The sequence below is a fragment of the Protomyctophum bolini genome (assembly GCF_963924005.1).
Source record: "Protomyctophum bolini genome assembly, chromosome: 16".
Taxonomy (NCBI): Eukaryota; Metazoa; Chordata; class Actinopteri; order Myctophiformes; family Myctophidae; genus Protomyctophum; species Protomyctophum bolini.
The window spans coordinates 7,533,494-7,605,582 of NC_137877.1; the positions used below are offsets into that span (position 1 = coordinate 7,533,494).

Consider the following 72,089-nt stretch of genomic DNA (forward strand, 5'->3'; position numbering starts at 1 on the left):
ATTTGAAAAGAAAAATAAATGGAATATGTTAGTGTTAGGTGGGTTCTTTCGGACAGCACTGCCCTGTGTAACAAAACAATATATCGTTGCTGTCTGGCGGAAACCTCTTTTTTTTATACTCTTATACTATTTTTGATGATTTTGAATTACATTCCTGAAAAGTAACAGTTTTGGATATGTTTTCCACCCTTCATTTCCCTCTATTTCAGCAGTTGTCAGCCATAGGTCTGTCTGTATCTGTAGTGTTTACCTGCACTGCAGACACGTACTGCCATCACTATTATTTTTGTTTTCACTGTTGTTTTGGTAAACTGGGACATATTTGGGCGTTAACTTTAACTTTAACAATAACAGCGCGCAGGTGTATTCAAAGGGTTCCATTTCATTTTCACACTACTGAGTACTGAATCAAGCGTTTATTTTAGTTTTTATATCGGTCTAAACACAAACGAGTCACATGGAATCCGATTTTTATACAAATGCGACTTGAGCCACATTCAGAGGTGGTTTCAAATCGGATTTCAGTTGATTTCAGTCTCAGACTGAACACCTAATCTGATCGAAATCGGACTTGTTTGTGTTTAGACTTTAGAATGATTTTAATCTAGATGTGGCACAGATCTGATTCAGGCTGGATTTTGCTGCCTGAATCTTGCACAAATGGGAGTCACTAGCAGAAATCCCTACATATCGGCATGGAGCTTCACACACACACACACACACACACGTTGAAATAATGATCTGTTTCTGTAGCATGCCTCTGAAAGTGATAACTGACAGTGACCATAATACTGACATGATACAGATGATGTTGGAATAGCTCCAGTAGAGAATGTCTTAAAGTACTACTTGCTGAATTGAACTAATAGATATTATGTAAACGTACAAAGATACAAATTGAAGTGAATCCCATCGTAAAAAAAGAACCATACTCATTTATTGTTGAAAATAGATATTGTGCATATCAAAAACAAACAACTGCAGTCATGTAAGATAAAGCAAAGATTTCTTGTTGCAGTTGATAATTATGTAAAACTGTATGTACACTTCGTAAAAAAAGAAAAAAAGGGAGAGGAAAAAAATAACCTTGGTAAAACATAATATTACAGAACTGATTAAACTCCTGAATTGCATTTGTTTATGAGATGTGCTATACCAATACATTTGCCTCATCCGTTGGCCAACTTGGGTCACTTGCTTGAAAATTCTATTTCCATATTGCAATGCTTTACTTGAAATAATACTGGTACACAACATAATATTACTACTGGTACTAACAAGGTACACCTATATTCAAGTAGGGCAAACATTCTGTAAAGGCTACAAAATAGCATAATACTATTTGTCCCATGTGACCCCTTTGGAACGTTGGAAAGCTCTTTGTCACTTGTGGAGTGCAAACTGCAGCGGCTAATAATCCTTTGAAGTGAGGACAAGTCTGTATGTCTGTATGCACTGTAAAGCTTTGTGCTCGCATTTACATATTCTGTGACTGTACAGTAAACTGCTTGACATCTTGTTTGTGTGTGCAAAAAAAAATCAAATGTCTTATTTGCATTACCATGCAAAGTACTGGAAACCATTTTGACTTCATATCAAAAAGTCAGAACACACACAGAGAAACATTTTATAACAATCCATAGATAAATAACATAATACAAGATATTACAATTTTTGGGAGCCAGCTTCCCAACATTTTCTCTGTGTTCATATTCAACATTTTCGAGTCACTCTGAAACTCCTGTAACTTCACCTCCTCGTCGTGACATTTGTGTTTGATAAATAGTGAAATTAAGACCTGTGATATTACGAATGCAACTCAATAGATTTCTCTGACACCTAATGGTCCTGTACAGACATACATGGGAGAGTGGGACCTCTTCAGACAGATGGACCTATCTACAGTGTCCATGGTAAACAAGAAAGAGAGGCCCATTGCCGCTGGGGCCTAGTTAGGCCTCCTCAGGCCTCCTGTTCCTTCTCACAACCCAAGGACGTCATTCTCCTGTCAGGCAGTATCCTGGACACCCGCTTAAGGTCCTACCACTTCCCAGGGATGGGAGTGCCACACTCGTACCATCCGACATAGGTTATATGCGAGTTCCCTCCCATCTCTCCAAAGTGGACAGGTTCTTGCCGCATTGCTCTGTAGAATCCTAGTATGCGGAGACACGGAGTACAGAATAGATTGAGGGTTTACTTTCCACACTGTTCAGTAGTTACTTAGAAGCGTCCATGAATGGCTACAGTCGGATAACATACCTGCTCTGCGGGGAAGCTGGTCTGCCAACAGCTTTGTGCCAGTGTTGCCATCCAGGAAGGAGTCTACAAACTGACAGTGGTCTTCGCCATGACCCGTCTGATCTCCAATGTTGTAGAACTTTCCTACAAAATCAGAAGGGATGTTTGTTTGGTAACGTTCCACAGCCACAGAATGGTACAGTATAGCGGCCCATACAATCTTCAGAAGCAGCGTTTAGCACATAAAAGATTGAACAAGCAACAATCGCATGGATTGTTTGGATGCAAACACTTACCAGTGAGTGAGTCGCTCAGGTAGATCTTATATCTGAGGGAGTTGCAGAGCTGGATGCCGACAAACTTGCGATACCAAGTCCTCTTCACATATTGTTTGCCATTGCATTCTGAGTAAGCATCGGCTTTGAATGGGAACTGGGTCCAGATAGCATCCTTTCCTGTGTGAGAGAGAACATTGGCTAAGACCCGTCTTACGTCTTATGGTGATTATTCGATTCTGATTGGCCAAGCGTGGCATTTTGCATTGTGATCAAATAGTCTCTGCTGGAATAGCCTCTGCCACTGTTTATGTTGCTATGGAAGTAAGTAAGCATGCGATTCTTAATCTCAATGAGACTTTTACTTGGTTAAATAAAGGATATGATGATTCATTAATGGTACTGTAAGATTTCTCTAGCTCTTGGTTTGCACTTACATTTTGAACCAACAGATCAACAAGCTAAAGACTAAAATCTAATCACATATTTGCCTATATATATAATGCCACTCCCAAAATAGGGATGCCATGTTGAAAGTGGGTTTTAACAAACTATATAAACAATGAAAATATGAACACAACATCACAAGTAGGCCTACTATTATTTAATCATACGAAAGGTAACGGGTTTTGGACATACATCAAGGTTTCCACTCGGTGGCGGTGATAGGCTGCGTCTCACTCACCTGATACATTCTCACTGACCCGTGGATCCGCTGTGAAGGGGAGAGGTAGAGCAGAATGATGAGTTAAAAGGAATCACATATCATCAAAACAACTTGATGATGAAGTTGCAGAGTCCAGAAGACATCTGGGATCATTGTGTCTGTATTAGTATTAGTTTACATGGGAAACTATTTGGCTTCACGTTGACAAAGTTTAGCCTTAAGAGACTTTGAGCTTTGATTGCATAAAGGCAAGAGGCCAGTTAAGCAAAGCACGCAGTTCTGTCACCACAAGGGTAATCTGATAACATTTAACCCAACTCGGTGACACCAGTGTTGACCTTATTCTCCTCTCTTTGGAAATAATCTGTATGAAATAAAAAGTACAAATGAGAATTTGTGCCAATTTACAAGGTCACGACTCAAGCCATTTCGCAATAAGGGGCGCCGCACCCAGCCAGAGGCTATGGCCATTAGGGGGTCCTTGGCATGGCAGGTTTTGGGAACACCGGTGCATTACTGTCTCTGTCCCCATGTTAGTGAGGTTCCCAAGTCAAGGAATTAGCCCGAGGTGATGTCTGGCAACTCAACAGCACCCCTGGGTCTCCATCAAATCTCCAAGGTTTAGAAAATCAGGAGGCCATGTTGAAATCATTAGACTAACAACTGCTTAATTGCACACCTTATGAGATTGTAAGCTATGCTAATCGTAGCCTCATAATTAGCAACATACACAGAGGCTAAGTTGTGCCTTTTAACAGGCCCCTAATTAAGTCCCACATTTAACAGCTAACACATGTGATCAGGGATTCTCTGTGGTGTGGTTAAAATGATTGTAGGAAGGATTGGATAATGGATACTCAGGACCCCAATTTCTATGAATTGAATACTCTTTTTTGTGCAAACTGTTATAATCAATAAATCAATCAATCAATCAGTTTGTTAAGACTTACCAGACTCTGTGCTAAAGGACACCGGGTCACTGGGGGGTCCCACTCCCAATTCATTCTTTGGTGTCACTTTGAATTCATAACTGACGGGGCAAAGAAACAAAATAACAAATAAAGTGGGGTCAGTTTCTTTAGCCTTTCAGTTTAACTGACTGTTGTAATAATAATAATGGAATTGCATTTTTATAGTTCCACAGCCGCCACGTTGTAGGGGTGCAACAGTTAATCAATTCAAACCATCATAAAGAATGATGGATTTGACTAAAATAATAGATTTTCAGAAATACAGTAAATAGCAGATATACAAGCTCACAATGTTGTGATCTTGTGGAATGTGGATCATATTATTTTCATATTACACAGATTATAAAAAATGCAATCCGATCACCTCATTGATATGTGCAAAAATTATAATAATACAACAATAAAAATAAAATAAAAACACTTCAGGATTAATCCAAAAAGTAATCGATTACATAATCACTGAGAAAATAATCGATAGTTGCAGCCCTATCCCGTAGCGCCAGAGAATGGTTTTACCAGGCGTGGAATGTCATTTTGAATCGTGGATAGTAAAAGAGAGAGTCCACATACCCAAGAAAAGAGTGTGGAATGGAAACCCTAGTCACTGCTGTTCACTATAATCGTAACTTTTGAGAAGTTTTACTTCATATTCCTCATTCCCCCAGAGCAGAGACACTTGATATTTTTATTCTCAAGACAGCCTTGGGTCAACACACGCACACGTGTGCGCACAGGCACGCACGCACGCACACGCACACACAGAGCTAATGACTATTCCATGTGCTATGTTCAGATGTCCTAGCAATCCATGGGCCAGCAGACCAAGCCCAGAGAATGGTTCTGAATTCCGAGGCTATAGTCTAGATGTTTGCTGGGTCCAATTAAAAACTCCACCCAGCTCGGCTTTGCTTTTTGTTTATCCAACGAAACCCCAAATCCCACATATTGGATGAAATAATGTTGATACTGTTTAAAAATGTCAAACTGTGCAAGGCTCTCTGTGCAATATTTGTCTCTTTATTGGTGGTAGTGTAGTAAAGCTTACTGGTGTAATAAATCTTTAGTCGTGATAGGCTTCAAGTATTTTTAGTACAGTAGATATTGGACAAAATGGCCATAAGTAGCTCCATATTGTACCTAAAAACATAATAATTAACAATGCTACTAAACCGATACCCTATTTAAAGTTTTTTGGGGAAAATAAAAAATTCGGCATCATGATATTCACTAGTGTTTTTACTTTTTGAGTGTTGCAACCACTCCAAGGAACAGCAATGTCCGTGTTCACCTATGTGTGTCTGTGACGTTAATGAGCACCAGTATATGACTATGAGTACCAGTAGGGCCGCTGTTGTGCCAGAAACAGAGAGAGGGATAGTGCTGCACTGTTGCCTGCTAATGAGAGAGAGAGAGAGAGAGAGAGAGGGGTGAGTTGCACCACTCAGTTCACACAGGTGTGATTTTTAGCCTACAGTTCAGAGATTAGAACCACGGCGGTTTGAATGTGCGGGAAGCAGCCTACCTGCTCTCTGGTATGAGGTTCTCCACAGCTGTGTGCGTCTGATTGGTGATGGTCAAGATGGACACCTCTTTGCCGTCGGGCCCTTTGGTGGTGGACGTGATTTCATACTCTAACAAAGGAACCGACAATCCCACACAGGTGTTCAATAACACAAACACAACATTTTACACTTTGAATATGACTGCATTTTAACAACCCAATAAATATTATACAGACAGATGCAAGCGCTACAATGCAAAATGTCTTTCTTTTTAAGCAACTTACTCAGGCATAATTAGAGGAATGTGAAAATTGAGGACAGAACATGGGGCTTTGGATGACTCGTATAAGGCTGCCTTGAAAGACTTGGCCCGCAAGGCCGCTCGGCATGTGGTCTCCTCCACAACATGTTGATATTATATGGACACATAGCATAATTAAGTACAGATGGCGTTCCATAATACATTACAGACTCATTAAGCTTAAGTAAGTCTAATGAGGTCCTCATGTTGACACAGCCACATGGCCCTTCAGCGTTCATGACACCTTGCTGCTCGGAAAACCCTTTGGAACATTTGTAAACATGTCTGTGCTTTCACATGCATCAGCGGATTTACATCTGTGAGTGGTTTTTGTTTTACCCTGTACTTATAGCTATATGCTTTGATAGCATTTAGGCAAGCAGCCTAAAGCATATGCTTTCAGTAGCCATAACATAGGCAAATCTGAGAGATGATTGAAGACAAGGCACAGATGAAGTCCACATATGGTTGCTGCATGATAAGATAATATTGTGAAAACGTATCTCGCGTAGCCAGATTACTATTCCACAATCTCTGAATACGGGGAGCTGTCATCTGTTCATCATTTCTGTTCACAAATATATCTTTCAAAATATATTTAAAACATTTTTTCTACAGACTGAAGCATTTGTCCCTCTGTGCCTGCGTAGATTGATTGGTCATGACTGACCCTTGACCCCTGATGCTTCAAACACACTGCCTTAGTTACTACAGCACTAAAGAGATACTCATTAAGGCTATATTATATTAAGTAAAATAATAATATTGACCCTATAAACAATTTAATGGAGTTGGAACATTCGAGGTTCGGGAGGTTTGACCAAGCAGAAGACAGCCAAGCACAACTCACCGGCCACTGTCAACTCCACCCCGTGCCACCCGTGCCAACCACTCACCTACCTGCAACCAGGCCGACCACTCCTACCTCACTAACCACTAGGGTGAATGACACAATGTCTAGCCTTCTGCCCACCTCCACTGGTTCGCCACAGGGCTGTGTTCTTTTGTTTATTTTGTACACGGACGACTGTCGCAGTAGTCACGACAACCGCTTTATTATAAAATTCGCGGACGACTCAGTCATTGTCAGCCTTCTCGACAATGACGAGGTTGGGCACAGAGGTCACAGAGGACTTCTTGTCCTGCTGCAATGATGCGTTCCTTGAATTAAACAAAAAGAGCTCTGTATTGACTTCAGACGTGGTCCCCATCCCACCCAGAACACTGATATCTGTGGTCAGCCAGTGGAAATCGTACCCAGTTATAAATACCTGGGCTGTGATTATTGACAGCAAATTGAAATTTGATGTAAACAATGACATGCTGTGTAAGAAGGGCCAGCAACGCCGTTTCTGCCTAAGGAAATTAGCCAGATTTAATGTCGACAGAGACCTGCTGAAACTGTTTTACAGTGCCTATGTACACTCTGTTATCTCCTTCTCTATCATCTGTTGGTATGGTAACCTCTGACAGGAAAAGACTCGCTCACCGTATAGAAAAAGAAGTAAAACTCCTTGGACTGAGACTTGTTTTATCGTGCTCTTATGGTGCTCTGTGCTCATGGTGCAATTAAAAAGCAAACGTTTGAAACATGTGGTGATGATATGTTGAAACAAGCACTTCATGCCGGCACTTTATATCCTAGCACTCTTTCTGAATGTAGCCTTTCTTTTTTTAAATCTTTGATTATACCTGCACTATATGCGCCCAGACCTCTGTTTATGCTATGGTGTCTCATGTCTGTTGTTGTCCTGTATTGTTTACATTGTTTGTATGTTTTAAACCACTACCATCTTTGTCGATGATTAAATACAAACTCTCTGAGAGTAGCCTAAAATGTGTTATGTCTCACTATAGTCTCTCAAGACAGACTGTTGCCTCGCGTCAATTTCGAGGAACAACAGGGGAGGCGCTGTTTTCCCGAATATTTGACGATGGGATTCTCAGATTGATGTCTCACTGACAGCTGTTTGATGGTGCTGCGCTCATTGCATATTCCTGTGTTGCCTTATCTGGGATCTAGTACTTCAGTCTGATACAACATGACGTGTGTGATGTTGCTGCTTCTGCCATTGTTGTTATATTTACACTGAGTTTGAAAGTAAAGAAGAGTTGTGCTAAGCTGTGTCATGGTCCACTGATTCACAAACACAATAGTAGGCCTCACAAGTTTTTGGAAGGAAGTCGAGGCAGTCAGCAGTCCCTGGAGGAGCTACAACAGTTGTATCCTGAGGATTTACTGATTTACCATTACTGAGCCGGCAAACTCCACAACAACGTCCGCCCTTGATTATGGATTACAACGTGATGGAAGACATCAAAGGTCAGAATTGTAATTTTTGCATTGTGCCCCATGTTGTCTGCTGCTATGCTATGGGGTGCTATCTTGCTTAATTAGAAATGTGGATGCAAGTTGAAACTAGCTGTTGTTGTGCACTCAGCACTTTTTTGATTGATTGATTGAAATATTTATTAACAGTTTGTAGAATTACAGTACATTTCAAGCACAAACTCAATACAGAGACTGTTAACTGTGAGTGGACGACCCAATTAAGCATTACACTTGTTTACAACAGGGTCCACATTGTTCAATTCATCAAAACATTTAGAGACATACAAATAGTGAGGGGGAAAAGGGGGGGGGGTGGGGTGGGGGAGGATTCAGATTTTACAGAGGCCAGTTTCGAATTGCAGCCATCCGTAGGTGCCCTTTGAGAGCGGTTTTGAAGGAGTCAAGGGATTCACATGTCTTAATGACTGTTGGTAGGGCGTTCCACATTTTGGTGGCATAGGAGCGAAAAGAATTCAGTCCCTTGTTTGTGCCGAATCTGGGTTGTACATGGTTTGTTGCACCTCTGGTGTTGTGGGTGTGGACTTCGTTTACATTAAGGAAGTATTTAGACAGGTACATGGGTATCTTGGTGGTGTATCGAATCTTGTGGACCAGACCCATTGCAAGATGCTGTACTCTGTCGTCGACCCTAAGCCATCCCAGCCTGTCAAAGTGGGCAGGGGTGAGGTGGGTTCGGGGGGTGAGGCCAAGTAGGAGCCTGACCAGTTTGTTTTGGGAGGTCTGGAGCCTTGTTTTAAGGGCCTTTGAGGTGCTGTGGTACCAAGAGGTGGATGCATAGTCAAAGAAACCTTGTACAAGGGCTCCTGTTAAAGTCTTCAATGTGTTTTTGTTGACCAGTGAGGAGATCCTGTAAAGGAATCTTGTTATTTGATTGACTTTTTTGATTACGTTGGTGGCCATTTTATCATCGGAAAGATTGGCCTCCAGGATGGAACCTAGGTAGGTAATTTTCATCTTTTCGTGTGATAATGTTGTCACCCACTCTAACCAAGACGCCATCTGCCTTGCTGAGATTACTATTTGATCCAAAGAGAATGGATTCAGTTTTTCCCAGGTGTAAGGATAGTTTGTTATCAGCGAGCCAGGTGCAGATTCTACCGAGTTCAGAGCTGAGGGTCTTTTCAACCTGCAGTTTGTTCCTGTCCGAGACCAGCAGTGCTGAGTCTGCAATATACTGTGAGAAGTGTGTGTTTGTGTGCGTGTCCATGTGCATGTGCGTGTGCGTGCATGCATATGTTGTGGCAAACCAGGGGAAACAGCCAGGCCTATATATTCCCCAGAGAGGGAGGCTGGGGGAGGTGATAGAGGGAATGTACCATGGTCCAGGTATTGCAGCCATTGTGAGCCTAGAAATGCAGCTGCACCTGCAGCCAGTCAGGCAATCAACAGAAGCCTTTAAATAACCGGCTCCCAAGCCGCCTGGGGAGTCAGTTTGGAGGAGTGAGTAAGAGGTCGAGGACCTCCCTAGGAACCTAAAGCTGGCTCCTTACCAGGCGAAGAAGCAGACACTCTACTCCGAGTCTCTCTCGTGTGACTGAACTTCTGACTCTGAGCCTCTTATTTAATTGTTAATCTTGGCCTATTCTCCCCTGGGTTGCGTGCGTCTATGTGTGTGTGTGTGTGTGTGTGTGTGTGTGTGTGTGTGTGTGTGTGTGTGTGTGTGTAGTGTATTGTAGCACCTGTTTCTCACGTTTGTTTCCCAGACAGCTGACTTCATATTTTGAGGAAATTTAAGGGAAAAACCAATTAAAAAATAACCAGGCGTGCCAGGCCTAGCCAGTAATTAATTCCTGTATACGTCACTGCACGTACACGCATGTGAGAGAGAACGATCGAGCATATTTGTCTTTGCAGAGCGCTTTGTGTCTTTTAACCTCAGTTATGTGGCTTAATAACTCCCCACTCACACACACACACACACACACACACACACACACACACACACACACCTGTAGTGTCGTTGTCTGATTTCTCCCAGTCGAGGATGACAAAGGATGGGCATCCCTCCACTGTGACAACGGTGAGATTGGACGGAGGCGTGCGGGGAGGACCGGTCACGTTCTGCTCCCCTCCCTCTTCCTCGGGGAAGTAGCTGAGGGAGGTGGTGATGGAGCACGGCTCATCTGGCTTCTTATCTGTCTTGTAGATCACGTGAGGAGCTGTAGACGGGGGGGGGGGGGGGGGGGGGGGGACCGTTCAGAAAGGCATGCATGCATTCACCAATTCATTCTGCTGTGAAATAGCCAAACGAGCCATTATTGTTTGCTATAATTATTGATTGATTGATTGAAATATTTATTAACAGTTTGTAGAATTACAGTACATTTCAAGCACAAACTCAATACAGAGACTGTTAACTGTGAGTGGACGACCCAATTAAGCATTACACTAGTTTACAACAGGGTCCACATTGTTCAATTCATCTAAACATATAGAGACATACAAATAGACACTTCTATGTAGTTAAAGAACAGAACAGGAATTCATCATATATAAGCAAAAAGGGAAAAGATACATATACAGTGAGGGGAAAAAAGGGGGGGGGGGTGGGGGAGGATTCAGATTTTACAGAGGCCAGTTTCGAATTGCAGCCATCCGTAGGTGCCCTTTGAGAGCGGTTTTGAAGGAGTCAAGGGATTCACATGTCTTAATGACTGTTGGTAGGGCGTTCCACATTTTGATGGCATAGGAGCGAAAATAATTTAGTCCCTTGTTTGTGCCGAATCTGGGTTGTACATGGTTTGTTGCACTACCTCTGGTGTTGTGGGTGTGGACTTCGTTTACATTAAGGAAGTATTTAGACAGGTACATGGGTATCTTAGTGGTGTATCGAATCTTGTGGACCAGACCCATTGCAAGATGCTGTACTCTGTCGTCGACTCTAAGCCATCCCAGCCTGTCAAAGTGGGCAGGTGTTCGGGGGGTGAGGCCAAGTAGGAGCCTGACCAGTTTGTTTTGGGAGGTCTGGAGCCTTGTTTTAAGGGCCTTTGAGGTGCTGTGGTACCAAGAGGTGGATGCATAGTCAAAGAAACCTTGTACGAGGGCTCCTGTTAAGGTCTTCAATGTGTTTTTGTTGACCAGTGAGAAGATCCTGTAAAGGAATCTTGTTCTTTGATTGACTTTTTTGATTACGTTGGTGGCCATTTTATCACCGGAAAGATTGGCCTCCAGGATGGAACCTAGGTAGGTAATTTCATCTTTTCGTGTGATAATGTTGTCACCCACTCTAACCAAGAAGCCATCTGCCTTGCTGAGATTACTATTTGATCCGAAGAGAATGGATTCAGTTTTTCCCAGGTGTAAGGATAGTTTGTTATCAGCGAGCCAGGTGCAGATTCTACCGAGTTCAGAGCTGAGGGTCTTTTCAACCTGCAGTTTGTTCCTGTCCGAGACCAGCAGTGCTGAGTCGTCTGCGAACAGGAACAAGTTGCAGTCTTGCAGACTTGCAGACTTGCAGACTTGCATTTAAGAAGTTCATTTCAGAAGTTCAGAGCATTTGTTGTCTCTGGTTTTCATTGCAGTTCATTTAAGAAGTTCAGAGCATTTGTTGTCTCTGGTTTTCATTGCAGTCAGTATGTCCGAATTCATCCATGGCTCCGAGCGGGTTTTGACCCTGATGGTTCTCAGAGGAGCCATGATGTTTAGTACTGATGTAAATTTGGTTTTAAAGCCAAGCCATGCTTCTTCGACTAGTGAGCTACTGAGCACATCGGACCAATCCAGACTCTCCAGTTCTAGGTTAAAGGCCTCGCTAGAGTAGGTTTTGAGGTCCCTAGATATGACTGTTTTGTGACAGTCAAACTTTAGTTTTTGTATTTTGCGGGTACAGAAAATCATAAAATGATCACTGAGCCCACATACAATAACCCCTTTCTTGGAGATTCTGGATTTGTCCGAGGTCAGAATGAGATCAATGACAGTTTGAGTAGAATCACACACTCTTGTGGGTTGGATAATTAGCTGACTGAAACCATGCAGATCACAGAACCGACTAAACGATTTAAACACAGGTGCTTCCTTACGATGCATATCCGTATTGTAGTCGCCAATCAGGATTTTCTCTACACATTCCTCCCCAGCTAAGCACCCCTTCAAGTATATCATAGAAACCATGCTGATCAGGCCAACTAGTACTGATTTAGCATTTTTGAAATTTTATTCAACCCACACAGTTTCAATTTCATCATGCTGTAAGTCAGTACGAGTAACGTATTCAGTGTCTTTGTGAATATACATACATGCACACGCCACCACCATGCCTGTTTCTGTCGTTCCTAATGACAGTATAGTTTTCTATTTCTATCTCTGGGTCCTTGGTGGACTCGTCCAGCTTTGTTTCAGAGAAACACAGGATGTTTGCCTTACCGTTTTGAAATAGATGTCTGATCTCAGCCAGTTTGCGACTGAGGCTATATTCACATTCAAATGAAACAGGTGAAGGCCGTTGGTTGCGACGATTGTGTTAATTTCGTCGGTGTTATGCAGGCATGAATTTAAAATGTGTGCAATGCGGGACGCAAATTACCTGATGCTTTTCTTACCTAGAAAGCGTTTCTTGCCCATGGCGTCCACCTCTGAGGCAGGCTGGGAGCTGAATATGGAGGAGTTTTCGTATATGTCAAAGCGGCTGCCTGCAGAGGAAATGAGAGAGATGGGTTGGGATCAGTTGGATCGTGCCAGCATTCCCTGGAAGCTTGTTGCACTGGCCCAGGCCAGGTCAACTGCTAGCCAGCACCTGCTCTGGCTTCCACTCTTTATTTTTGTCTTTCTCCATCTCAGTTTTCTCTCCCTCTCGCTCTTCTCCCTCTCTCTCACTTTTGAATTTCTGCCATATACACGAACGCACAGTGACGCATGCATTCTCCATAACCATACAGCTTCCCTGAAGCCCCCCCCCCCTGATATACAGTACCAGCTCATGCCCTAGAAGGGGCATGCATTGCTTTCCCAAATAATACTCTTCCTATATCACACGTTAACACGTCCACACTGTCCAGGTCTGTGACACACACACTATACAAGAAATCTGGAGAGTCCATTAAAAAAAGTTTGACCCACAAGGGTCCAATTTGACTCTTTTCAGAGTTCAGTTGAAATGTTGTGGCGAGCACTCCACGGGAAACTGAAACCGGTGGGGCATGAAACCAGTTAACGCATGAGGCACAGGCTGTACCCACACACACACAGACCCAAACAAACACTCTCAATCACTGATGCACTTCGTACTGTTTACTGCCGGGGCGGAGGTGGTAGTCGTCTGCTTGCGTTCCTGCTTGGGCTTGGCTGTGACCAGAGGGAATGGCTTCAAGATGGACTCCTTGTCTCCCTGAATCAGGTCCATGGGTTTATCTGAGGACAGAGCAGGAGGAGGAGAGATCAGCTCTGTGCGGCTATAGTCTCGTCTGTTCTCTGCATCCAGTTGCGATCCATCTGCTCTGGAGGACAATCCCTGCAGTGCATCTCAGCACGCTCCTTTCCTTCGGCTGAAAAGTCTGAGCTCGCGTGTTGCATAACAGGGTTCGTGCCTTTCAGAGGGGTTCAGCCAGAATGTACTCACTGACACCATGCGCTTGCACACGCGTATACTGTGTATACACACACATGCACACAGGTGTACATGTTAAAACACTCTCTTCCAGGCAGTCTACTAGAACCATAATACTGTGTTGAAGTGTGTGTGTGCGCACGCACGCACGCACGCACGCACACACACACGCACACACACACATTCTCTCCTTGGTAGATGCGCGCACACAGCCACACGCACACATACAGAAAGTGCGTGTGCGGAGTCAGAAAGAAATGCGTACAGTAAACCAGAAAAACAGCTCCAGTGATATTAACAACCTGTTGAAAAGAACAACGATGTTTAGGCAGGATGAACAATTTGAGCAACAATGTTCCGTGTATTTCAGTGCATATTTTACAAGAGAGTTGGGGTCACGTTATTCACAAATAAGATACACAAATGCATTGCAAGAAAGTCTTTCTCGAGACTTGCTGTGGTTGTAATAATGGACCAGCTACACCAGTGTTCAGCCTCACCATGCTCACTGGGTTGCCCCACCAGGTTTGGGCTCTTGTTGACTGGAGGAGAGGGGCGCAGGACTGCAGAGGAGCCTGGGAAATAGAGTCCATGGCAGGGTTATAGGTATTACGTGTGAACCAGACTATGCTGGCTTGTGGGGTGGAGATACAAAGCTGAAAATAAGTTTTGTCAGTCGTTACATTAGTGCAATTATTGAGTGAATAGCATGTGTGTTGGCAGGGAGGAAATATATAGGAACGATGAAGACTGTGTGGTGAAGCTGTGTGGTGAAACACAAGGAAAAGTATGCAAACACAGACACAACGCAAGCAACAATAAAGTACATAAAAGCCAGACAGACTGGATGTGAAATGCTGAAGTCTCTTGTGAAGTGCCACCGCAGTGCAACGCTGTGGTCTGTGACTAATAACAAAAACATGTCAACTTTTAATAACCTTGATAGATACTATAAACCCAACTATAACTATTCACTATAAAATCCAGAAAAATAACAATCAGATGAACTCAAAAATCATATGTGTGGATGGCTAAAATAAGTGAACCGCAGTCTCCAATAACTTTTATGCTCAGGGGCTTATATATCTCAAACAAAATAGAGTAAAAAAAACCTGTTCTCAATTAATTCTCTGGTACGACCAGGCCACATTCTTCACAATCCCTTTACTGTTCCTGCTCCAGAGAGGATGCGATCAAATGAAACACAGCCCTGGGCATAAAGACGCAGACCAGCTCTGTTTCAGGTCTTAACTAGCTTTAAGGACGAAGGACTTTAAGCATGCTGGGGGGACAAACCGCAAGGAAATGCAAAAGAGTTAGCAGCGAAGCCGTCCTGACCTCCAAGCCGTCCAAATTCAGGATTCTAAAATGTGAGGACCGGCGCACATGGGTCTGGTTTAATGTTTATAATGGTTATACAGTAGATGAAGCATATGCTTTTTAAATCATGTACTTCTTTAAAGAGAGGTGAGGAAATTCTGGGAGGCTTGACACCAGAGCCTTGCACTGCTTGTTGCATAATTACTGAGTGATTTCACAGATTATCCAGTGCCTCATGGGAGCTCCATAGATCTTTCCAGGGAGCTGTGTGAAGGGAGAGCCGTCCCATCAGCATTTGGCATTGTCCTATCTGAAAGATTCATTAATGGCCTTTTTCTGTCCCACACATTCTGTGTAATTGCTTGCCCTGAAGCCCTGTTACAGTCAGGCCGTTGCCTGACATAATAAACATTTCTCTTGGCTTGTTTAATCCCTGTTTACAGCTGACCTGAGCTCCTCATGCCTCCCACCCTGGTCAGGCTAAATCAATCATATCCAGGAGAGATACACTGAGGCTATCACAAGAAACCGAGACTATACACCTGCTAACAAGTCACACTGGTTAACAATAATACGTATCGCACTAGGAGAAAATATCAACCAAGGGAAAACATGTTGATCAACACTTTAATCCTATATAATTTACTACATGTTGTTGAAAAGGGTCTCCCAGGGATCCATCCTTGGCCCACTCCTTCCCCCCCCCCCCCTCCCCACAAAATCTCTCCACCACAAATAGCTGAGCTACAAAGTACCCAGCAAAATTAGTTAACATAGCATCACAATTGTATTCAGTTTAACTAAAGGGTAGTATTTATACAACGTAGTTTTCAGGAGTGGAGACCAGCCTCTGCTTATCACTGCCACTCTGTTCTCAACCACCTCCCTCCTCCACTCAACGGCCACTCCCCATCCACAATCACCCGTATCCACTACACCTGCCTCCTCTCACCACAGCCAATCCCTGGTGCAAATCACCACAGTATAAATACACCTGCGATCTCTCAACCAAGCTGTTTGTTCTGCTTCACAACAGACCAAATATGGGTTGTGAGTACTGCACTTGAAGATCGGCTATTTTAGCTATTCTTTAAATTTGCCATCCTCCTCCACCCCAAGTCCCAACCTCCTCCTTCCGCCTCGATTCTCTAGGAATCCAGGGGGGGGGGCAGCGACGGAGCAGATACAACCAACCGCTCATCCCGAGTAGCGCAAAGATGGCTTCAGAGACTACGCCCCCACCCTGAGTCTCGCCCTACCTTGGGTTCCTCACTCCATTCCACATTCATCTCATTCTGTTTCAATACACTGTTAGAGGACTAGTGGTCTCTTACTAGTGAACCCCATTTTATACATTGCCTATTGGGGGCGAAAGATCTATTTTCAAACATTTTGAAAGATCTTGAAAAAACAAACAAATCTTTTATGGGGGTCCCTCGCGCAAAGTATTTCCGCGACCAAATACATATCAATTTGGGGGTCCTCGGCATGAAATGGCCACTGGCCACTCATGATTTATAGTATAGTAGCCTAGTACAATGCACTCCACAATGTCCAGGCTAAACCTTTAGGGGTGCAAAAGCCCTCGAATGCTGCAAAGGTTTTTTTTTATCACACTTTGAGTTAAAACAGCAGGGTTTTAGGGGCTGGTTTGTGTCAGATCCTCTCATCTCCAGGCAAAGAAAGTTAAAATATGCGCTCCGTCAAAACAAAGAGCTTTACCCTCTGCCCAGAAAAATATTCCCAGAGAAATGCATACCACTGTTCCACATCATTGAGGTTTGTTGCTTTTGCAACACACATTTCAGAGGGGATTCATGGATGGACACTGTCCATTACACACCTGCAGTCCACTAAAAGCAAGGCTTTGAAACAAATCCAAGTAGAAATAGGCCCATATTGTATAGCTTAATGGCATATAATAAATAATAATTGTTACTTCTTATCTCTTACTTTTCACTATTTACACTTTAACTCTTATATTCAATATTCATGCATTACCTAGGTTTATTATTAAAACTATAGCCAGCCATTGAATCCCCTTTAAAAAAAAACGGATTGTCGCAAAGCCTTGTCAGAAGGTCTGGTCATTTGGTTTGGATTTGTGTATAGGATGGCAGGCAACAAAAGTGTACTTATTTTCTGTAGAGCTACTTCCAGAGAGCCCTTTGCTTTGCGGCTGGCTCCTCGAAGGACTCTGAAACCGTCCAAGTTTCCAGAAATAACACACACCAGCTGGGACGTGGAACTGAAGCACACAACTCTCCTCAAAAAGCTCCACGCAACCGGGAGTGAAAGGAGTGTCACCGTGAATGCATGTGATCCAGACATGGGATGAATTATTATCTGACATGGATCCAATTAACTTTGATTAATTGAGCCTGGCGGGCACCATGGAAACAATGCAGTCGAAACAATGGGGGCAAACCACATCAATCCTTCACACCATAAGGGGCTTGGATTTAATCATTGGAAGCATTTTAAGTTAACAATTGACCGAAGTCTTGTGTGATGTTGTCACAACTGCAGCTCCGCATGCGCAGTATATAGTCAAACTTTGATGGAACTGACAGGCACACACCTGGTGACGAGGAAGAAGTATGGAGATTCAGCCTCAGTCCCAGCTGATGACGCAGTACATAATTAGACAACACAGACGCTAGCCACACAAAGCGCCAAGGGATTGTGACATAAGCACAGGTCAGCGACACTGTGGGGGGGACAGGACAAAACAATGCCTCTCAGAGACACAGGTTAGTGGGGTGAGGGACACTCGTCTTTACCCAGTTTATCTTTGGAGCTCAACACAGGTTTGAGAAGGCCATGGCCCTTATGGTGCTCACCGTCGGCTGTTGGGAGGGAGAAGAGGGGTGTCTGTTATGAAAATGCTTGCATGTCCTGTCAACATGCCAGACATGTGTTCACATGAGGGAACACCAAAGGGAGCCCTATGCGAGGCAGAGGGAAACGGAGATCCAGAAGAGAAAGATAGACGGGTGTCTTTCCCAGGACGCACGTTATTATTCTTTTGTACAGCTGGTCAGTTGTTTGTGCTTGCTTTCATCCACCTGGTTTATGCACATGCTAAAGACATACAAGTGGAACTGGCGAGACTTTAAAGCACAACATCTAGCCTATCATTTGACTAACCCTCTGACTCACGTCCTTCCTCAAGTCTTTTTTGTGTGCATGTCTGTCTGCGAGCGTGCATACAGTACATGCCTGTGTGTGTGTGTGTGTGTGTGTGTGTGTGTGTGTGTGTGTGTGTGTGTGTGTGCGGTGTGTGCGTGCGTGCGTGCGCGAGAGATAAATGAGTGACCGAGACAGGCTGTGGTGGTGCTGCTGGCTGGCTGGCCAGTGCTTGGCTTGGCATGGCCAGTGTAAAAAGTGGTGTATCCTGGCCAGTGTTGTGGCCAGACTATATCCCACCCGGGCCGGGCCAGCCGGAGCGTAAATCATGTTAACGACCCTTGACCCCAAAGACGCCACCGTTCCTTTTAGGTGAAGGTGTGAAATGTACACCGAAAAAGGGGAGGACCTCCGGGAGCACATGTGGCACATCTGGACTGTGAGAGGGGAGCTTAGAGAGAGAAGAGAAGAGGCATAGGAGAGGAGTGGGAAAGAGGAAGGCTCACAATGGCTCAATGGTGGGTCTAGACTGCTGTGGTCATTTGAACCCGGTGTCTAACTGTCAGACATTCCCTCAGACCCTCATTTCGCAGCTTGAAATCCAGAAGAGTCACACATAGGTGCATGAGAGAGAGAGAGAGAGAGGAGTGTGTGTGGGTGTGTGTGTGCGTGTGTGCGTGCGTGCGTGCGTGCGTGCGTGTGTGGGTGTGTGTGTGCGTGCGTGCGTGAAAAGAAAAGAGTCAACAGGAAAAGACGTGCGGTATATGATATTCACTTCAAAACGAGTTAAGGGCAAAGAAAGATTTGTATGTTTTCTAGATATAAATTCCAGTTCAGTAATTGTTTTTGAATGGCCTGTGACGTGAATGTCTTTCAGCGTAAATTGCACCTTGCCCCGTTTCCTGTCATAGTCAACCACCTCCGGAATATATCTCCCCACCCCGCCCATTTTTCATCCAATTATTTCCCTGGCTCATCCCTATCTAGCAAACCACAACTGATAATAACACAAAGATTACTCACAGCCAGGCGTCAATGTCTGTAGCTATAGGTAACAGCACAATCAAATTTCTATTAATTTCGGAGGTTCTCATCGTCTCCTATGTAAAAACAAATGCATACTAATGTTTTATAGAGGCCACTGTGCGTGCCAATTTCCAGCCTTAAACCATTAGCAAATATAATGCCTATACTGCACAAAATGCTTTTAAATGTATTGACTTAATTCCCCAGATTTTAGTGTTTTTATAAGGAGCCACGGGAAACCTATAGCTGGGAAGGGATTAGGTACATCTGAGGTAGTTAGTTAGTCACATGGGAATAAAGGATGTGTGGAAGAGAGAGAGAGAGAGAGAAGGAGGGGAACGTTGAGTGTTCCATTACCCCCAGGTATGATGGAGGTGAGGGAAGAGTTGGAGGAGCTCTTGGGTGGAACCAATGGTCTGAGCCCATTAGTGTTGGTGGAAATGGGAGGGACCCGAGGTCGAGACTGCAGCGCGGTGGTGTTTCTGGCTGTTGGGGTAATGGGGGAGCGAGGCGGGGCGGCAGCGGCAGGCTTCTGGATGCCCATTCCTAGATGAAAAAGTAGGGAGGGGTGGGGGTGGGGGTGGGGGGGGGGGGAGTTGGTGAGGTCAAGTTAGGTTACAATCCACTTCCTGCGTGAGAGCAGACCCTGGGTGGAATAAACAGAGAGAGAAATGATCAGTGAATACAAACTGTATAGGAACGTGAAAGAGAGGAAAGCAGAGAGGGGGGGGGGGGAAATGAATTGAAGAATGACGTGACACAAGCGTAAATGACATGTCGCGGTAGGCAAAGCCAACGGGACTCGTCTGTGGCTGTGAATGATGAGGGGTGGCGTGAGTGAGTGTGGCGGACTGAGAATGGAGGCAGCGATGGAGGCAGGAGTAATGGCGGGGTGGTGGGGTGAGGGGGGGGGGGGGGAGCACACGTACAGGGTGGAGGGTGGAATAATGGGGGGGGGGGGGGAAGCATTGACATCATCCGATGACTGATGGACAGCTGGAAGGCTCACTGAAAGCGTTAGGTTTCGAGTGGCTTGATGACAACAAGAGGACGGTAATGGGACAAGACTGTCATCGTGTGTTTACCCAGATTGTTACTACTGGCCTTCTCTGTAGCCAGGGCAGGGATGGCCAGGGGCTTGCTCTCTGCTGGATGACTAGGAGCTGTATGTGGAAGAGAACTTTTACTATTTATCTGAAGATTCTGTTCAACTTTTAGAACCATTCTCGAATTCTCATGTCCTTACATGATCTATTCTTTCATATAACATTGTCATTATTATATTAGGTCTCTGAATCAAACAATGGTTAATATAACACGGTTTGCATGACGTCTAAGTGGAGGAACACTGGAAATGTATGGTTAGAAATGCAGTAAAACGAGACCGTTCAACTGGACTGATTTAGGCTGATTAACGGATGTGCTATCGTGATCCGTAACTAATCGAATGATCCCAGTATGATTTAAATCAATCGATGCAATAACTGCACAGATTGTGACTGTTAAAATGACAAAATAATACAATACCCCCCCCCCCCCCCCACACCCCCTTTAAAATGTATGTACAATTTGAGAGTCTATATTATATTGCTGATGGAAAAGAGCAGGGGCTTTATTACCCGGAGAGACCGTCTGACTTTGGTTGACCCTGGAGGACTGAGGCTGGGTCTTGGTCTCAGAGTGGATCTGAGGCCCAGGTCGAGGCTGAGGTTGAACCCTACTCTGAGGCTGGGCTATAGGTTTGGCTCGGGGCTGGGGTGGGATCATTGGCTGAGGTTGAACCCTACTCTGAGGCTGGGCTATAGGTTTGGCTCGGGCCTGGGGTGGGATCATTGGCTGAGGTTGGGGCTTAGGCTTGGACTGGGGCTTTGGCTGCAGGGGTTGATATTGGGGTCTAGTTTTGGGTTTGAACTTGGGCTGGGATGGTGGGATCATGGGCTTGGTTTGGGGTTTGGGCAGGGATTGGGGTTTGATCTTGGGTTTGGGCTGGGCCTGGGCATGTGTGTCCTGCGGTCTCTCTCCTTTTGTCCGCGGGACCGTCACAGAGGCATGGCTTGTGCGAATGGGCAGGGTAAGAAGGAGCTTTGGTGTGACAGGGATATCCAGGAAGGGAGGGAAAGCAGATCTGGGCTGGTCTCCTCCTCCTGGGTATGTGAGAGAGAAAAGTATAGCCATGATGGCACAACATTCAATATCCAAAAGAATCACCTGTTTCGTCAATTTAATGTCTTTCAAAACAAAGAACACAAAAGGTGGATTAAACCATTCTAGGAAAAACAAATAAATCATAAGATGGAAGAGTGATAGATGGGTATCATATACCTGTATATTATCCAATACTGTAGCAGCTGGTTTTAGGTCTCACAGAACTTATTGGACCAAATCAGGGGTTAAAATGATGAATTGAACTGGCACGAGTCTGATATAGGGAATCCAATTTCAAAGGGGAACAGCACCATATGGAGCTATTTGCAGTGTTACAACCGTAATATTACACACAGGCCGGGCTATACCAGACCCCAGGATGCATGCATATTGACGGCCGTCCAAATCCATTGGCTTTGCCTCTAAGGGGGCTGTGAGACATGAGGTTTTAACGGGCCACTGATTGATCGACCTGCCGTGGGACTTTGATGGACCATCCCAGATTGATTGTTCAATCTGATAAAGGTGCTTCACCTCAATGCATACGAGAGAGAAAGAAAGAGGGGGAACAGAAAAGCAACAGAAGAGATAACGGGACATTCCAGGCGTTTAGTACCTCTACTCATCTTTATGGCCGCATGTAATGTTTATAGTACTTCCATGGGTTATTATGGCAGTTCAGTTATGTAACTGTAACTATACAGTAGTTGGCACAGAGTCCTTACTAACATTGAACAGAATTGGATGTAAAAAAAATAGCTGGCCTTGATGAGGTTTGAAATTTAAATAACTATACTGAATGAGAAAATTGTGACAAAAGTCACAAACAAGATAAAAAGTAGAAGTCAAAAGAAGAAAACTATTAAAGGTTGGTGCATGCAACTTTTGCCATGCAGACTTCACATCTACAATGCATCCGGGCTGAAAGCTAAAGCTTCTGGGTTGGGATCAGAAATATAGTTAAAAAAAAAAAGACAGTGAAGATGATCAGGAAAGTAATGAATGCACATTAATACTGAAAGGAATAGTATCTGGCAGTAAAACACAGAAAATGATCACATATACAAAAAATGAATGGACAATGGCTGGAATACTGGTAAAGAGATGAAAGACAGAGAGTGGAATGTTGAGAAAGACATGGACACAAAGTTTGTGGGATGTGACTGATCTGTAACGTATTGCGTGAACGAGAAGCACCTATTCAATGCTCTCAGAGTTGGTCAGAGGTCATTCTATCTCTGCGCAAACATGTGGTTACTGCATGTAGACCAAGGTGAGTCAAGTCCAGGCCTCCGGCAGCACTGCTATAGCTAAGCTGGCACATGTGTTTGATTGATTCACTATCAATTTCTGCGTGAACTTTATGTGGCATATTGGTCAGTGCAGTGCGGGAGAAAAACTTAACAGAACCATGGAGGCCATACTTGAATACCTATGAACTACATTGTTTAAAATGCTGTGAAGCCAAGGCCACCTACCTTCGCCTGATTTTGAACCGAATCTCTCTCGCTTTCGGGGCCTTCCGTGGGGGATGTAGGCTACATCTTCTTACTCAGAGCATGCATGCGACTCTTGCTCATGCAGTCCTTTTACAAACAAGACAACCTTCCGGAATATAATACCTTCTGCCAAGCCTGTAATTGCACGCAGCCAGGCTGAGTGCCAATGAAGCGCTTTTGAAAAAACAATTCTGTGACTCATTTTACCGATTTGCTGTTTGGTGACCAAAGGCAATGTGGTTCCAGCGGTTGACAGGGAATCCTGTCTAGCGGTGGGGGTCGGAGCTGAGGAATATAATGTACAACATGAAATCTGGGAGAAATATATACTTATGCCCTACAGTGTGTAGTGAGTACAACTGATGTGGACGAACGGTGACTTCTCTAAGATTTCCTGAGAAGAGACAGAGATGGAGAGTTCAGAAAAGAAGATCAGAGTTGTGGACAGGAGCTTTTTTTTCCGAGACGAGAAAGAAAAAAAAGAAAAAAAAACCTTGAGCCAAGTTAAGGGTCACAAAGGTCATTACCGAGGGTTGTCTTGGAGGCTACATTCCGGAAGAGGGGCAGCCTGCCCTTCGTCCTATTATGGAGAACTGGGAAGGACAAAGGAAAGTGATTAATATTAAAAAGTAAATCAATCATCTCTGAAGACGTCGATTTGAGTCCTGCAAAAGAGAGCATCTGTTAATATACCATGGCTATGTGGAGTATAATAATAATAATAATAATAATAGATTGCATTTTATAGAGCTTTTCTATGCACTACGTGCTTACTCAAAGCACTTTACAATGGTTCGTTCATTCATACATTGGGAGGTGAAGCGGCAAACAGTCGACGCCAGCGTCCTCACTTCCCACATTCACACACCAACGGTGGCAACAACTGGAGGCAAAGTGGGGTTCAGTGTCTTGCCCAAGGACACTTCGACATGTAGACAGGACGAGGATTCGAACCGCCAACCCACGGGTCATTGGGTGACCTGCTTCTGATCCATGTGTACTAGTATATAGTACACATGTACATATATATGTATGTGCATTTGTACAATAGTGCTCAATCATAACAAAACAGTTAAAGAGTATATTATATGCTGCACACCACTTCATTGTCAGGAAACACTTTGACTGCGGTCTGTCCTCCTATAGCCTACAATAAACCAGCCGAAGGAAGATTGTATAGATTACACAACATGATTGGGTATATGATGATGAGGGTGTCTGCAAAAGGATAAATCAAAAAAGATCCAGTTAAAATTCTTCCAGCTCCGAGTCTTAAAGCAAAGGGTCAGTGACGGGGGCTGAAACGGACATTTCTGAGCAGCGATAAATCACTGCATCTTGTAAAAACGACCCGCTGCCGTATTAAAACAGGTTTCAGTGCGTTGACCAAAGTCTCTATTGGCTTACCATGGCGGGGAGGGAAGGTGAAGCGTGTGCCTGTCATGAAGGGTTTCTGTCAGGAGAAAGACGAGAACATTAATTAAGACATTTCTGATTAGTCCAAGGATGTAATGTAGATATAGGCACAAGTTATACAGCCCAGTAAAACCACCAAAATCCCTTTTATATAAACAGACGAAATCTTCACGCTATGCTTCCTCTCACTGCACATTAGTGCAAATCTACACGCTCACATAACACGTCGCAATGTGGTTGCGTTGTAGTAGAGCTTGTAGATTAGGAGTATAACAGGGCTTTTTAAAGAAATGCCAGTGCTGCAGTTGATTCTCAGCAGCTGTGGTGTTTTATGAGCACGGGGGCCGATGTGACGCGACGACGGCGTTTTTTTCACGGTCAGAAACTCGGCACCAACAATCACCTCTCCATCATTCCCTCCTCAACTCTCTTCCACACCCTTCTGCTTTCTCCACATTTCCGCTCCTCTTCCCTTGTGGTCTCAGCTCTTCTATTCCAGAAGTAAAGCTATAGCCCATTCTGACCTGAGATCAGATTCATACGAGGTTTCCACGGGACACACACTGGTCTGATGAACCCATTCTGACCTGAGATCAGATTCTAAAAATGTCAGTCGTTCTTCGAATTTTTAAAAAATAGCAGACCTACAAGCTCGTATCGCGCCACTCGGTGGCGCGATATGAGCTTGTAGATCTGTTATTTTTCAATAGCTAAAGCATAACATGATGCTAAACACCAAAATGGGTTCCCGTTCAGAATGGGATAGTCATGGGTCTGCTCGCTTTGGCTTTGGTCAGCTCTGGCTGCACTGATGCAGTTTCCATTCATCAGCAGGATGGAAAAGAAAATGATCCAAACATGAGACCATATTACACCCACTAATGCTCACTACTATACACCATCACAGAAGCATACTGCTGGCTTTCAGACGCATTCCAACAAAATAAGATATTTATTTTGGAAAACCGAGAACAAAATGCACCTGTAGAGCTTTAAGTCTTTTCGTAAAAAATGTACAGTATGTCCAGGTTCGTTTACATTTGCTATTGCATAACCAGCAATGAGGCCATGTTGTAGTTCTGAACCCAGCAGGCCATGTCGCAGTTACTGTAGGTAGAAAATGCCTCAACAACAATCTACAAAATAAAGTGCACTTTTAAAAAGCAATGTTTAAACGATTATTGAAACAGAATGGTGTCCAGGCATACATACCACAGGCTTGACAGGACGGGGTTTATAGGGTTTCTGCATGGACTTCTCTGGAAAACACAATACACAATACAACAGTAAACAAACGAGTACGGGACAGATGGAAAGAAACTATAATCAAAACCATAACATTGCAAAGATGTTGTGAAGAAGATGTGGGTCACAATGACTCATGAAATAAACTACAGAGGTTGCGGGTTTCACAAGTTAGCTATATTGCAGAGTGCATATGACGTTGTGGTTTTTGGTAATAATACACACAGTCAAATCCTTAATGTTAATTTAACTCCAGAATGTTAAATGAAGTTAAGACTGGGATTTGACTGTGCACATGCCGAAGATGTACTGCAGAAAAAGACAGTTTTGAAAAAACAGTTTAAGGAAGGCCCATATAGCACTGACGAAGGTCCCAGGACCGAAACTTTGCCAGTTTTAACCTCACTTTGAGCACTGAGCACTTAAAGGGATATTTATCACTTTAAAAGAAACTTTCATTTTATCGTATTCGCAAATACGTGATCACCCTCCAGACAGTTATTAAGTATTTAGATATTCCCAAATTCATATTCGCTGCACTGCCTGGCGCCTCCTTCCTATACAAACCCATTGTAAATTCAAACTCCTTTTTTCTGGTATTTTATTTTTTGAAAATGAAAAGCATCAGGGAAAGAATAAAGCTAAAAGTTGGGGTCACGGACAATGGGTTTGTATAGGAAGGGGGCGGGGCAGATACATTTAATATCAAATATCTAAATAAAATACTGAATCAAGCAACTTAAAAACTCTCTGGGGTGTTTACATAAGCCTGAGTAGACGATGAACTGACCAAAAGTTTTTTTGAAAGTATCCCTTTAAGTATAATGAACGTTCTAAAATAAAAATAAATAATATTTTCTTAAGTCTCTTAATGTTCTCTATGTCTATGTTTTTGCAGTTAACCTGGAACAAAGGACAAAGAAGGGCGCAATTAACAGTTTCCCCTGGGCCTGTACAAGATGTACTGCAAGAAGAGGATACCGGTATGTTTTTAACTTTTTTGTTATACCATTACCTACCCCCCATATTGGTGTTGTGAACGACTGGTTTGCTCCACATTCCGTTTCCATTTGGAGAGTTGGGTTGCACGCCAAACTCATAGTTTGTGTTGGGCTTCAAGTTGTCAATGACGGTGTCGCTAGTGGGGCACGTCTGGAAGTTCCACTTCCTATTCCTCTCACGATAACGCACTGTGTAGTGTCTGAGACAAAAACAAAAAACACATACACATTGTTTTATTATAGAATATACAATATGCTACTGTATAATATGACTGCAAATTCAAAAGAGCTAATATATCTGTATCAAACAAGGAACCATACAGTGAAACTCAGACACGAGTCAAGGGCGGTGTAGGGAATACACGGATTCAAAACATTACAACATGTACTGTGACTTCCTTGGCCTATACTGGCAGCATGCTCAAGACATTTGGTAGTGATTGGTCCAGCGGTTTCCGAGATTAGTCCCGGAACAAACAGACAGACAAAAGAGTCACAGATATTTTGCCTTCGAGACAGAGCCACGCTGTGAAAATGTTATGTTTTCAACTAAACAATCACCCCTAATCCACAAATGTGGCTCTAAAGGCAGCTAATAAAAGAAAATGTTTGTTTCTAAATATGTTAAAAGTTCTGTCTCTACTTAGGTCTTTTGGTTTTCTGTTTCAGACTCTCTGAGTTTCTGCTGTAGTAAAGTATATAGGCCTATCTGAGTTTCTGCTGCTCAGTTTCCATTGCCCTTGTCCTTCCCGGGGAAGACTTTTAGCAGTGCTATATACGAGCACTACATGTTTCTTTCCCCCTTATTTCAGGAGATACAGATGAAACTAACATTAGTACATTTATAAAAACCAACAGAAGATTTAGGCAGAGTCATAGCAGAGTGAGGTCAAGCTTTCCAGTGGCTTTTCCAAAGCTGCTCTCTCTCTCTCTCCATATTGATGGAGAGAACGGGGGATTTCAGTGAGAAGAGGAAGTGTGACTTAGGCCTCGTGGGAGGACTCCTCTCCTAAACACCTGTGAACACTCCATGTATTGGCACGGCTGCTCCGTAATACGAGAGACTTAAGGGAATCATATCATAACCATCCAGCGGAAATCTTGTATGTCCAATACCGTTACTTTTCAGGAAATGGGGGGGGGGGGGAAATAAGCTGTGTCTGTGTGTACAGTACTATGTTCCCGTGAATTCAATGTAGTTATTATCTCTAAAATGGGAGGGTGGGCCGGCGGACCTCTGATGTCATTCTGACTCAGCCATAAACACAACGTCCACGTCACTATGACAACATAAACAAACCAACAGCCACGTCACTATGACAACATAAACACGTCAGCTCCATATATGGGCACAAAAGGGGGCATGCCCGTATTTATGTGGGCGTATACTGATGACATCATGGTTCTTTATGGGCATAAAAGGGACATGGACTGACAGATAAATGAAGATACCTCCATTATACAGTATGGGCACAAAAGAGACAGTGTCACACCCTCCACCACTGCCTTTGAATTTGAACTGTGACTATAGATAGCTTCTTATTGTTGTTGCCTTTGTACACATGGACTTATTCTGTTATTTCAGTATTTTCTGTATTTTGCCATGTGTTCCTGTTCTGTTCGGTTTTGGTTTTCTGTTACTCTGTTGGTTTTGTGTATCTTATTTTGTAGTAGTGTCCTGACAGTACTGTGCTTATAGCTGTCTGCCTTGTTGCCTTGCCTCACCTCCCTGTATTAGTGTAACCCTAGTCACCTGTGTTCTTTTTGCCTGTCAGCCTATCCCAGTGTTGATTGTCTGTTTCAGTTCACCTGTGTCTCTAGTTAGTCTGTGTCTATTTATATGCCCCAGTTTGTGCAGCTCCTCCTTGTCAGATAGTTGTTTAGTGTCAGTGTGTTATGGACTGTGTTTTGGCCACAAACCATTCTGTATCATTCAGTCCTTATGTTGCCTGCCCCATTTTATGAGAAGTTTAAGTTAGAGAATAAACATCCTGAACTTTGATCTTGACATTGTCGCACTGCTTTTGGGTCCTCCTCTGAACGCACCGTGACACACAGACGTACTCTGACAAAGCCCCCGAGGGGTCGGCAGAGCGACGTCGGTTTTGAGGGCCGCGTAGCGCCCCAAACTCTAGATGTAAACTCTACATAGTTTATAAAACCCACAGGCCACACGTTAACCACTTTCAACCTGGCATCCATATTTTGTCATATGTCATTAGGCGATTATTCTAAAAGAAAATAGCGACCAGCTTTTTTTAACGATGTTTGCCTGGACAAACTAGGTGTACAATAGGGCATTCATTTATTTTATTTAATGTGTGTGTGTGTGTGTGTGTGTGTGTGTGTGTGTGTGTGTGTGTGTGTGTGTGTGTGTGTGTGTGTGTGTGTGTGTGTGTGTGTGTGCATGCAAAGCAGAAAGAGAATCTCTATGGATCATCAGTGAGACTGTATTGGCACATGTGTGCATCCATAGCACCCTGTCTTTGGTCCGAGGCGTGTTATTATTAGAAACAATCAATGTACAGACGTTTTCCTTCATCACAAACTCGTGCGTCATCAGGGCTTTGGAGCAGCGAGGGCGGAGTTTGCCTGGAGCCGCGGTGGGATCCATAATTACACGCCAGAGGCATGACCATCCCAGGCCCAGAAATGAAAGAAACGGTAACTATACCCCGTCCAGTTCTCCCCATCGCATGTGTGTGTGTGTGTGTGTGTGTAAATCTCACCCATCCTCCAGGCAGTCCTTCATGATGTTGCCCTCATAGGGGGTCTTCAGCAGCGTCCCCCACGACAACAGCACTGAGGTCGGGGTCACGGAACCAATGACCAGATGAAGTGGCTTCTCCAGTTCAACTTTCCCTATAAGGGGGAGAAGAAGGCCCTCCATCAGTCCAAGGTCCATTTTGATGTCGAACACCTCGTGCTTCAGAGTTGAATCTTATAGTTATTATACCGTATATGCATGTCATTTTTAATGCCACATATTCTTAAATGTATTCAGGAATCTTTTTATTTTTACCAGTGCAGTGTTTCTTCACGTCATTGAGTGGGATGGGCTGAACAGCGATGAGGTATTTGGGTTCTGCATCTGAAAATCAAGAGGAAGGACGAGTCAAAATAAAGGTTGACCCGCATATGGCCCAAACGGCTCATGGGGGATAGCAGGGCCAATGGTGATGTGGAGGAATGCACAGTACACTGAACCTCCACAGATATGCTGCTCTCTCTCTCAGGGACTCACAGACGTGCAGCAATGACTAAACAAAGGCCAAAAAAATGAAACACTCATGAAGAATGATTCCTTACCAATCTCTGTCTCGTAGGGCTGTCCATTCTCGGGCAACTGGATGAACTGCTTGGAGAACATGCTGCTGCCATAGCCCAGGATGTAACCTTCCAGCTTGGTGTCGGCGTTGGGACGCAGAAACTTCATCACGATGGTGTCTCCCGTGGCGTTGATGCGTACCTTCATGTTCTGACGTCTCACTGCGGGGGGACGGAGAAAGCACACGTTCTATTCAATCCTCAGGTATTGCATAATACTGAATGAAGAGTTCAAAATTGCCGGGATGAGATTCTTACTAAACACACACACTATACTTTGCTTTTGCAATAGCAACGAGCTGAGAGGCACCTATTAACACGTTTTATTAAGTGTTTGTTGGGTGGAAACACACCCAACAAACATAAGTGTTTGTTGGGTGGAAACAACTTCTAACATATAGTTAGAAGTATAATGCTACTTAAAAGCATTGTATACTCTGTGTGTGTGTGTGTGTGTGTGTGTGTGTGTGTGTGTGTGTGTGTGTGTGTGTGTGTGTGTGTGTGTGTGTGTGTGTGTGTGTGTGTGTGTGTGTGTGTGTGTGTGTGTGTGTGTGTGTGTGTGTGTTTGTGTGTGCACGCGCGTGCGTGCGTGTGCTAGCACCTCGTTAGCTATTCTATGAGGTGCTATCAGTGGGCATGATTATGCCTTGATTCATGAAAGTTACGACAAACGTTAGAGTAAATCAACACTTGGCATGAAAGTAAATTAGAAAACAGAGAGAGAGAGCGTGGCATAAAATTGAATGCACACACATACACGTGTACGTATGCACGCATACACAAATCATGCACACACGCATATAAACACACTGTATAGGCCCCTGCCAAGCATCTTGATGTTCCCTGCAGACACAGTGTCTGTCAGCACGGAGCCCAGTGCTTGGAGGCAGAGTTTAACAAAGGACGTACACCACAGGTCTCCCAGGGAGCCCACAGGACAGCTCATGATGTTGTTGTTTTTGTTGTTGTTTTATGATTAGTGGTGGAAGTATGAGGACGGTGGCTGAGAGTTCCTGACGAGTATCTAATGATCGAGGTCTTTTAGTCACATGCACCTACAAGTTACAATACAGCTCTGGCAACATTGCAATTGTTAATACTAGTTTAAATGTACTTTGATAATGAACGAAAACCCTGACTTAACAACAACTGCAGGGATGGTGTGTGAGGTCAGAGAGCTGCTTGCGTGCTTCGTCCAAGAACAAAATCTGCGGTGGGTGAGAGAGTGGCAAATATGACACGCTTTACTATAGAACTAATATGTACTCGCTTTGTGCAAGACAGTATTCCCCTCAGCGCATATGCTTGGCTCACATTTAAGAGTTAAATGAAATAGTGGAACTTTGTTTGAGGCACTATGCCAGCAGTTGTCAGAGGCCAACCCAGAGACACAGAGAGAAAAGGGGGAAGCCCTGGGTTCGAAAAATAGTCCCATGCTTTTCCAGCTGTGTGCTTTCTATCAAAGCTGCATTTGTTTTTTTCCCCCCTCAATGTTTCCGATAAAACAATAGTGGGACTGACTCTGAGGGAGAGGGCTCAGAGTATATAAAACATTAGAAAAGTTCTGGCAGACATTTTTAAGCTCCAATACAAGCAAACACTGGCCCAGGCCCACAGCAACCCTGTCCAAAGCCCAGCCGCTTGGCCCACACACCACTTGGGGACTATTAGACTTATCAGTGTTTCCAGCGTAAAATGAATAAAGATTTTAGAAATGGATCCAGTCATAACCCCTACAATCAATCAACTTCAAAGGAGAAGAATCAACAGCCAAGTATACCCAGAACAGACCGTCAAGGCATTGATGCGCCAAGTCACGTGCGTGCGTGCGTGCATGCGTGTGCGTGTGAGTGCATGCGTGCGCGTGTGCTCGTGTAACCGCAGCCTGTTTTATGAAGACCATAGTGCAGCAGACAACTGAGACATGTTAACCCGATTTCAACGTGTTGAAGCATAATCTGAAGGATGGGGCTCGTCCCCATGGAAACAAGGGTGGTCCGCGCTCATGTCCAGAAAGTGCAAGCGGTGCCAGAGGCCAACGGTCGTTAGGCGTATACTGTAGCTGCATCCTTATTGGACCTGACCGTGTCTAGACCCTGTCGTCACTGTGAAGTTAAAGGGAAACGTTGCATTGAGTCTTTTGTTTTTGTGGCTTTCGCCTTTATTTTATATTTTCTTATGGAGGGACAGACAGTATAGGTTGACAGTAAATGGGGGGAAGACATGCAGTAAAGGCTGTCGGGATCGGGAGTCGAACCCGCGGCACACTGCCAGACTGGATTCCCAGCCGAGGTGCCCTGGACCGCTGAGCCACGGCCCTGCAGGCCCTTGCGTTGAGTCTTGAGATCTTTTTTATTATCTCCACCAGCCCACCAGGCAAAAGGGCCGGCTGTGGCCAGAATGTGTGTCTGTCTGGTGTGTCCGGAGTTAATCTTGTAAACTAGACCGATCATTGCCAAATGTCTTGTGAATAACTGCCAGAAAGAAAATGAAATTGCTCCGTGCATTCTTTTCTAATTGGCCTCATGAGGTGATGCTTTATGTTTTGGCCTATATAGAGGGGGTTCCCAAACGTTTTGACCCCCCCCCCCCCCCCATGCTAATCTCATGTGTACACTTACACATAACGCCATAGCCTCTGACACATTTCCATCATTCATTTTCACAACATCAAGAGACGTAGACCTATTTGACAGTTTAGAAAAACAATAATTGCCATCCTTGATGCATTAACACGCGCCCCTTTCTCGCTTATTGTTAATATATACTGTATCCATATGGAATTCATTTGAATAGCAACTTTTGAGATCTGCTTCATGCAAGCCCACCACGAAAAATCTGGGAATTAATGAAAGTCATGAGGAAAAGACCACATATTTCTGCACATGTACTTAGATAGCTGAGGCCAGGGGCCTCCTATAAGGGGGTCCTCGGAGTTACGACGGTGGTGCTGTCAAATTTTGTGTGATAGGAACCTTTTTTTTAATATACAGGTTTAATGTTTGTCTTGTCTAAACAAACATTAAAGACGCCATTGGCAATGGACAGAGTTTAATGTTTGTTTTGTCACTAACGCAAACAATAAATGGAGTGGGAACAACAGATGTTCAGGAGTTGGAGAAACACACATTGACCCTGCCCTTCACGCCACTCTCCGCCCTCCACGCCAATCTACCTGCCCCTAATTACACCTGCCCAATACCGCCCAGAACCCTCCATGTTTCACCTGCCTCGCTGCGTCGCACAGCCTTTCCTACAGGCTTCTCGCATCCCACCTCCACCCCATTCACCTCCATAGTATAGCTCCTTTCTCTGCTCCCCTCAAAGGAGCTTTATCGGCACTAGAAATCCTACATTCACATCGCTGAAGTGGAACAAACGATTAAAACAAAACTCTCTTCTCTCTACTTTCTCCCATTTCTCAGGTTCCTGCTGGAGGGTGACCGTCCATGCGCGCCGTAAGACGAACGCCATACGACCTCCTCCCCAAAGACTTCAGGGTCGGCGAATAATGACATCACAATGAGGTAAGATGATAAGGATTGGTAAAGTTTCCCTCACTTCACACGGGTGTGATTTGTTTTACATTAATCACTTGAACCCATAGCATCCCTGAGGGGAACATTAGCCAATCTGCAAGCACACAACGCCTGGCAGTTGGTGTAGGGATGGAAAAAGAGCGGACAAAGTACAAGTTTATTGAGGGTTTAAAGTGGTTAACTGTAAAATACACTACATGAATCCAACACAATGCTACAAATGGATACTGTGTTGAAAGACTGGCTTACGCAAATCCAAGACCATCCATGGCATCTCGTTAAAACCTTTAAGGTATAGGGAATAAAACCTAATCCCATCACTAAAGTCAGCCCTGCGCTCTCTCGGCACATTCATATGGCAGTAGAGAGGGGAGCACGCACGCTGAAACCTTGCACAATGTTCAGCTGCATTCCAAGGCTACGAGTACAAGATATACTGCTGACCAACCAGAGATGGAGAATCATCCTGCGAAGTACATTATGCAACGAGAAAATACTGTAGCTGGTCCGTCGGTAATTACAATACCAGCTAAATTCATCAATCCGCAAAGAGTCAGCCAATAAACACGTCAGATCATACAATAAACAGTGCCACATCATTCAGCAAAACACCACCATGGCCCTCGTCCTGTTCTGAACTGAAGGAGCCAGGCAGCGTGATCTTCTGGGTCTGAAACTGAGAAACTCCCTTTCACTGGAAAGGCTGAATGGAAACACTCACTGGAGGCAAGTGAGCTCGGGAGAGGCAATCTTGGCTCATCAGTGATGATGGATGGTCCTCTGGGAAAGGGAGTGGGTTAATAAGGTTGTCAGTACGCACGCACGCTCGCACGCTCACACGCTCGTACGCACGCTCGCTCGCACGCTTGTACACACGCTCGCACGCACGTACGCACGCATGCACGCATGCACGCAATCCTCAGAGAGTCTTTATGATGCTTGTGCATGTGTACGCGTGAGTGTTCATTTATATGCATGTGTAGTGTTATAGTGCAATGTATTTCTGGAACCACTGTCAGTGTTTTCTAGTTGTTGATTTACATCCTTCTGTCTGACACTGCCAAACTAATTATTCTTGGCAACACACTCGTACTCTCCTGTCTTTGTATGACTGCTCACACTTCCTCTTTTTCCGCTAAATGAGGGGAACTACAGTACATGGAAGCAAGTGCTCTGTTTACATACGGAGAGATTATTCTTCCGTGAGGTAATGAACTAGAAATATCCAAAGCATAGCATCTCAAATGTCTCGGAATGGGACAACAACAGGAACGACCTGATTTATTGCGAAACGTGTGGAAGAACCGTTTGCTTTTGCATCTTGACTGTTGGATCAGACTAAATAAGGAACTCACGTCCCGCAAATTGAACATCACAGCTATATCTGCTCCACATGCGTGATGTCAGGCACTCGTCCCAAAAGCATTCAACGTCATTTGCTGTGCATACACTTTACAATCAACATGGATCATAATGTCTATGTAATTCCTAGAATAACACACGTGCACAGTGCACACGCACTCGCGCACACACACACACACTCACGCGTGCTCGCACAGATAATGAGTCTCAGCATGATTTCATGCAGCTCTGGCATATGTTGGACTCTCAGGTTTCTTCTGTCCTGCATTGGGAATGGAGGAGGGAAGAGGTACAGTATATAGTGAGGGACTTCATGGCCTCCGCCGCTGGGGAGAGAGGCAGAGATGTTTAATGGCCCTCGGTATAAAACGGTCGCCTTCATTTAAATCAGTGAAGTGTCAAAATCCCTTGAGCCCCATGCCATACAATACTGATACGTACTGTAAAGAGAGAGAGAGAGAGAGAGGCAGAGAGAAAGAGAGAGATATGCCTCTCAGGAAGTGTCTGTTGATATAGATCAATAGTGCTGACCTACTGTATATTAGCCCTAATGAGATACACCCTATAGCTGTCACCCAGAGGGGGCCTCAACCCACCTGTTCAATCCCAGCATGACCTCTCACATCCTCTTCTGTCACTGGAACCACACTCTTAAGGGTGATTTATATATACATAGTTGAGTGACATCACGCATATAGCTGTTGTGTTGTGACGCGTGGTGAGCTTGTAGATCTACTGAAACGGGCCTTTATAAGACTATGGGAGCCGTGGAGGCTATATATGGACCCTCTAGTCTGCACCTCGAAGCCCAGCTGGAAAGAGTCTTTGCCGGGGCCGGGGATCACTCTCCCACGTTCTCCCCTCGCCTTGGCTGGTTCTGTGCTTATTCCCCGTGCTCTCACACTATATCTCCCTGTGTCAAGATTCTACCGAGCAACAGCTGTTACCCTCACTCAATCTCTCCTGTCCCATATCTGTCTTCAGTCATCTTTCCAGCCTCCGTGACCCTCTTTCAACTTCCTCTCAATCCCTTAAATCCATCTCTCTTGTCCTCCACTCCCCTCGGGTAATTTCTCCACTTTTCCTCTCCTTGTCCTCGTCATTACTCTACGCGTGATATACGGCATGTTTTGACTGGCACAGCTGTTGTGTGGCTACCTTATTGCTCCACCTACTGTAGCTGCCATTGTAAAAAAAAAAAAAAGAAGTCATCTGTGAAATATAAACAGTAGGCTACATACTGTATAGTATACAGTATGTAGCCTACTGTTTATAAATACGTATACAGTGTACAGTATACGTATTTTCTATAGTTGAAAAAAGCATGCACTGTTCAGGGGAGGGAGAGGAACTGTGGGGGGGGGGGGGGGGGGGGGGGTAGCATATACCCTCCACATTCGATACGCCCCCTTAGTGAGACCCTTCAGTATCAGGTGAAAAAAAGATGGTGGCTTGACGGCCCGCGGGTATCGGAGGAGACCCCTCCCAATGACTTATTGTGGGGGTTAGCAGAGATGGAGTACTCGTAGAGAGGCTGGGGAATTGGGAATTGGGCTTACGTATTGAATTGGGACATGAAGGGGAGAATTTTCTTTTTCTCTTTTGTCTGGGAGGGGCATGTGTTTTGCTCAACAACATATAGTATTTTCATTATTTACCTGCCCCTGAGATTTCTGTTATTGAAAATTTTAAATAAAAAAGATTTTGAAAAGAAATTAAAAAAGCATGCAAAACATGTCATTACAATATCACATTACATAATAATACGCGTCAATCCAACACCAAGGGACGTGATCCAAGAAGAAGAGCGCGGACCATAAACACCCCCTCCCAAAGCAAAAACACACATACACTCTTTCATCCGACTTCCAAATCTGCACACTTTTGATTGTATGCAGGCCAAGTTTAGCTAGCAACACATTGGAGGCTGTCTGGGAGCCAATACTTCACAGTCTTTTCCACTGCGCTTGCCTCTTCTCACTGACTCCACTCTCTTCACTTCAAATCACTTTTATGACCGTCAAAGTCTCTAAAGGGTGCCCAACTTTAATTCACAGAAAACAGCACGGCTGCACACACACCATGCAGCTCAAACAACAAGAAGCCAGAAATCTATTTGACCGTGTGTGTCTGTGTGTGCGTGCGTGCGCAGACTGCACGCGCACGCACGCGCGCGTGTGTGTGTGTGTGTGTGTGTATAAATGTGAGCCAGTGCGTGCATGTGTGAATCAAGTGCATGTGTGAGGGTGGGTGGGTGTACAGTACGTGTGTGTGTGTGTGTGTGTGTGTGTGTGTGTGTGTGTGTGTGTGTGTGGGGCAGGATAATGATACAATATGGCAATCGTTGGTGGAAAATCTGCAGTTTTCCACAACTGTCGGGACGTGAGAATCTTAATCAGTAGAAAGGCCCAATACAGGCTAATTTGCGTTAGTGTATCCTGTTTAAGCCCCTTTTTTATGGTTATGTCTGTAAAAGAAACCACTAGTTGGGAGCTATGTTTACAATATATTCAAATTGGTAATACAAAACCTGCAGAAAATGTAGTTCTGGGAAGGGTCTGTGCTCTGCATGTCTCCCATATGTCTTTTGTTTACATCACAAGACTCCCCTTGCAGGGTCTTTGACGTAAACACATTAATGAGCTCTTTAATACAAATCTTTACAGAAACAATAAAAGATCTCTTGCCAGAAGCAATGAATGAAAGTAATTAGCTAGCTTGTTAACCCGGACAGATTTTCTGCTTGGTGGGTGATGTGGGCACACGGTTCTGGGAAAGCCATATCCCACCAGGGTGTCCACATACGAGCCTAACCCCCATGACCACCGACCTGGAAACACTTTCATTGGACACCGCGAGCAAGCGGCATGACCTCTTTTCTCCGCATGCGTCTGCTCTCCTCATTTCAGGGAAATGGGAATAGCGCACTTGGGTCATAAACACCCAGTGTTTGCATAGTTCCAAATCAATTACAGTTTTTAAATGGCCGTACGTTGCTGTACAGTGTGGAGTTTTGAGGGGTTTTTTTTTCTTTTTTTACAGTGTTGGGATTTGAGTTTTTTTTGCTTTTATATTTTCGAATAAATAAAAGGTTTCAGTGTGCATGTGGAGCAGAGGAACCGTCTTAATGCCATGTGCTATAACCATAGAGTGCAGCTAGATCTGCTTCGAGGATACACCCACAAAACAAGTGTCTGCAATGGGAACCCCAAGGAGGAGCTACAGTACCTTATGACCACATTATGTGCTGATTAGGGTATTATCTATACTGTATAGCCATATATATGCAAAGAGATCATAAATACAACATCTCTACTATATCCCTTAACCAGCATCGATCGATCACACAACAAATATTTACACAAATTAGAACTGCCAACAGTTCGTCTCGGCTGAATCACAATAACAAATAAGATGGATCTGTCGTGTCTGAACAAGCCCCATGCAACTTACTGTACATCCCAACATGTGACTTCAAACCTAACCAACACAAATGCACATACAGTACATACATATCAATGCATTCCATCAACCAGCAGCTTTGCTCAGCACGTGAGCGTTAATGTAATCCTTGGAAGTGTAAACGGTGTATAACGGTTCAGAGTTAAATCATGTCAAGGATGTGTCAGGACATTTAAGAATCCTCTGATAAGTGGCTATATTATATTTCAGTACACAACAATGCTGATATACATGATGCCACGTACCTCTGCTCCGGTGGGCCGCGGTGGGGCCGGATAAAGCAATCCCAGCTACGAAGAGCACGAGGAGAAGGACCAGGAAGCTGTGGGTGGCGGTGGTGGTGGCGGTGGTGGTGCGCATCATCATCATCATCACCACTGACGGGTCTCTGCTTTGCTGTTAGATGCTATAGGAGCTGGACCAGGAACTGAGCGAAGCAATTTTTGCAAAAAGTTAAAAAAAAAAAGAAGGGACCTTACTGGGCAGAAATAGGAGGAAACGACTGCCTGACTTAACCTTGTGAACAGGATGAAAGTTGGACTATAGCTAAGTGTAGGGACGAGAGCGGTGCTGAGGAGAGTTCTGGAAGAATGTATGCTGTAGAGATAGCTGCAGTGTATAGTGGCTGTACTACTTCTCTGAGTTCTGGTAGCTCTCAGGACTAGTACAGCTCACTGGACCGGGTGTCTGGACGTAAGCGGGCTCCTCCGGCACCATCTATAACCGGTACGGGGAGAGAGGGAGGGGACATGAGGGGAGACGCCCCCCACCCACTCCACATTGCACGTATACGAGGTCCTTTTTCTCGGCCCTTTCTTTTCTTTCTTTCTTTTCTTTCTTTCTTTCATTCTTTCTTTCTTTCTTTCTTTCTTTCTCCCACAGCCCCCTCCCTTCTTCATTTCTCCCTCTCCCACTGCCCCCCCACCCCCACCCACCCTTCTTTTTTTTTACACAGTGAGAGGAGACTCTCTCACTGTGTAAAAAAAAATTCTCTCTTTTTCTTCCCTCCTCCTCTGTCCCATCCCACCCCCCCCCACCCCTCCTCCTCCTCTTGGTCTGGCGTGTCCCCTTCAACTTGGCTTTCCATCCCCCCAAGGCCATTTTAATCCTTTCAATTGCTCATTATCTCTTTCTCTCGTTCGTTCGTTCTTTCATTCTTTCACCCTCCGTTAGTTTGTGTTGACTTTCATAATGTTCTGTGTACACTATTTGCTATATCCATCTCACTCCTCCACACGTGCAGATTCGGTCCATTTATTTTCCCTCCTTTCTTCACTCGGACCACAAAAAGGAGAATTGGAGAGTTTTTTTTTCTCTTTTTTTTTTAATGTTGATAACTTGTGTTATCGTCCTGTATCCAAAGCGCTGCAGAATGTAGGGGGGTTTCTTCCCATTATACTCCATGGAAACGTTGTCTGTCATCCCACAAAACACACACACGCTGCCAAGAGCAGAAACACATTATGACCCATGCAACGCTGCACAGCGGCAGAGAGAGAGCCCTTCAGAATCACGTGCTGCCAGACCGCATATACTTTGCACATGCTTCAAACATGTCATTCTGCAGAATGCAGACCATCACAAACACATGGTGATGTTGCATTGCCCCATCCTTCTTCTTTGAAGTCCGAGCTAATCCATCATCACAGTTTTTACAGTCTCAGTGTATATGTTTGAGTGTGGCTATGTGTTTGTCTCTGTGTGTTGAAGATTCTGACCTTCAAATGTACATCGTTTTTGTTTTGATTGTATTGTTCTTTCTGCTTTGGCAATGTAAACGTATGTTTTCTCATGCCAATGAAGCCCTTTGAATTGAATTGTGTGTCTGTGTGTGCGTGCGTGCGTGCGTGTGTGCGTGCGTGCATGTGTGTGCGTGGTTGCATATTTGTGCATGTGCACACGTATGTGTGTATTAGTGCGTACGTGTGTGTGTGTGTGTGTGTGACTGTGTGTGTTTGTGTGTGTGTGTGTGTGTGTGTGTGTGTGTGTATGTGTGTGTGTGTGTGTGTGTTTGACTGTGTGTGTGTGTGTGTGTGTGTGTGTGTGTGTGTGTGTTTGCACTTGCGTGCATGCAGACGTGTCACGTGCATGGCTGGACCCAAGTCTGCTCGACGAACGTCCAAGAATCCATTTAGTCAGGATTAGGCCTCAAGGACTTGGGTGTGTCTTTGTGTGTGTACTCTGTGTGTGCGTGCCTGCAGAGCGCGCGTGTGTGCGTGGGTGCGTGCGGTTATTCCATGAGCTCCACATGAGACAGGAAATGGAGACACGCCGGAGGTGTGTCTCCCCTGGAAATCCCTCGTATTCCGATCCCAATTACACATTCTGTCAGCCGCCACGGAGGAGAGACGTTCTGTCAGCCTCCATGGCGGGAGGAGAGACGTGTCGAGGCACACGTGTGCTGCTCTCTCAGAGAACATGATGAAAACATCTCAATAAACTGTAGACGATGTCTGAGACTTCACTGGCTTTATTTATGGGTACGACACTCTGTAACGTTACAATAACACTTTGACTGCAGGAAACAAGTAAGGCTCCTTTTCACGTCATGATGATTTTGGACACACAGAAATAAGGTACAGATATTGGGATGGGAGTGGACACAGGTGTTGCTGTCAATGTATAACACTGTCAAATCCGTGAATTGGACAGATTGCGGATGTCACGATCCGTGACGTGTCATGTTTTCTTGTGTACCCTGTTCTTGGTTTTTGTTATTGTTCTACCCTTCTGTTGTGTGTTCCTGTGATTTTGTAGTATTGTGTTTTCCCTGTGTCTTAGTTCCAGTTTGAGTTTCACCTTTAACGTGTATACCTTTTATTTTGTAGTATTGTTTTATGCCTTCCTGTCTGCCCCTGTAGTTCTGTATACGTGCCTTGTCTAACCTGTATTGTGATTAGTCTTTGTTTTCCCACCTGTGTCCTCTTAGTCCCCCCAGCCAATCCCTGTCTTGATTTTGAGTTTTGTTTCACCTGTGCCTAGTTAGTCTGAGTCTATTTGTACTCCCCTGTTTGTTCAGTTCCCTTGCTAGTTCGTCACTTTATGTCAGTAGTGTTCAGATCCTCGTGTATCCATGATTTAACTCCTAGTGTATTCCTGGGTCCTTGTGTTGGTTTTTTTGGAATAAAACCCTTGCATTGAAGATCATTTGCCTGCGTCTATCCGTCTGCAATTGGGTCCTAAAAGCTCCTGCCCTTGCACTGTGACAGCGGATGCATTTTTTGCTCTTCTCTTAAAGTCTTGATGTCCTTCTCTTGATTCAAACCCATGGGTCTCCCCCGCGGGGCAAAGAACATGTCTAACCGCTGAGCTAATGCAGAACACCCGATTTTGGCAGGTAAGATATTTTGTTTCAAATTTCATGCAGTATAATCCTTGTGTTCCTATATACCCAAACACAGGGTCTAAGTCAAGTGGGGAGACCGACCACTGCAGAATGTGTTCTTCTATGTTATGAACATACTCCACCATGCTGATCAAAACAGCAGTTTATCCACAAAATAAAGTTATGGAATATACATTGTGGCTTTAAATGAATGGATTTAGTCAATGACAGGATTGTACTACAGTATATACTGCCATTTCTCGCTCCCTTTTGTGGGTTTTTTCGCCACCACACCTTCACTTCCTCTTCATCCACCCCTCGCCGTACCATCTCCTCCCTCTCGGTCCTATACCCCACATCTGTGTCTCATGGCTCCTCCTCCTGCTTTGACCGTCTCCTCCTTTCCTCCTCCTCCAGCTGTTGCCTTGCTCCCCTCACCCTGGGGGGGTTCCCGGACCCCCACATTGAGAACCACGACTAGACCCTCTCTACAGTCATGATTATGGTACCACACAAGTGTCTTTCCTAGTCCCAGATGGTGTCCCCTGTCCCTAGTATATTGTATTATGCAACATTATAAGTCGTAGATGATATTTTGCCAAGTCTTGGAGGTTGCCATCCTCAGATGGTGTTACAACACCGGCATTCTTTTCGGCTCGTCCATCTCCCTGTCCCTGATCTCTTTTCCAGGGACGTGCACACATAGACATTAACCCATTCTGACCTGAGATCAGATTCATACGAGGTTTCCACTGGACACACACTGGTCTGATGAACCCATTCTGACCTGAGATCAGATTCTAAAAAATGTCAGTCGTTCTTCGATTTTTCAAAAATAGCAGACCTACAAGCTCGTAGCGCGCCACTCGGTGGCGCGATATGAGCTTGTAGATCTGCTATTTTTCAATAGGTAAAGCATAACATGATGCTAACCCCAAAATGGGTGCCCGGTCAGAATGGGTTAAAGGGGGCTTCAGCCCCTGCCCCTTTTACCCGTTTGTAATGCAAATGCCACTCCTTTCCATGCCATATACCGTGAAGGCAGCATTCAGAAGAATTGCTTTTTTTTCTCCTGAAGTCTCCTGAACTTGAACACAGTATTTTGCGTTGAACACATTTGTTTAGAAATCCATGTCGTATACACAGCATCTCCACTATAGCTAAAGAGTGCTGGGTTGCACCCCGAAAATAGCTGATCTACGAGCTCTCAACGTGTCGCAGCGCGACGCGTTGTGAGCTTGTAGATCTGCTATTTTCACTATTTGTGTCCAAAAGTGCCCTCTTAACGGGATTTGAGCCCCTTCCCCTCTAACGCTCTCTGCACGTCCCCCTGCTCTTCTCTGTCCCTTCATCATATTCTTTCCTCCTATTCACCTCGGTCTCCTTCCCACTGTCCCTGTTCCTCTCCTTCCTCCTGACTGCAGTGCTCGGGGGCTTTTGTGAAGGACGCAGAGTGGAGGAGAACAGAGCGGCACACACATAGACACGTTGTGCTCGCTCTGCTTTAGTCATCACCGATTGGTCGTTCCCTCTCTCCATTTTTATAGGTTTTCAACACATCATCAGGCCCACCTGCCAACGAGCGCCACGCAGCCGGAAAACTGTGTCGGGGGATGGGCACGGCGCGAGGAGAAAGTGGAGAGCGCTCACACGTTGGGATTTCATGCATGAGACGCACTCAGCCACACATGTCAGCTGTGCATGGGGAAAAAGTTGATAATATTCAAAGGAACAATAGACTACTCTCCCTCCTCATTTATAGATTAATAGGCTAATCCACGATATTCCCCGAAGAGGGATCACCTTTACTCAGGTGGAAAAGTGCTCTGTCGGATCCCAACGACCCCGAGCGGCCATTGCCAGAACAAGATCAGCCAAGGCCCAAATGTTTCCCAATATCAGAATAAAATATTGAAATTTTGAGGTAACTTTTTTTTCTTTTTTTCTTTTAAACAGCCATAACTTGTCGCTTCCAGTAGGCCTAGGTGTGGGGAGTTGGAAAACGATTGCTGCTGCAGCCAAGTGCAGGAGAAGGAGCTTTCACAGCTTAGTCCAGTTTGTACGTTTCCCCACTTGGCCCGTTTTCGATTTTGAGTATGGAAAAAGAAAATAATTTAGATTTTTTTTTTTCCACCTACTTTTTCCAAAGGCCATCCGCATCTGCTGATGCCATGAATGGAATGGCTTATTAACTTCCACTGTTCCATACCAGGTCAGAAGAATTCTGCCTCCAGCTCTCCAAGCTTTAATGTTGCGAGAGTTCAAACACAATGGTAATGTACTCGTAGTCTTCGCGTGTTTGATAAGAGAGTTCTTACCCCTGTGGAATTCAGGTTACTCTGTCATCACTGAATCACTAAGTTCATATGCTATAAACTTTACATTCATGCATTTATTGAAAGAGTGAATAATGACTTTTGACCCCACTCCGTTATTGGAAATTTATGATGTGTCTGTCAGGTTGTGGTGCTGCAGCCGTCTGGTTTCACCGCCAGATGAACATGTTTAACTCCAGTCTCTCCTCCGTGCCCTCTAATGGCTCCGCATACTGTAGCAAAGTGGAAAATATGATGTATGGAATGTTCCACCAAATATTTACACAGCTCTTCAAAGGCCCGAGCCCCACACACACACACACACACACACACACACACACACACACACACACACACACACACAATGGTACCTTTGCATGCACGCTTGCACAAATATACACGCATGCATACACACATGCATTGTACACATATACTGTATATGAATATCTCATCCATCATGTGCACACAGCCACAGCCCATTGCCATTCCTAGATATACTGACAGCCACAAACTATTGTATCCATTCAAACTTCTCCGAATGATCTATGGCTCAATCCCACTCTCCCAGGCCTGTTGACAGCTGACTCTCTTAGTCCCCACGCGGTAGGTAGATGCACCGTAATATGTCGATAAAGATGACAAAATCACAATTGCATCAGCCTTTTTTTATCAGTTTCTGGGCTTCGTAGGACATGCGCCTACGTCAAACCGAGCGAACTGACTTACTCATATACTCGCACAAACAGGTGAACAGCATCTGCACATCTGGGGAAATGTTTTGAAGGGTAGGAATCTACGCAGGGATTAAAATCTTGATCGCTGTGACTGTAAATGCTCACGCTCAAGCGTATCCCATTACAGCACGGGCCAAAACCAGCAATTTCGGTCAGGTCAGCAATTTTGGTTTGGGTCAGCCTGCTGGGCAACAGGGCCCAAACCCACAGCATGACAAAGCTTACAGGACACCTTACTCTGCAAATATATAATGCGTCACTACGACACGAGCGTCCGTCATTACTGACAGACGGGGCCAGATGTAGTTATTGCCAACCACGATGAGGCAATCATAGCAATCATTTTACGGGAATCGCATGTGGGGCAGCATGTTGTGAAGAGTGAAGCAGAGAGAGAGAGAGAGAGAGAGCTGGACAGAACAGAGCGGGAAGGGAAGAGAGAGAGAGAGAGAGAGAGAGAGTGCAAAGAAGTGCTAAAATGCTTCACCCACTCAAGTATGTTTAGGAGAGAAGCCACGAGTGCAATGTGTGTTCAATTTTGTGTGTGTCTCTTAATGATAAATAACCACATTACATGAGCAGATCAGGTCTTAACTTTGAGCTGACAGCAGAAAAGATACTAGACAACTCCACAGGCCATAAACTAAGACTCTGGCTCAGATATACTCAAGGCTCAGAATACCCAGATGGAGCCGTCATAAAAGTCCCACTTCTTTACTGTAAATGCTTTCTGCAATCATGCTATACACTATAGGCTTATACACTGTCTGTAAAAGGGAGTTGTTTGGAAAAAATCTTGCATGCTTTAATATAGGCATGAGATGCACATTCAAGCTAAAAGTTTACCAACTACAAGTTGGTAAAGTGTGTGTGTGTGTGTGTGTGTGTGTGTGTGTGTTTGTTGTTTGTGCATGCGTGTGCGTGTGTGTGCTTGTGTGTGTGTGGGTGCGTGTGTAGTCTGTGAATAAAATAAAAAGTACGTATTATGTATATATAAACTTGATCAAAGAGCCATATATTCAACCATCCCATTATTACATTGAACTGTATTCTCCGTGACTCCACTATAGGTCGTTAAGCCTTACGATGGCAACCAAATACATCTGAAACAGAAGAAAAAGGCCTCCTTGACAACAGCTTAAAACAGCAATGTCGCTTTATGTAACACACATTTATGAGCGAAATCGCATATGAGTTACATGTTGTGCTTAAGTCATTTCCAGACATAGACACACTGGAAATCACTCTATATACTCCTTCGGTATAAAAGACAAGTATTTGTTTTAGAGGTGCGCCATAAGCTATTTCTCACATATTTGTGTGGCATGTTAACATTTCCTACAGTACTGTACGTGAGTCACGCATAATGTGTTAACGATGAGCACCAAAATAATAGAGGGGAATCCCTTTAGCAAAGTGTGTTGTGTTTTTGCACCGCTGATTTCGGCAATTTTTTGTTGCCTACTGTATATACCTGCCCTTCAGAGTGTGTGTTCTTCTGAACACTGCTGTTGTGGTATTTTGTCAATCACTCTTTCTCCAGAAACAACACAAACATTTTGATATGATGATTTCCAGGAGTTCAACAGAATAAGCAAACATGCGTTCTCACCCAGAGCGAGGACCTTGCTGACAAAACCAGCAATAACAAAAGGTCTGATTATAAAACAACATTGGGCGAATACAGTTTTTCTTAGATCATACTGATATATGCTCCCATGTTGACCTAGATTACTTACAACCATCTTGAAATACTCTGAAATCTGTGGCTATAAAATAGGGAAAATAAATTATGAGACAGGGAAGAGATGATTGAGCGAGTGAAATAGAAGTGGATAGACAGAAAAGAGAGAAAAAAAAGATGGAGAGATAATTTCGGAGTGATACGCGTTTGTTTTCCTGGCTTGGTGATTTGGTCGCCTTCACGCCGTCTTTGATTCTCCGCTCCCGCTTTGTTCCTCTGGGTGATTAACACATTTTGGACTGAGGTCGATTAGAAAAAAAGGCTTCTAAATCCTAATAGTTTATCTGAAAAACCCATGTTTCTATGTCAGTTGTGCTCAACCTTTTTCATGTCAAGGACCCCCATAATGATCTCTATTGGGCCACGGACCCCCATCTCAAAATATGTTGTTCCAGGGACCCCCCAGAAGCAAATATTTTAGTTAAAAATGTTCTCTCTAAAATATATTTTCAAAGATTTGCGCCACATTTTCACGACTTTTCAAAAATAGCAGACCTATACAACGCGCTATGAGCTTGTAGATCTGCTATTTTTCAATAGCTACATCATAACATAATGCTTAAAACACCAACAGGGGTTCCCGCCCAGAATGGGTTAAGACAAATAAACCAAGGGATCAGACCTAGACAGGCCCTGGAAGACAGACTGGAGGGAGGCGGGAGAGCTTTGGACAGAGAGGTATTTCAGTACGGCATTACATGTAGTCAGTAAGTGGAGTAGGTGAAGGTGAAAAGGAGGCCCGTCGACTGGACTGGTGGAAAATAATCACCCACTCTGCATCACATCATCACAGCGGTCCACACTCAAAACCCACGAGCAAAACAAGAGTGTCGATGCCACATTCTGAATGATGTAACAGACCCTTCGGGCGGTCCAGTGAGAATAATAATTGCATCGCCATGGCGATCCTTCCATCTTTCTATTTAACCATCTGCAAACGTCGACGTTTATTTGGACGGAACGCTCGTCACTGAAAAGCTATGCTAATCTTAGCTATACTGAAGTAGCTAAGGTTACTTATTTACAAGTTTTCAACCATAGCCATCATCACACTGGTTAACATACTGTCCTATAGGGCCGGCTATATGGTGTAATACGTTGGTTAGACATAGAACAGTCCGACAACACCGTCGCTCCCGACATGTGTGGCCGGTTACAACTGGCCCGGGTTAAAACGCATGCACCCGTGGCTCCGAACATGCGTGGCAGGTTAAAAACTAACCCGTGGCAGGTTCAAACTGACCCGTGGCTCCTGACATTGCGTGGCCGGTTACAACTAACCCGTGGCAGGTTAACCACTTAAGCCCCATGTATACAGTATACCGTACATTTCATCGTACGACCAATATAGTGAATATAGCCTGTTGTGTACAACCTCACAAAGTGTCGCATCATGACATACTATACAGTGTTGATTTCGTCGACTAAAACCACATGACGAACAATGTCCGTCACCAAAACATTTTTGATGGACTAGTATAGAAGAGATCCACTAGAACTAAAAGGCAAATCATTTCATGCTTGGTTGGACGCGCTGTGAGCTTGTAGAGTGGCTATTTTCAGCATGCAAGCAAGTGTAAAATCATCAATTACGACGTGATCAAGGCCCGCCAAAATACATTTTAGTCAACTGTAGATTTACACTAAGGACTATGACTAAAACTAAATAAAAATTTGCTGTCGAAATCAACACCAGTTAAAAAATCACTGCAAGCCCATGGTCTCGACTCTCGAGTGATTTTCGTCTTTAAAAAAAAAAGAAAATCAGATTTGAAAAAAGACGAAAATCACTCCGATCTTAACAACCCAGCTAACATGTCCATCTGAGCACAATTGGGTTTTGTCATGGGCTATGGGCATGGGTTCCAAGTGGGCCGTGCACCCAGTTTTCACAAAGGGCCCACCCGTGTTAGCCCATATGGACTTACGTGGGTTTCTAACTGGATCTTAGGTGGTATCCAAATGGGCCATTTTATTTCAGAACCATGTGTGCGCCACCTGTGTTTGCCTATATGGGTTTGAACTGGGATCTGATTGGGCCTTAAGTGGGTACCAGCTGGGCGAATTATATGTGACCCATGTAGGCCACACTTGTGTCCACCCTCATTGTCTTCCGTCCTGTTTCTGTTGTCACCTGCTGTCGATTGTTCATTCCTACGGATAGGATGCAGTGCGCCACATTGGCGGTTTTTCCAGTTTTCTGTAGTAGTTTCTTCAAGTGTTCAAACTTTATGACTGGATAGCATTCGATCTGTAGAGTCCTACATTACTATCTCCTACGATCAAGGGTTAGGGTTAGGGTACTGTAGCATGCTGTTTTTCATCATTTTTGAGGACGAAAATCACTCTGACACCATGGACTGCAGCGCATGGTCTGGAAGTGATTTTGTCTTTTTTCAAATCCTCGTTTTTCATCGTTTTTGACCATGGAAAAAAAAGAAAAAATAATCCTTGCTACCCATCCTTCCCACGAAAAATAAATAAATAAATAAAATAAATTCCCTACCTACTCAGCCCAAAAATGACAGCCAATTGGAAACCATTTTTTTTTTGTGTACAGTTACTATAACAATAAATGTGTAGTTGCACCACTCAGTTCACATGGGTGTGATTTTTGTACCAATTCCCACTTCCCACTGTTTTTCGTTGATATCAGATGTTTTAAAAATGTATAACCTCCAAAAATGTGCTTCTCGATTAAGCTATACATGAGTAGTATTAAGTCGATGATTGGTTCGACGTATGTCGCCGAAAAACCAGATTTTCATCTTTTTTTTTAATATATACAACCCAAAACGATCATTTTTTTACTCCAACAAGCATGCCATGCCAGTAGGTGGCGATAAGAAATATGTAACGCAATAGAAAAATGTTCTGAGCATCCGCGGTGAGCTGGTTTCCCCAATAAATCCCCCCACCCGGTAGTACCCTATGGGTAGTACGTGCAGACAGGGCTCCTCCACCTCCTCCTCCTCCTCCTCCACCTCCACCCCCACCTCCTCCTCCTCCTCCTCCTCCTCCTCCCGAACCGATTCATTTCATTATGTTGACCAGTTGAACTGTAACTGTCGATCAACTGTCTGTCTTTCTGTCTGTCTGTCTGAGACTCTGAGTGTCTGTCGTGTGTGCGTGCGTGCGTGTGTGTATGCGCGCGCATGCGTGCGGCGTGTAAATCTACACAGCTGCGAACCATTCACTCTGACGGACCAATGACCGACGGTCTAGATCCGGATACAGTAGGCGGGGCTTATGATTTAAAATGGAGCCGCACATGGTCCATAGTGTGTTTGGGGCGTAGCTGCAATAAGGTAAGGTTTCTTTGAGAACCGCATGGTTGTTGTTAGCCAACATTAACACTGTTATTGTTACAACATTAGTGTTGTTAGGACTGTTGGTTGTTTATTGTGACTCTAAAAGGACAACAATATGAGGACTGTTTTGGTACTTTTTGAGACACAAACAAATAAACAACTGGTGGAAAGTAAATAATTACATGTACTGTGGACAATATATGGTACTTTTATATTCTATCATTTGGACACTTTACTAGTTATTTTGTAGATTTGGATTATTTAAAAAAATATCCTTTTGGATACATTGCAATTTACCACTGGGCTACAACCACATTTTGGCCATTTGGAAGTAGCTGATCTACAATCTCACAAATGCATTGTGAGATTGTAGATCTGCTATTTTCAGATTTATTTTTCTTTCAAACATTTGATATGGGACATTTCTGCGTAATGAGCTACATTTTTTTAAGTGCATTTTGATGCCATACCCTTTTACTTTAGTACATAATTGTAACACAAGTAACTGTGGCTCAGACACATTCATAAGGCCACTTATGGGCCACTTCACCCCTTTTGCAACCAGATCTTATTTGAATGATTTTTGAGACAAACACTTTCCTGGGGTTTTTATGTGTTAGATATTTTAGTATTTCAAAGTGTCCATGGACTCCATGATGTCATGGACACCGGGCTCCTTCCTGAACTACAATTCCCACAATGCTTTGGTCCACTGCTCCTCCTTGTGGATAGGGGGAGGGCTGTCTTACTGAGACAACATTTAGTCCAGGAAGGAAGTGAGCCCATTGTCCATGACATCATGGACTCTTTGAAATACTAAAATATCTAAATGCATAAAAACCCCAGGAAAGTGTTTTTTGTCTCCCAAACATCATTAAAATAAGATCTGGTTGCAAAAGAGAAATGCAAGAATTTCCTAAAGATGTATTTTCTACAATGTATAAAATCTGGATAAAGAGTAATGTTGGCGTATGTTTGTGTCTTACAGGTTGATCATGTAACCTTGGATGCAGTCATCAGGAGATGGCTGGTATTGGTAATAGAGTGTCTACTCGGCTGGGCTGAAACTTATAACGGTGTCAACGAACGCTCCCTGAGATTACGAGGCGTACGGTGCTCGGGACGTATTGTGCCATACAACCTACGCGGCTCTATTAATACCGGCTATCTTCAACCGAGCGATGGAAGGCCCAACACGGTACGTACATATGGATTACATGTGGCTGTAGTAGAAACTGTAGTGACTGTTATGACTTCCAAAATGTCATCCTGTAGGCCGACAACTAATTTTCTTTTCCCCTGCCATTTCAGAAAGTGAAGCTGACTGGAGGTGTGAACTCTATGCTGTTGCCACTGCTGGGTGAACTCTATGCTGATGCCACTGCTGGGTGAACTCTATGCTGTTGCCACTGCTGGCTGCTGTTGGCAGTGAAGGTTAGTTAACCGTCTGATTCCTGCTGCTTGTTCAAGTGGGCTACATGCTACCATACCATAGGTTGTCTTTCGCGCCATGTATAATTTCACTTTGTGTGTATAATGCCAGTCCACATCACCGTTATGTGATGTTTGTGGAGGCATGTGATTTATTTAAGTCTGTCCACATCCACATCACATATGTATGTTCTCTTGTGTCTCCTTTCTCTTCTATTCTTTGGATTTAATAAAGTTATTTATTTGTTGTCATAGTTTTTAATCGCATTTTGCTTTATTTTATTTAAGTAATGTCTTTCTTCTTGCCTATCTATTGCCCTAGTTCTTCATTAGTGTTTTATGTGATGTGGAGGTGTGTGCTTTATGTCTTGTGTCATTATGGTAGCATGTAGCCCCTTAACACTGTGTTTACAGCTTACTATGCTGTAGGTCTGTGCAAACTAACAAGAGGAAGCAAATGATGGCCGCTGTGTCATTTACTTCCTTGGTTTGTGTGTGTGTTTTGTTTAGTGCTGATATTGAAGGTAAGTGAGTAGTTTATTATCCTTCACTGTTGGGCAGAAACCTTGTCCATAGTTCAACCTTTAGTAAATTAATTTCCTTACTTTGTCATGCTACAGTGTCACACACAAGTAGCAAATGGCCAATCTCATGCGGCAAAGATAATCAATTATTTAATATGTAGTATTCTGTTTTTCTAATGTATCAAACCAGTGAAGTATCAGCAAGAGCTTGTGACTAAATAATAACATTGGAACACAGATTATTATATTAATAATATTGGATCACAGTTGTTTTGGTCCATAAAAGTAACAGTTTTGGACGTACAAGGTTTCTACCCAACCTTCATCTTTTCTCTCTTCTTCTTTGCTTTAATAAATAAAGTTATTTGTTTTTGTGGTCAGAGTTTTTAATCGCATTTTGCTTTATTGTATTGTAATTTCTTATTTCTTTCTTGCCTATCTATGACACTAGTTCTTCACTAGTGTATGTGTGACTTGGGTCGTGTCTCGCGTACAGTTTCTCATTTGGAGCTGTTTCATGTAATTTACCAGTAAAGCGTCATCACGTTAGTTCACATCAGATATGAACACAGGCCTGGTATGTGATGTGCATTTATGTGTTTTTTAAAGGTGATATTTCACAGCAATTGCGGATAGCTCGTCATTCACGTCTGTTGGCATTGCGCCATACGAATTGTGTTTATTGCTGTTCATGTTGTGTACTAATGTTCATAATATTGCTGACAAATACTGGGGCGCAAAGAATGCTGCTACCTCGTATAATTTATGTCAATCGTCCACAAATGGCATAAATTGTACAGTCTTGCCCCATGTTTCCTACATGGGACAACTAGATAGAAAAATACTTGCGCCACGAAAACCTAAAGGCCAACTGCTTGGGCAGAGACCAAGAAAATCTATTTTGTTCATGTTCATAAAGCGCTCCAAGTGCTTAAGTGAAAAGTGCAGCAGCAAACATCTAGGTCATAAGACCATTGTCGGTGCTATATTATCAGATCTAATTTGTGAGTAAAGCTTCATTACGTAAGCCCACATCACCTATGAACACAGGCCCGGTATGTGATGTGTGTTTATGTCTTGTCTCATTTCACATTTGTGAGTAAGGCTTCATCATGTCATCCCACATCACATAATGAACAATAGGGTTAGGGTAGGGCTAGGTATGTGATGTTGGTTGATGTGATGTATGTCTTATAATGTGCAAGCTTCATTGCGTCACATAACATCACATTATGTGGTGTGTATTGATGTGATTTATTTATGCTGCCATTTGCAGCTAAAACTTCATCCATGCCAGTCAGTAGGCGAGGCATTGACGATGGGCCTATGACCAAACGTTTTCTGCTGCACGTTTCACTTTTAGCACTTCAGCACTTTATGAGCATGACCAAATAAGATATTCTTAGTTTATGTCTGAGGAGTTTTCTTTAAGGTATTTGTGGAGTGAGTCTTCTGGTTTTCAATTGTATAAAGACATGATCATCATTTATAGTCATGATTCAAATTGGCTATCTTTTTTTAATTATCTTGCCGCAGGAGGTCGGCAAAAGTACGTTTAAAACATATTTTGCTAAATTAAAACTAATGACTGATTTTGGACCTGTAAATTATAAAACTAAGGCACTGGTGTGGTACTCCTGGTTTACCAGAACGGGGTTCAACTCCCTGCGGTGCCCTCAATTTGTTGTATTTACATGGTTCATTTTCTTCCTTTTCATAGATGATAACCCCCAGGTTCTTTACTGTTTGTACTCCCTACAGTTGGGTCACAAGTCCAAGCCCGAAGGGACTCTTGGTCCCTTATTTTTCTCTTCTCCTAACACCAAAAATGTCAGTTCTGGCTGAACTGTGCTGTCGGTTTTCTTGAAACGTGGCAATATGGCATCCCTTTAAACCATTGGCCAATGGGTGGCGCTATATCACTCAACTGAAAATTCAAACTTTAAACGGGCATAGCTCATGAACTGCTTGACCGTGAGCAATAAAACGTTGATACCCATGTGTAGGGATGGAGCTCGATACCCCAAAAAATCCGATAAGCTTATTGAGTACCAGTTATCAATAAGCTTTGGGCTTGTTGAGCATAGTGGCCCGTTCATGTTTAAAACTAACTTTTAGGTTTAGGGTTGGCCTTTGGGTAGCGTGTCAGACTAATGCCTGTAGGACTGTCGGTACATCAGACCAAATGCATGCACCCGTAAAACACACACATTCTACGAAAGAACCTATACTGTAGGTGTCCACAGATATTACTTTAAACTCATCAACTTATGATGTGTTTAAAAGCTGAGTGCCCTGGCACATGGCAGCACATGGCTGTCAAGGTCTGGCTCTCCACAGACTGTGTCAGCCCTGGCCACTCCCACGTTCCCTTCCACTCTGCAGTCCCATTCACTCACCTGTCTCCAACTCCCTCGTCAGCCCACCTGTGAACACTTTGCCCATTTACCTGCTCCCTATATAACTGGACTCCTTACAAACACTCACTGTCAGGAACATATGTCAATTTCCCTGAGCTATCCCTTGATGTTCCTGGTTCATTGTTTCTGTGCTCTTCAGGTTTGAATTTTGGACTTTATGATATTTACTGCCTTGTACTCTACAGTTTGCCTTTTTGGACTTCCTAGTTTATTTTTGTACATTTGGGATGTTTGGATTTGTATCCTGAGCTTACAACTACTTTTTGTTTGTTACCTGTTTCTGCCTTGGATTTATAAACCTTTTTGATCTTTGAAACCTTCCTGTTGTGGCTCTGCATATTGGGTTCAGTCATCCCCTTATCCTGACAATGGCAGCACAACGACTCAAGAAAGTGTACTAGTAGCCGGGGAGCCACAGGCCCAAAAGCTCTGCTGGAAACATCGCAAAAAAAAGGTTATGGCCATTTTTGTATACCACACCATATAGACGACCAAAATGTCATCATACTTTAAGTAGCATGTGACATGTCAAAATAGGGGGTTTTCATGATTCTGATTCCAATCCAAGCATTTGTTTTGCACGAAAAACACTCACAAATGTGATGAGGTCAGCACATTTGGGCAAGTGGATATGGCCGAATTTAGGCCAAGGAGTGTACCAAATAAATAGAAGAAATGCAAATAAAAAGTATGTCATGACATCACAGGTCCTCTCAAATTTTGGACGGCTGGCTCCCCGCCTTTACTCTTAAGGCTGTTCCTAATACTTTGCACTCCTGGTATTGGACTAGAACAAATTGCAGGTTAAAAAAGCCCTTAGCTCCGACCGAGCTCAGTAAAATCTGCACATGGCCCATTGATAAACTTTCATTACACCTGGGTAAAACTGAATCTGTTCTTTTTGGGTCACTAAGCTGGAGTACTCATCCAACGGCATTTTGACTATGCATGTACCTACAGTCCTACCTCATGGTACTCTAGCACCTCAAAGGCACTAAAATCTAACCCACAGACCTCTCAAAACAAGCTATCAGACGACTACTAGTAGTAGTAGTCTGATTAGTTTGTTTTGAGAGGTCAGGATACTCAAGGGACCATGTGCCCTGTCAAAATACTTCAATAGAGTGAGACACGCCCACGGGCACAACACCAGAAAAGGAGCTCGACTGCATCTCGTTCCTTCAGGGCTTTTTTCTGCTATACTTTTAGCATTATTGTGTAACCGTACCACTGTACTTTTTTAGCAAACTGTTAATAAAGTATTCAATCAATCAAGGGGAAAAAAAGTTGAAGAATGTTGTGGCAATGTGCCAAACTAAAATCATTGCAGATGAAGAAGTGATATAGGAGCCACAATGATACTGTATACACACCAGTCCTTGTTTGACCTTGTTTAAAATGCACAACTTAATCAGTCCAAAGTTGCTTTTTTTCCCCTTCCTGTCAGACTGAAGCAGGTCAACAGAAGACAGAGAGATATGGAATTGAGTGCATGGAATTTGTATACACAAGCAACTCATACTCAATAACCTAGCTGTGTTTTGATTTGTGTGTGTGTGTGTGTGTGTGTGTGTGTGTGTGTGTGTGTGTGTGTGTGTGTGTGCACGTGTGCGCATGTGTATAGGACAATAAAAGGTCTGAAAGGTCTGGATATGATGAACACAATCAGCATGAGCGCTGCTGCATATTGTCTCCAGTCCGTAAAAACACTGCGGCTCAATGTTCATTCCATGGAAGGCCTTCCACTTCACACGAACACAGCATGTGAGGTGAATCCAAAAGACAGCTGAGCTGATGCATGAGTCGCTAAGGAGAACCATGCCTCGGAGCAGCGCTCATGGCATCCACAGAGATGTCCTTCCCTACTGCAACATGGCCAGGAAGACATGAAACAACAGAAGGTCTGTGCTTCTTGTTGTTGTCAACAAGGCTGAATATTTACTACATTTGGATCTAAGTCTAATGGCAATGACTCCGTATTCCCATTAGGTGGTGGAACGTGGATGCGTTATCTCTGCGGGGGAGGCATATAAATCACATGGGTGGACGTTTGGCTACGTTTAGAGACGGCAGTCAGATGTCTCTGAGACAAGATTGACTACTGTATGGCTGTCACTATCATTACATTTAGTTGATGATTAATTGTCATACAAATAATTGCGATTGATTCAATTGTGTTTTTGGCATTGAACATTATAAATACGAATTACATTTAGAAAGTGAAAACACCACATCTAATGCTCACATCACATTGCAATGCAACATGTTGTGAGCTTGCAGAGTTTTGGTCAAAAGGACACCAGGATGAACTGCCTGAAAGTAGCAAAAAAGGAGCGTGGACAACAATGTGGAAATAATGATGTGACTTTTCAGGTCATTTCATCCAGCTGTTCATACAGATGAATACGATTCTAATGATTATGCAACATATCGCGACCAACTCTGAGTTGTCCGAGTCCTTTGGAGGCCCCAGGCTCTCTAATGTATCGGTACTGTAGTTCAATGAAAGGAGAGATCATGTTGTTGCAAATGAATAGTTTTATTCCATAGCATTTGCATCATTGCATTATTGGCCTTGCATAACATTTTGTCGATTAGACTCCAATTGCATTTATTGAATAAGATTAGCTTTTAATAGGGAGAACCCCCGCCCCCCCCCCATTGGAGCATTGGAGTCTATGCAGATGAACCTCCTCCCTTCTCAACACTATGGATAAGGTGGAGTTGCTTGTTGCAAACTGAAAAGAGAATGGCAAGTGGCAGTGATATTTAAAGGCGGAGTCCAATCGCCTGATTGGCTGACTGCAGATTGGCTAGATGAGCTGGCCTCTCAAGTTGTACATGGCAACAGAGATCTTCCTAATTGAACCTTTGCTAAAAGCTACAATGAATTCAAGTGATTATTATTTTCTTGTGTAAAAATGTATCTTCCAAAGGTCAGACAAAATCAAGACCTACCACCATCCGAATAGTGGGGAGGAGGGGTAAAAAAAAAAAAAAATAGAAATAGAAATCATGCTTTTCAATGACATACTGTAGTATGTCGTTTTTCATGGATTTCAATGCTTGATTTAACCATTTTCTAAAGGTCAGAAAGAGTCGAGACCCACGCTGCAACTTGCAGTGTCGGCCAGAAAGCCGGAAACGCTTTGCCAACACTGCAAGTTGCAGCGTGGGTGGAGCTTCATTTCCATCCACCAGCTGTCTAAAAACCAGAAAGAGAATCCTGCCGCGAGCGGCATTTGGCATTTTCGCGATGCGACTGTGTGGATGCAGTCTAACTGGGCTTATTTTTTGAGTGGTGCAACCACTCCTATAGACAGCTATGTGTGTCCCTGGCTGGCTGGCTGTTTCCCTGGCTGTGACCCTGGCACGAACATAGCGCTTGGTTGGTTTTCACCACCAAGTGTTACTGTTGTGCAGCCTTTACACGCACGCACGCACGCACGCACGCACGCACGCGCACGCACGCACGCACACACACACACACACACACACACACACACACACACACACACACACACACACACACACACACACACACACACACACACACACACACACACACACATACTGTATATGATGATTTCAGGTGTGACAGTACAGTATAGACAGTACAGTACAATAGAGGGACCCCCTGGGCTGTGACTGGGCTGCAACTGGGCTGCAACTGGGCTGCAACTAGGCTGCAACTGGGCTGCAACTAGGCTGTGACTGGGCTGTGACTGGGCTGCAACTGGGCTGCAACTAGGCTGCAACTGGGCTGCGACTAGGCTGTGACTAGGCTGTGACTGGGTTGCAACTAGGCTGTGACTGGGTTGCAACTGGGCTGCAACTAGGCTGTGACTGGGTTGCAACTGGGCTGCAACTAGGCTGTGACTGGGTTGCAACTGGGCTGCAACTAGGCTGTGACTGGGTTGCAACTGGGCTGCAACTAGGCTGTGACTGGGTTGCAACTAGGCTGCAACTGGGCTGCAACTAGGCTGTGACTGGGCTGTGACTGGGCTGCAACTAGGCTGCAACTGGGCTGCGACTAGGCTGTGACTAGGCTGTGACTGGGTTGCAACTGGGCTGCAACTAGGCTGTGACTGGGTTGCAACTGGGCTGCAACTAGGCTGTGACTGGGTTGCAACTGGGCTGCAACTAGGCTGTGACTGGGTTGCAACTGGGCTGCAACTGGGCTGCAACTAGGCTGTGACTGTGCTGTGACTAGGCTGTGACTGGGTTGCAACTAGGCTGTGACTGTGCTGTGACTGGGTTGCAACTGGGCTGCAACTAGGCTGTGACTGGGTTGCAACTAGGCTGCAACTAGGCTGTGACTAGGCTGTGACTGGGTTGCAACTGGGCTGCAACTGGGCTGCAACTAGGCTGTGACTGTGCTGTGACTAGGCTGTGACTGGGCTGTGACTGGGTTGCAACTGGGCTGCAACTAGGCTGTGACTAGGCTGTGACTGGGTTGCAACTGGGCTGCAACTGGGCTGTGTCTGGGCTGTGACTGGGCTGTAACTGGGCTGCAACTAGACTGCAGACTACACAAACATTACATTCCCATTGACAATGAATGGAGAATTTTACATCATAGTGACTTATACATCGCCTTGATGCTGTACGATGATAAGAGCGCCACTCACTTCACACAGGTGTGATTTTTAATATTTATGGTACCATGGCATAATCCATATATCACTGAAACTCACCTTGGCGTGTTAACAGATGAGATGTTTAGTGCTTACAAAAAAATCTGCTCTTTATACCAAAGCATATCTTTTCATATCAGGGATCCTAGGACAGGGATGTTTGAAATAGGGTTCCATGGACTAATAAAGGACTTGGCATTCTGCTGGCATGAAGTTTGAAACCCCCCAGGCCTTGATCATTCAGACAGTTTGTGTGTATTTGGGCTTGGTAGTGTATAAGCACATCTTCCTTAGAATAATGGAAAGCTAAACGCCAACACTTGCTAGTCTCAAGGTAGAAAAAAAGCCTGCAACCAAGGGAGACACCATGGCATCCTGAAGAAGCATATGCCATCAGGGTTTTAAATCAGACTTGCCGGAAAGGCAAATAAAGAACACATTTGAATGTCAAGATGAATTTATAGACTATAGTAGCATACAAAATAAAGAACAGCTGCTGTTAATAACTATTGGGGGTCACTGTTACCTAGGCGACTGTGTACCGAGGTACATGGCCAAAGCAGGTTCAAGGCCAGCCTGGGGGACCAAGCTGTACCCAAGCACTGAAGCCAATACTCATCGATGTACTCTGTTACCCTGGGTCTACTGGGATGCAGTACAGTGGGGCCGGGGGGGGTATTTCCCCCCCGGTGTTTCCACACAGTAAAATGTGGGTGTTATGGCAAAATAAACTAGAACTGCACCCTATCGTAGTGCCTACTTGCTTGTTGCACACAAGTAGGCCTACTAGTACGGACATTTATACAATATTTAGCTCACTCTTACATCAAGGATGTTTTTCCAAGTTTGTATGTGTATTACAAAGAGCAGGGCCTTTAGTTATTCTTTTTTCATTTTGCATCTTTGCAAGGTACCTTTGTAGGCCTACCTGTCTCTAATGTATAAGCAAAGTTGTAGCAGCGGTTAAGACACAGGCTTCGCAAACAGAAGGTTCTAGGTTCAAGCCCAGCAAGGGGCTTTTTACAACCGTTATCTTAGTCTTACCCAATATGTCACTCCTAATGAAGAGTGTGATTTGTTGTTTCAGTTTTTATATTGACTCATTTTTTAACCTACAACATTCGGTTTATACATCCTTGTCTTTATGTTTATGCCACAAAGGCATGTGAGATGCATGGTGCAGAGTTCTGTCTCCATGCGACGATGGTTTTTTATTTTTTTTTAGTTATCCTCGTTTCTCATCATTTTGGACCATGGGCTATAGCCCATATCGTACGGCATACTATAGCACGCCGTTTTTCATCATTTCTGAGGATTTGAAAAAAATGAAAATATAAAAAAACGATGGGTTATAGCCCATGTTTTTTGAAATTTTGAAAAAGAAAGTTAGCCTCGTTTCTCATCATTTTGGTCCATGGGCTATAGCCCATATCGTACGGCATACTATAGCACGCCGCTTTTCATCATTTTTGAGGATTTGAAAAAAATAAAAAAACGATGGGTTATAGCCCATGTTTTTTGAAATTTTGAAAAAAAGAGTTCCCTCGTTTCTCATCATTTTGGACCATGGGCTATAGCCCATATCGTATTATAGATTAGTTTCAGGTGGGGTAATCTAAACACAGCATCTTAACACTGGTTGTCAAGCTATTTAGTATTTTTTGCAGTTTCCCTGCTTGAAAGGGATGGCACAGACCATATGGATTGTTACTGGGTTTCACTCATACAATGACCACACAGTTTCCTTCTTTTTACTCTTCTTTACTTTGTAGTTGAGTACAGTTGTACAGGTATTGTGTAAGTCAGTTAGTGGGTAAGTCAGGTAAGGTGAAAAACCTTAAAGGGAAAATAAAAAAGAACTAATGTAAGTATAATGCACATTCAATCAATACACATACTTTACATGTTCTAAACACCTAAATATCATTTTTACTTAAGTGTCTCTTAATCAACTAATTTCTAAATCAATTCATTTTTTGCTCAATTCGTTTCTAAACAGTTTAACATAATAAACTCATGAAATGTAAATTAAATAAACTGAATTAATTAGCATCATTGAAACGTTTTTATCAATCAATAATCAATTCAAATGTATTTTAAATCAAATGATCATGTTCATTGTTCATGTCCAATTGGCCATCATGTTTCCTTTAACTTCAACTCAAGTCATCATAAACAATAACAAGTGTCCATGAACTGGCATGCAACTGGCATGATCTGTCACAGATATACAGTTCTCTCACCGGCTGTCTCTCCAGCATTTATATGGCTGCACCGTTCTGCTCTGCTGTTTGTGTGTGTTGCTCCTGTTTGGATGCACACTGCTGTTTCTCATGGAGGTTTGTGTGTTTCCTGTGTTTGGCCAACGCCCTACTCTCAGGTGCAGTGAATGAACTGATGCTGATTAGTGAGGCAATTGGGGAGTGAGTAAGTGAGTGACAATCAGCAGAGTGTCAGTGGCAATGATTGTCAGTCCAGATTGAACCCTTTGCTCTCCATTTCTCCAAGTTGACTTCACACTGGTGAAATAGTGAATTTCATATTTAATGTGAACATACAACAGGACTAAGGTTAGCAGGTTACAGCGCTGTAGGGCTTCGAACCCTATATCCAGGCAGAAGCTTGGATAGTACACTACCAGCGCTTTCTTTTGCTTTGCAACACCATGGTCCAAATTCACAACAGCGTTTACGATGATAACATGACGTGACGTGCTAGCGGAATTTACGTGGATTTCCCACATTTTAATTTGGAATTCAAGGAAATGGCCGTGAACTTGACGCTGACGTAGGTTGGTCGGAAACTCCGTCAAATCCTCTTTAGGTGGCGTAGACATTTGCGGAGGCATACACTTGCGTATAGATTTATTCAGAAGTCTTCATGCTGAATCAATAAATTGTTCCCAAATCTCAGATAAAATATGTAGGCATGTGTCCCCAACATATTGGTCGATCAGCACATAAAGAAATGATAGCCTATATAATAAATGATGAGAAACGATGATAACCTTTTTTTTCAAAATTTCAAAAAACATGGGCTATCGTTTTTTTCTTTTTTTCATTTTTGTCAAATCATCAAAAATGATGAAAAACGGCGCGCTATAGTATGCCGTACGATATGGGCTATAGCCCATGGTCCAAAATGATGAGAAACGAGGATAACCTTTTTTCCCAAAATTTCAAAAAACATGGGCTATAACCCATCGTTTTTTTTATTTTTTCATTTTTGTCAAATCGTCAAAAATGATGAAAAACGGCGTGCTATAGTATGCCGTACGATATGGGCTATAGCCCATGGACCAAAATGATGAGAAATGAGGATAACATTTTTTTTGCCCATATCGGAGGATATTTTGGAGGATTTGAAAAAAATGAAAAAATAAAAAAAACGATGGGTTATAGCCCATGTTTTTTGAAATTTTGGAAAAAAAAGTTAGCCTCGTTTCTCATCATTTTGGAACGTGGGCTATAGCCCATATCGTACGGCATACTATAGCGCGCAGTTTTTCATCATTTTTGAGGATTTGAAAAAAATGACGAAATGACAAAAACGATGGGTTATAGCCCATGTTTTTTGAAATTTTGAAAAAAAAAGTTAGCCTCGTTTCTCATCATTTTGGACCGTGGGCTATAGCCCATATCGTACGGCATACTATAGCGCGCAGTTTTTCATCATTTTTGAGGATTTGAAAAAAATGACGAAATGACAAAAACGATGGGTTATAGCCCATGTTTTTTGAAATTTTCAAAAAAAAAGTTAGCCTCGTTTCTCATCATTTTGGACCGTGGGATATAGCCCATATCGTACGGCATACTATAGCGCGCAGTTTTTCATCATTTTTGAGGATTTGAAAAAAATGACGAAATGACAAAAACGATGGGTTATAGCCCATGTTTTTTGAAATTTTGGAAAAAAAAGTTAGCCTTGTTTCTCATCATTTTGGACCGTGGGCTATAGCCCATATCGTACGGCATACTATAGCGCGCAGTTTTTCATCATTTTTGAGGATTTGAAAAAAATGACGAAATGACAAAAACGATGGGTTATAGCCCATGTTTTTTGAAATTTTGAAATAAAAAGTTAGCCTCGTTTCTCATCATTTTGGAACGTGGGCTATAGCCCATATCGTACGGCATACTATAGCGCGCAGTTTTTCATCATTTTTGAGGATTTGAAAAAAATGACGAAATGACAAAAACGATGGGTTATAGCCCATGTTTTTTGAAATTTTGAAAAAAAAAGTTAGCCTCGTTTCTCATCATTTTGGACCGTGGGCTATAGCCCATATCGTACGGCATACTATAGCGCGCAGTTTTTCATCATTTTTGAGGATTTGCAAAAAATGACGAAATGACAAAAACGATGGGTTATAGCCCATGTTTTTTGAAATTTTCAAAAAAAAAGTTAGCCTCGTTTCTCATCATTTTGGACCGTGGGATATAGCCCATATCGTACGGCATACTATAGCGCGCAGTTTTTCATCATTTTTGAGGATTTGAAAAAAATGACGAAATGACAAAAACGATGGGTTATAGCCCATGTTTTTTGAAATTTTGGAAAAAAAAGTTAGCCTTGTTTCTCATCATTTTGGACCGTGGGCTATAGCCCATATCGTACGGCATACTATAGCGCGCAGTTTTTCATCATTTTTGAGGATTTGAAAAAAATGACGAAATGACAAAAACGATGGGTTATAGCCCATGTTTTTTGAAATTTTGAAATAAAAAGTTAGCCTCGTTTCTCATCATTTTGGAACGTGGGCTATAGCCCATATCGTACGGCATACTATAGCGCGCAGTTTTTCATCATTTTTGAGGATTTGAAAAAAATGACGAAATGACAAAAACGATGGGTTATAGCCCATGTTTTTTGAAATTTTGAAAAAAAAAGTTAGCCTCGTTTCTCATCATTTTGGACCGTGGGCTATAGCCCATATCGTACGGCATACTATAGCGCGCAGTTTTTCATCATTTTTGAGGATTTGCAAAAAATGACGAAATGACAAAAACGATGGGTTATAGCCCATGTTTTTTGAAATTTTGAAAAAAAAAGTTAGCCTCGTTTCTCATCATTTTGGAACGTGGGCTATAGCCCATATCGTACGGCATACTATAGCGCGCAGTTTTTCATCATTTTTGAGGATTTGAAAAAAATGACGAAATGACAAAAACGATGGGTTATAGCCCATGTTTTTTGAAATTTTGAAAAAAAAAGTTAGCCTCGTTTCTCATCATTTTGGACCGTGGGCTATAGCCCATATCGTACGGCATACTATAGCGCGCAGTATTTCATCATTTTTGAGGATTTGAAAAAAATGACGAAATGACAAAAACGATGGGTTATAGCCCATGTTTTTTGAAATTAAAAAAAAAAAAGTTAGCCTCGTTTCTCATCATTTTGGACCGTGGGCTATAGCCCATATCGTACGGCATACTATTGCGCGCAGTTTTTCATCATTTTTGAGGATTTGAAAAAAATGACGAAATGACAAAAACGATGGGTTATAGCCCATGTTTTTTGAAATTTTGGAAAAAAAGTTAGCCTCGTTTCTCATCATTTTGGACCGTGGGCTATAGCCCATATCGTACGGCATACTATAGCGCGCAGTTTTTCATCATTTTTGAGGATTTGCAAAAAATGACGAAATGACAAAAACGATGGGTTATATTATAGCCCATGTTTTTTGAAATTTTGAAAAAAAAAGTTAGCCTCGTTTCTCATCATTTTGGACCGTGGGCTGTAGCCCATATCGTACGGCATACTATAGCGCGCAGTTTTTCATCATTTTTGAGGATTTGAAAAAAATGACGAAATGACAAAAACGATGGGTTATAGCCCATGTTTTTTGAAATTTTGAAAAAAAAAGTTAGCCTCGTTTCTCATCATTTTGGACCGTGGGCTGTAGCCCATATCGTACGGCATACTATAGCGCGCAGTTTTTCATCATTTTTGAGGATTTGAAAAAAATGACGAAATGACAAAAACGATGGGTTATAGCCCATGTTTTTTGAAATTTTGAAAAAAAAAGTTAGCCTCGTTTCTCATCATTTTGGAACGTGGGCTATAGCCCATATCGTACGGCATACTATAGCGCGCAGTTTTTCATCATTTTTGAGGATTTGAAAAAAATGACGAAATTACAAAAACGATGGGTTATAGCCCATGTTTTTTGAAATTTTGAAAAAAAAGTTAGCCTCGTTTCTCATCATTTTGGAACGTGGGCTATAGCCCATATCGTACGGCATACTATAGCGCGCAGTTTTTCATCATTTTTGAGGATTTGCAAAAAATGACGAAATGACAAAAACGATGGGTTATAGCCCATGTTTTTTGAAATTTTGAAAAAAAAAGTTAGCCTCGTTTCTCATCATTTTGGACCGTGGGCTTTAGCCCATATCGTACGGCATACTATAGCGCGCAGTTTTTCATCATTTTTGAGGATTTGAAAAAAATGACGAAATGACAAAAACGATGGGTTATAGCCCATGTTTTTTGAAATTTTGAAAAAAAAAGTTAGCCTCGTTTCTCATCATTTTGGAACGTGGGCTATAGCCCATATCGTACGGCATACTATAGCGCGCAGTTTTTCATCATTTTTGAGGATTTGAAAAAAATGACGAAATGACAAAAACGATGGGTTATAGCCCATGTTTTTTGAAATTTTGAAAAAAAAAGTTAGCCTCGTTTCTCATCATTTTGGACCGTGGGCTATAGCCCATATCGTACGGCATACTATAGCGCGCAGTATTTCATCATTTTTGAGGATTTGAAAAAAATGACGAAATGACAAAAACGATGGGTTATAGCCCATGTTTTTTTAAATTAAAAAAAAAAAAGTTAGCCTCGTTTCTCATCATTTTGGACCGTGGGCAATAGCCCATATCGTACGGCATACTATTGCGCGCAGTTTTTCATCATTTTTGAGGATTTGAAAAAAATGACGAAATGACAAAAACGATGGGTTATAGCCCATGTTTTTTGAAATTTTGAAAAAAAAAGTTAGCCTCGTTTCTCATCATTTTGGACCGTGGGCTATAGCCCATATCGTACGGCATACTATAGCGCGCAGTTTTTCATCATTTTTGAGGATTTGCAAAAAATGACGAAATGACAAAAACGATCGGTTATATTATAGCCCATGTTTTTTGAAATTTTGAAAAAAAAAGTTAGCCTCGTTTCTCATCATTTTGGACCGTGGGCTGTAGCCCATATCGTACGGCATACTATAGCGCGCAGTTTTTCATCATTTTTGAGGATTTGAAAAAAATGACGAAATGACAAAAACGATGGGTTATAGCCCATGTTTTTTGAAATTTTGAAAAAAAAAGTTAGCCTCGTTTCTCATCATTTTGGACCGTGGGCTGTAGCCCATATCGTACGGCATACTATAGCGCGCAGTTTTTCATCATTTTTGAGGATTTGAAAAAAATGACGAAATGACAAAAACGATGGGTTATAGCCCATGTTTTTTGAAATTTTGAAAAAAAAAGTTAGCCTCGTTTCTCATCATTTTGGAACGTGGGCTATAGCCCATATCGTACGGCATACTATAGCGCGCAGTTTTTCATCATTTTTGAGGATTTGAAAAAAATGACGAAATTACAAAAACGATGGGTTATAGCCCATGTTTTTTGAAATTTTGAAAAAAAAGTTAGCCTCGTTTCTCATCATTTTGGAACGTGGGCTATAGCCCATATCGTACGGCATACTATAGCGCGCAGTTTTTCATCATTTTTGAGGATTTGCAAAAAATGACGAAATGACAAAAACGATGGGTTATAGCCCATGTTTTTTGAAATTTTGAAAAAAAAAGTTAGCCTCGTTTCTCATCATTTTGGACCGTGGGCTTTAGCCCATATCGTACGGCATACTATAGCGCGCAGTTTTTCATCATTTTTGAGGATTTGAAAAAAATGACAAAATGACAAAAACGATGGGTTATAGCCCATGTTTTTTTAAATTAAAAAAAAAAAAGTTAGCCTCGTTTCTCATCATTTTGGAACGTGGGCTATAACCCATATCGTACGGCATACTATAGCGCGCAGTTTTTCATCATTTTTGAGGATTTGAAAAAAATGACGAAATGACAAAAACGATGGGTTATAGCCCATGTTTTTTGAAATTTTGAAAAAAAAAGTTAGCCTCGTTTCTCATCATTTTGGACCCTGGGCTATAGCCCATATCGTACGGCATACTATAGCGCGCAGTTTTTCATCATTTTTGAGGATTTGAAAAAAATGACGAAATGACAAAAACGATGGGTTATAGCCCATGTTTTTTTAAATTAAAAAAAAAAAAGTTAGCCTCGTTTCTCATCATTTTGGACCGTGGGCTATAGCCCATATCGTACGGCATACTATTGCGCGCAGTTTTTCATCATTTTTGAGGATTTGAAAAAAATGACGAAATGACAAAAACGATGGGTTATAGCCCATGTTTTTTGAAATTTTGAAAAAAAAAGTTAGCCTCGTTTCTCATCATTTTGGACCGTGGGCTATAGCCCATATCGTACGGCATACTATAGCGCGCAGTTTTTCATCATTTTTGAGGATTTGCAAAAAATGACGAAATGACAAAAACGATGGGTTATATTATAGCCCATGTTTTTTGAAATTTTGAAAAAAAAAGTTAGCCTCGTTTCTCATCATTTTGGACCGTGGGCTGTAGCCCATATCGTACGGCATACTATAGCGCGCAGTTTTTCATCATTTTTGAGGATTTGAAAAAAATGACGAAATGACAAAAACGATGGGTTATAGCCCATGTTTTTTGAAATTTTGAAAAAAAAAGTTAGCCTCGTTTCTCATCATTTTGGACCGTGGGCTGTAGCCCATATCGTACGGCATACTATAGCGCGCAGTTTTTCATCATTTTTGAGGATTTGAAAAAAATGACGAAATGACAAAAACGATGGGTTATAGCCCATGTTTTTTGAAATTTTGAAAAAAAAAGTTAGCCTCGTTTCTCATCATTTTGGAACGTGGGCTATAGCCCATATCGTACGGCATACTATAGCGCGCAGTTTTTCATCATTTTTGAGGATTTGAAAAAAATGACGAAATTACAAAAACGATGGGTTATAGCCCATGTTTTTTGAAATTTTGAAAAAAAAGTTAGCCTCGTTTCTCATCATTTTGGAACGTGGGCTATAGCCCATATCGTACGGCATACTATAGCGCGCAGTTTTTCATCATTTTTGAGGATTTGCAAAAAATGACGAAATGACAAAAACGATGGGTTATAGCCCATGTTTTTTGAAATTTTGAAAAAAAAAGTTAGCCTCGTTTCTCATCATTTTGGACCGTGGGCTATAGCCCATATCGTACGGCATACTATAGCGCGCAGTTTTTCATCATTTTTGAGGATTTGAAAAAAATGACGAAATGACAAAAACGATGGGTTATAGCCCATGTTTTTTTAAATTAAAAAAAAAAAAGTTAGCCTCGTTTCTCATCATTTTGGAACGTGGGCTATAACCCATATCGTACGGCATACTATAGCGCGCAGTTTTTCATCATTTTTGAGGATTTGAAAAAAATGACGAAATGACAAAAACGATGGGTTATAGCCCATGTTTTTTGAAATTTTGAAAAAAAAAGTTAGCCTCGTTTCTCATCATTTTGGACCCTGGGCTATAGCCCATATCGTACGGCATACTATAGCACGCAGTTTTTCATCATTTTTGAGGATTTGAAAAAAATGACGAAATGACAAAAACGATGGGTTATAGCCCATGTTTTTTGAAAATTTGAAAAAAAAAGTTAGCCTCGTTTCTCATCATTTTGGACCGTGGGCTATAGCCCATATCGTACGGCATACTATAGCGCGCAGTTTTTCATCATTTTCGAGGATTTGAAAAAAATGACGAAATGACAAAAACGATGGGTTATAGCCCATGTTTTTTGAAATTTTGGAAAAAAAAAGTTAGCCTTGTTTCTCATCATTTTGGACCGTGGGCTATAGCCCATATCGTACGGCATACTATAGCGCGCAGTTTTTCATCATTTTTGAGGATTTGAAAAAAATGACGAAATGACAAAAACGATGGGTTATAGCCCATGTTTTTTGAAATTTTGAAAAAAAAAAGTTAGCCTCGTTTCTCATCATTTTGGACCGTGGGCTATAGCCCATATCGTACGGCATACTATAGCGCGCAGTTTTTCCTCATTTTTGAGGATTTGAAAAAAATGACGAAATGACAAAAACGATGGGTTATAGCCCATGTTTTTTGAAATTTTGAAAAAAAAGTTAGCCTCGTTTCTCATCATTTTGGAACGTGGGCTATAGCCCATATCGTACGGCATACTATAGCGCGCAGTTTTTCATCATTTTTGAGGATTTGAAAAAAATGACGAAATGACAAAAACGATGGGTTATAGCCCATGTTTTTTGAAATTTTGAAAAAAAAAGTTAGCCTCGTTTCTCATCATTTTGGACCGTGGGCTATAGCCCATATCGTACGGCATACTATAGCGCGCAGTTTTTCATCATTTTTGAGGATTTGAAAAAAATGACGAAATGACAAAAACGATGGGTTATAGCCCATGTTTTTTGAAATTTTGGAAAAAAAAGTTAGCCTCGTTTCTCATCATTTTGGACCGTGGGCTATAGCCCATATCGTACGGCATACTATAGCGTGCAGTTTTTCATCATTTTTAAGGATTTGAAAAAATTATGAAATGACAAAAACGATGGGTTATAGCCCATGTTTTTTGAAATTTTGAAAAAAAAAGTTAGCCTCGTTTCTCATCATTTTGGAACGTGGGCTATAGCCCATATCGTACGGCATACTATAGCGCGCAGTTTTTCATCATTTTTGAGGATTTGAAAAAAATGACGAAATGACAAAAACGATGGGTTATAGCCCATGTTTTTTTAAATTTTGAAAAAAAAAGTTAGCCTCGTTTCTCATCATTTTGGACCGTGGGCTATAGCCCATATCGTACGGCATACTATAGCGCGCAGTTTTTCATCATTTTTGAGGATTTGAAAAAAATGACGAAATGACAAAAACGATGGGTTATAGCCCATGTTTTTTGAAATTTTGGAAAAAAAAGTTAGCCTCGTTTCTCATCATTTTGGACCGTGGGCTATAGCCCATATCGTACGGCATACTATAGCGCGCAGTTTTTCATCATTTTTAAGGATTTGAAAAAATGATGAAATGACAAAAACGATGGGTTATAGCCCATGTTTTTTGAAATTTTGAAAAAAAAAGTTAGCCTCGTTTCTCATCATTTTGGACCGTGGGCTATAGCCCATATCGTACGGCATACTATAGCGCGCAGTTTTTCATCATTTTCCAGGATTTGAAAAAAATGACGAAATGACAAAAACGATGGGTTATAGCCCATGTTTTTTTAAATTTTGAAAAAAAAAGTTAGCCTCGTTTCTCATCATTTTGGACCGTGGGCTATAGCCCATATCGTACGGCATACTATAGCGCGCAGTTTTTCATCATTTTTGAGGATTTGAAAAAAATTACGAAATGACAAAAACGATGGGTTATAGCCCATGTTTTTTGAAATTTTGGAAAAAAAAGTTAGCCTCGTTTCTCATCATTTTGGACCGTGGGCTATAGCCCATATCGTACGGCATACTATAGCGCGCAGTTTTTCATCATTTTTAAGGATTTGAAAAAATGATGAAATGACAAAAACGATGGGTTATAGCCCATGTTTTTTGAAATTTTGAAAAAAAAAGTTAGCCTCGTTTCTCATCATTTTGGACCGTGGGCTATAGCCCATATCGTACGGCATACTATAGCGCGCAGTTTTTCATCATTTTCCAGGATTTGAAAAAAATGACGAAATGACAAAAACGATGGGTTATAGCCCATGTTTTTTGAAATTTTGGAAAAAAAAAGTTAGCCTCGTTTCTCATCATTTTGGACCGTGGGCTATAGCCCATATCGTACGGCATACTATAGCGCGCAGTTTTTCATCATTTTTAAGGATTTGAAAAAATGATGAAATGACAAAAACGATGGGTTATAGCCCATGTTTTTTGAAATTTTGAAAAAAAAAGTTAGCCTCGTTTCTCATCATTTTGGAACGTGGGCTATAGCCCATATCGTACGGCATACTATAGCGCGCAGTTTTTCATCATTTTTGAGGATTTGAAAAAAATGACGAAATGACAAAAACGATGGGTTATAGCCCATGTTTTTTGAAATTTTGGAAAAAAAAGTTAGCCTCGTTTCTCATCATTTTGGAACGTGGGCTATAGCCCATATCGTACGGCATACTATAGCGCGCAGTTTTTCATCATTTTTGAGGATTTGAAAAAAATGACGAAATGACAAAAACGATGGGTTATAGCCCATGTTTTTTGAAATTTTGAAAAAAAAAGTTAGCCTCGTTTCTCATCATTTTGGACCGTGGGCTATAGCCCATATCGTACGGCATACTATAGCGCGCAGTTTTTCATCATTTTTGAGGATTTGAAAAAAATGACGAAATGACAAAAACGATGGGTTATAGCCCATGTTTTTTGAAATTTTGAAAAAAAAAGTTAGCCTCGTTTCTCATCATTTTGGACCGTGGGCTATAGCCCATATCGTACGGCATACTATAGCGCGCAGTTTTTCATCATTTTTGAGGAATTGAAAAAAATTACGAAATGACAAAAACGATGGGTTATAGCCCATGTTTTTTGAAATTTTGAAAAAAAAGGTTAGCCTCGTTTCTCATCATTTTGGAACGTGGGCTATAGCCCATATCATACGGCATACTATAGCGCGCAGTTTTTCATCATTTTTGAGGATTTGAAAAAAATGACGAAATGACAAAAATGATGGGTTATAGCCCATGTTTTTTGAAATTTTGAAAAAAAAAGTTAGCCTCGTTTCTCATCATTTTGGACCGTGGGCTATAGCCCATATCGTACGGCATACTATAGCGCGCAGTTTTTCATCATTTTTGAGGATTTGAAAAAAATGACGAAATGACAAAAACGATGGGTTATAGCCCATGTTTTTTTAAATTTTGAAAAAAAAAGTTAGCCTCGTTTCTCATCATTTTGGACCGTGGGCTATAGCCCATATCGTACGGCATACTATAGCGCGCAGTTTTTCATCATTTTTGAGGATTTGAAAAAAATGACGAAATGACAAAAACGATGGGTTATAGCCCATGTTTTTTGAAATTTTGGAAAAAAAAGTTAGCCTCGTTTCTCATCATTTTGGACCGTGGGCTATAGCCCATATCGTACGGCATACTATAGCGCGCAGTTTTTCATCATTTTTAAGGATTTGAAAAAATGATGAAATGACAAAAACGATGGGTTATAGCCCATGTTTTTTGAAATTTTGAAAAAAAAAG

The 72,089-nt window shown here is 42.7% G+C and overlaps 1 protein-coding gene across 8 annotated transcripts; it reads right to left on the reverse strand.

Annotated features, from left to right (window-relative positions):
- Positions 1–915: 915 nt before the first annotated feature.
- Positions 916–39,131, reverse strand: abi3bpa (ABI family, member 3 (NESH) binding protein a). 8 transcript variants are annotated; one of them, XM_080786587.1, is made up of 23 exons: positions 38,572–39,131; positions 29,946–30,125; positions 29,659–29,727; positions 29,366–29,498; positions 26,655–26,836; positions 25,603–25,649; positions 24,382–24,427; positions 23,502–23,567; positions 23,182–23,259; positions 20,950–21,474; positions 20,416–20,493; positions 19,688–19,876; positions 17,959–18,024; positions 14,356–14,418; positions 13,537–13,659; positions 12,852–12,941; positions 10,260–10,469; positions 5,677–5,785; positions 4,134–4,213; positions 3,202–3,231; positions 2,538–2,696; positions 2,263–2,385; positions 916–2,156 (listed from the first exon to the last, which is right to left on the reverse strand). In XM_080786587.1, exons 1-23 carry the CDS (start codon positions 38,696–38,698, stop codon positions 2,041–2,043), a joined length of 2,889 nt encoding a protein of 962 aa, XP_080642713.1. In that variant the 5' UTR covers positions 38,699–39,131; the 3' UTR covers positions 916–2,040. The 8 variants fall into 8 exon arrangements, with proteins under 8 accessions (XP_080642713.1, XP_080642712.1, XP_080642715.1 ...); XM_080786586.1 differs by having other exon boundaries at positions 14,356–14,430; XM_080786589.1 differs by lacking the exon at positions 17,959–18,024 and having other exon boundaries at positions 14,356–14,430.
- Positions 39,132–72,089: the final 32,958 nt, after the last annotated feature.

Excerpts from the sequence above, each read along its gene's own strand:
- abi3bpa (XM_080786586.1), bottom strand. The coding sequence starts at position 38,698 with ATGATGATGATGATGCGCACCACCACCGCCACCACCACCGCCACCCAC. Across the intron at positions 29,499-29,658 it reads CGTGAAGAAACACTGCACTG|GGAAAGTTGAACTGGAGAAG; the intron begins GTAAAAATAAAA and ends TCCCCCTTATAG. Across the intron at positions 5,786-10,259 it reads ATCAGACAACGACACTACAG|AGTATGAAATCACGTCCACC; the intron begins GTGTGTGTGTGT and ends TTCCTTTGTTAG.